At 37.6% G+C, this 72,089-nt stretch overlaps 4 protein-coding genes across 4 annotated transcripts in view; 1 reads left to right on the forward strand and 3 right to left on the reverse strand.

Annotated features, from left to right (window-relative positions):
- Positions 1–19,076: 19,076 nt before the first annotated feature.
- On the reverse strand, positions 19,077–28,820 carry LOC306852131 (uncharacterized protein). Its single transcript, XM_079388790.1, has 7 exons — positions 28,774–28,820; positions 28,334–28,427; positions 27,402–27,458; positions 26,516–27,085; positions 25,853–26,440; positions 22,738–24,501; positions 19,077–22,005 (listed from the first exon to the last, which is right to left on the reverse strand). Exons 2-7 carry the CDS (start codon positions 28,353–28,355, stop codon positions 20,081–20,083), a joined length of 4,926 nt encoding a protein of 1,641 aa, XP_079244916.1. The 5' UTR covers positions 28,356–28,427; positions 28,774–28,820; the 3' UTR covers positions 19,077–20,080.
- A 402-nt stretch (positions 28,821–29,222) lies between these two features.
- Positions 29,223–32,132, forward strand: LOC306857554 (DNA-directed RNA polymerases I, II, and III subunit RPABC2-like). Its single transcript, XM_079397541.1, has 5 exons — positions 29,223–29,359; positions 29,542–29,611; positions 30,163–30,293; positions 31,284–31,355; positions 31,611–32,132. Exons 1-5 carry the CDS (start codon positions 29,340–29,342, stop codon positions 31,699–31,701), a joined length of 384 nt encoding a protein of 127 aa, XP_079253667.1. The 5' UTR covers positions 29,223–29,339; the 3' UTR covers positions 31,702–32,132.
- A 3,171-nt stretch (positions 32,133–35,303) lies between these two features.
- On the reverse strand, positions 35,304–43,305 carry LOC306847440 (transcription factor Sox-10-like). Its single transcript, XM_079381394.1, has 4 exons — positions 43,226–43,305; positions 40,187–40,878; positions 38,149–38,411; positions 35,304–37,368 (listed from the first exon to the last, which is right to left on the reverse strand). The coding sequence occupies exons 2-4, from the start codon at positions 40,624–40,626 to the stop codon at positions 36,626–36,628; spliced, it is 1,446 nt and encodes a 481-aa protein (XP_079237520.1). The 5' UTR covers positions 40,627–40,878; positions 43,226–43,305; the 3' UTR covers positions 35,304–36,625.
- A 25,071-nt stretch (positions 43,306–68,376) lies between these two features.
- LOC306851861 (ATP-sensitive inward rectifier potassium channel 12-like) overlaps positions 68,377–72,089 on the reverse strand; it is a gene marked incomplete at both ends in the record, with an annotated part of 5,237 nt that continues 1,524 nt past the window's right edge. The window contains one exon of the mRNA XM_079388339.1: positions 68,377–69,862. Within this exon, the coding sequence (XP_079244465.1) occupies positions 68,377–69,862 (1,486 nt within the window). The remainder of the gene's footprint in view (positions 69,863–72,089) is intronic.

Consider the following 72,089-nt stretch of genomic DNA (forward strand, 5'->3'; position numbering starts at 1 on the left):
TGTGCATGTCTTTGTTAACGGCACGGACCATATTAACCCTTTAACAGTCACACGAAGAAATACATTTGCAAAAAATTATTTATTGTTAAAATTGTGTTCCTGAAACCACACTGAGCAACTTTTCAGTTTTATTATTTTTTTTCTCAGATGACCATTCACTTGACTTGCTCATTTAGGGTAATTCTCGCCATGAACTAAAATGTATGATGCATTAATGTCATTTTTCATTTGTGCAACTGAAGTTTAAGGTTTTTGTGTATAAAAATATTACAGACAGTAGATTATGTTAACAATACCCATGATTTACCAATGATTATAAATATATATATATATATATATATATATATATATATATATATATATATATATATATATATATATATATATATATATATATATAAACCTGTTATTATAACACAATCCACTGTAAAAAAAAAAAAAAGAAATCGACATTAAATGTAATAGAAATCTAATAATTTAAAGTAAATAAATACATCAAAACAAAATAATGAAAATAAAAACAATAAACAGTAAAATAATTATTAAATTACATTACACATAATAAAAATAATAAATAATAGATTAGTGACAATCTGGATAAAATGTAAGGTAAAGGGCATATAGTCTATATATATATATATATATACCTACAGTTGGGCAAAAAAGTATTTAGTCTGCCACCAATTGTGCAAGTTCTCCCACTTAAAAAGATGAGAGAGGCCTGTAATTTTCATCATAGGTACACTTCAACTATGAGAGACAGAATGGGGGGAAAGAATCCAGGAAATCACATTGTAGGATTTTTAATGAATTAATTGGTAAATTCCTCGGTAAAATAAGTATTTGGTCACCTACAAACAAGCAAGATTTCTGGCTCTCACAGACCTGTAACTTCTTCTTTAAGAGGTTCCTCTGTCCTCCACTCGTTACCTGTATTAATGGCATCTGTTTGAACTCGTTATCAGTATAAAAGACACCTGTCCACAACCTCAAACAGTCACACTACAAACTCCACTATGGCCAAGACCAAAGAGCTGTCGAAGGACACCAGAAACAAAATTCTGGAGCCCTGCACCAGGCTGGGAAGACTGAATCTGCAATAGGCAAGCAGCTTGGTGTGAAGAAACCAACTGTGGGAGCAATTATTAGAAAATGGAAGACATACAAGACCACTGATAATCTCCCTCGATCTGGGGCTCCACTCAAGATCTCACCCCGTGGGGTCAAAATGATCACAAGAACAGTGAGCACAAATCCCAGAACCACATGGGGGACCTAGTGAATGACCTGCAGAGAGCTGGGACCAAAGTAACAAAGGCTACCATCAGTAACACACTACGCCGCCAGGGACTCAAATCCTGCAGTGCCAGACGTGTCCCCCTGCTTAAGCCAGTACATGTCCGGGCCTGTCTGAAGTTTGCTAGAGAGCATTTGGATGATCCAGAAGAGGATTGGGAGAATGTCATATGGTCAGATGAAACCAAAATAGAACTTTTTGGTAAAAACTCAACTCGTCATGTTTGGAGGAGAAAGAATGCTGAGTTGCATCCAAAGAACACCATACCTACTGTGAAGCATGGGGTGGAAACATCATGCTTTGGGGCTGTTTTTCTGCAAAGGGACCAGGACGACTGATCCGTGTAAAGGAAAGAATGAATGGGGCCATGTATCGTGAGATTTTGAGTGAAAACCTCCTTCCATCAGCAAGGGCATTGAAGATGAAACGTGGCTGGGTCTTTCAGCATGACAATGATCCCAAATACACCGCCCGGGCAACGAAGGAGTGGCTTCGTAAGAAGCATTTCAAGGTCCTGGAGTGGCCTAGCCAGTCTCCAGATCTCAACCCCATAGAAAATCTTTGGAGGGAGTTGAAAGTCCGTGTTGCCCAGTGACAGCCCCAAAACATCACTGCTCTAGAGGAGATCTGCATGGAGGAATGCGCCAAAATACCAGCAACAGTGTGTGAAAACCTTGTGAAGACTTACAGAAAACGTTTGACCTCTGTCATTGCCAACAAAGGGTATATAACAAAGTATCAAGATAAACTTTTGTTATTGACCAAATACTTATTTTCCACCATAATTTGCAAATAAATTCTTTAAAAATCAGACAATGTGATTTTCTGGATTTTCTCTTCTCATTTTCACTCACATAGTTGAGGTATACCTATGATGAAAATTACAGGCCTCTCTCATCTTTTTAAGTGGGAAAACTTGCAAAATTGGTGGCTGACTAAATACTTTTTTGCCCAACTGTATTAGTAAATATAACAGAAATATAATAGACCAAATTATTAAAATGATATGGTGTGATATGTAACAAAGCATTGTTTTTTGTTCAAACAAAGGAACAACTTCATCTATGATCTTGTGCAGTGTTATACCGAGTTATGATCGCATTGCTGAGTATAGCTAGCGTTCAGTTCATTTTACCCTGACTGGGCAACTCAAACAAGCGGTTGAGCACTTTTTCTAAAGTAAAAACAGAGATACATTTTATCACCACGTTTCTGCCATTTAACAAAATATACCATTTGGAGGTCTAGAACATGAAATCATATTAATTATTATATTTTTTTTATCTCATCTTTTAACGTCATTTGCAGCTAGTGTTTGAAGAGAGGCGTCACATCAATATATTCCCGGTTTTGTCGCGGCTTTCTGCAACAATATATTTTTGCTGCAGTGCTTCCCAGTGGCTATAATTGCGATAACACACTCTATTCAGTGAGGGGTATAAGGACAAACAGCCAGAAATGGGGTTTGGCGAGTTTTAATTACAGTAATTTGATCGCAAAACAAAAGATCAACCGTGCAGTTACAATGCACGTTAAAGGGTTAAGGGGTGCTGGCAGATCAAGGTTTGTACTTGGTTTGATCTGCTATAGTTTATGAGAATATATTTATGTTTTTTTGAATAGTGATGGGAAGGGTGAGGGGTGGTTTAATGGTAGACTCAACTGCATCTATAAATAGCATCACTTAGTGCAAATAGCCGCTGCCAATTAATTTTCTGTTTGGTAGATCACGATCTATCTAATTTGTTTGTCTACACCATAATTGAAATTGAAAAAAAAAAAAAGGCAGAACAGCCTATAACTCCAAGCCGTAACTGTAACTTCATTTTGAAGTGCAGTTAAACAAAGGCAGAAAGCCGTAACTCAATTTGAGCATTCCAAACAAAGCGAAAGACCAGTAACTTGTGTCATAAAGTGTTCTGCCTTGGTTTCCCTGGTGCTTTTCGAAGTTACAGTTGAGACCACCCATCATTTTCTCGGGAAAACAACAAAATTGACTCAAGATGCTTATGCACATCGAACGACGATCTGAATGAGTTTTAACAAGAGAAGAATCTTTAACATCCAGATCTTTAACAGATCACTGGAGCTGTGTGAAGTCCCCTCATGCTTCAAACGCTCCACCATCATCCCCATCCCAAAGAAACCCAAAATTACTGGACTTAATGACTACAGAGCTGTTGCTCTAATGTCCGTAGCCATGAAATCATTTGAAAGACTGTTTTGGCTTATCTGAAGGACATCACTGGACCCCCTGCAGTTTGCCTACAGAGCAAACAGGTCTGTGGATGATGCAGTCAATATGGGACTGCATTATATTCTGCAGCATCTGGACAGACCAGAGACTTATGTGAGGATCCTGTTTGTAGACTTCAGCTCTGGTTTTAACACCATCATCCCATCACTCCTCCTGCCCAAATTAACTCAGCTCTCCGTGCCCACCTCCATCTGTCAGCTTCCTGACAGACAGACAGACAGACATGCAGCAGCTAGTGAGACTGGAAAAATTCTCATCCAGCACACACACCATCAGCACTGGAGCTCCTCAGGGCTGTGTTCTTTCCCCATTACTCTCCTCCCGCTACGCCAATGATTGAATCTCTAAAGACCCCTCTGTCAAGCTCCTGAAGTTTGCAGATGGCACCACACTGATCGGCCTCATCCAGGATGGTGACGAGTCTGCTTACAGACAGGAGGTTAAGGAGCTGGCTGTCTGGTGCAGTCTTAACAACCTGGAGCTTAACACGCTCAAGACAGTGGAGATGATTGTGGACTTCAGGAGAAACCCCCCTGCACTCCCCCCACTCACCATCATGAACAGCACTGTGACTGCAGTGGAGTCATTCAGATTCCTGGGCAGCACAATTTCCCAGGACCTGAAGTGGGACAATCACAATGAGTCCATTGTGAAAAAGGCCCAGTAGAGGTTGTACTTTCTTCGCCAGCTGAGGAAGTTCAACCTGCCACAGGAGCTGCTGAAACACTTCTACTCCGCCAGCATTTAATCCATCCTCTACACATCTATAGCTGTCTGGTTCAGCTCAGCTACCAAATCTGACCTCAGAAGAATACAGAGGGTAGTCCGGACTGCTGAGCGAATCATTTGTACAACCCTCCCCACTCTCCAAGAACTGTACTTATCCAGAGTGAGCAAAAGGGCTAAGAAAATCACTCTGGACCCCTCACATCCAGCACACTTCCTCTTTGAACTGTTACCGTCTGGTCGACGTTACAGAGCTCTGAGCACCAGAACGACCAGACACAGGAACAGTGTCTTCCCTCAGTCAATACATCTCATGAACACTTGACAATAAACGCGGAACACACAACACTATAATACATTATTTATTTAACACACATACTAATTTACATTTTAAATTTGCACATATCATAATTGTCTATATTATATAGTGTGTTTTTTGCTATTTTGTACATTGCCTATTTTGTATATTTGTGTATTATTCTTTTTATTATGTATATCTTGTCTTGCCGCTGTCATTCTGTTGCACTGTGGAGCTTCTGTCATTAAAACAAATTCCTCGTATGTGTAAACATACCTGGCAATAAATCTCATTCTGATTCTGATTCTGATTCCCATGATAAAGGATGTCTTGAATGTCCCAAAAATATCAATATCTCATTTTCGACCAAAATCGAAGTTACAGTCTTTTGCCTTTGCATGGCAGTATACATGGCTCATTTCCTTTTGCCAGTCAAATTGCTGTAGACCCTCTTTAATGCAAGACAAAAGCAGCCGATCTTTTGCAACAGGAGGCATTTGACCTGAGTAATGAAATTGATCTACATGGTGTGTGTGTGTGTGTGGGGGGGGTCATTTTCTGTTATTTCTGGAAAGTATTCTTGCTCGATACTTACAAGTGACTGAGTCAGGAGATGTCACGACTCCTGTCTGAACACAAGATAAGTACGCTGATGGAGCTTGGTTCAGGGCTTTGTGATAAATTTATGGCTTATATCTAGTGTGGAACTCCACAGTGAGAGCATCGCCACAACAGTAGGTTTTGTGGGGAGTTTGTAGTGGATTGTGTCAAAACTGCTGGAAGGAAGGTGTTCAGTGTTGTGCTCTGTACAATGTTCTGCCAGGAAATATTGGGTGCTGGCCAAGATTGGATATCATGTGGATGTTACTTTGTCACATACCACCTATTTAAAGATGTTTGCATACCACTTATACACTCCTACATAGCACTGGTGTTCACTGATGAAAGTGGCCTCTTTCAGCAGGATAATGCACGACACACTGAATAATTTATTTATTTATTTTGCATTTACGGGATGTGCCGTGCTTATGTGATCAATGGAGGCCCAACCTCACTACTTGCAGGACTTCAAGGATCTTCTGCTAATGTGTTGGTGCCAGATATCACAGGACACATTCAGAGGTCTTGTGGAGTCCATGCCTTGACACATCACACCTAGCAGCACCAGGGGGACCTATATTGGGTAACTGGTTTCTGGTGCTCCTTATTTGGGAGTCACACTTGCTATCTTCACAGTCAAAAGTGACCAGACACCTAAAATCTAACTTTCCCCCACCCCAGTAAAATCAATGTAACATATTTTTGTTTGATAATATTTTTTATTTTGTATTTTGAGAGAATTTCAAGGTACTAATTAATATTCATGCAATTAGTCACATTGAAAATAATACAAACATTTTTTTTTTCAAATATTTTCTATTACTTTTCAATTATGGCAGTATTTCATGTTAAAATAGAATTTACTCCTATATTTACGAATGTTTCATGAATGAGGCCCATTGGCTCTGAGTAATTTGCGCGTAAAACAGACCTTCCCGAAAACTCTCCTCTGGATTCACAAACGCTTCGTAAACGTCCGATTTGATAGTTAAACATGCGTATGTTAATGAATTCCAATCATTGGTAAATAGGGCGCTCGTGCACGCTCATTCACAATTAGCATAATCCGACTGTCAACTATATATGGGCATCATATTATGAAACGAAAATAAGGATTTCATCATGTCCTCTCAAAAGCGAATGAAAAAGAAGAATTTCTCAGACGCAGAAATTGAAGTTTTAATATCAGAAGTGCATTCAAAACGCAACATTTTATTTTCAAGTGTACATACTGGAGTATCAGGTCCTAAAAAAAAGGAATCTTGGCAGCACATTACAGATGCTGTTAATGCAGTTTTATCTGTTAATCGAACAGTCCCGGAAGTTAAAAGGAAATGGTTCGACATGAAGCTTGACTGCAAAAAACGCATTACTTCATTTCGACAAAATCGTATACAAACAGGAGGAGGACCACCATCATCATCATCGAACGTATCTGCATGCGATGAACACATCATCAGTATACTCGGTGAACACTCTCTGTCAGGTATAATTCCCGATGGTGACAGTGATGAACCTCCCTTGCAGGAAAACACTTCGCCACAGTCAGGTGGTAAGGCTACAGTTTTATTAAACAATTTAGGTCCATTTGAAAGTGTTAAAACTAAGAGATATAATAATTTGAGGAAATGCACTTTTCAGCTGATTTTTATTTTTTTTATTCTTTGTAAAGACAGACAAATGCCAACTGTGTCCGGCCATGAGACCACTGAAGCGATAACCAGACCCATAACTTCTACGGCACCTGGACCGGTAGCCTATTCCGCACCATCCCGCAGTGTTGGCTCTGCACAGACGGTTTTAAGTCAAGAAGTGCTGGATAAGCAAGACAAAATTTGTGAAGCTGTGTTGGCAATAAATAACACGTTAAAGGAAATAAATGCAAGCATCTGAGAAATATGTGACGTAATTAAACATAAAAAATAACTTTACAGAAACTATTTTGTGTGCTTGTTTTAAATCGCATACATACACCCCTGGAAATGTAGAATTAGTTCCTGTCGCTTTGCAACTGCAGCCACAGGTATGACCATGTTTCGGATAGGCGACCTTGGAGGCACCATACCACGCTCGGGTCTAAGAATATCCTCTGGGTCTGGCAGACCATGTTCCATGGCAATGTTGTGTAGAACGCAGCAGGCCAGTATTATTTTGCAAACTTTTTCTGGTCTGTATAATAGTGTACCACCTGATGTGTCCAAACACCGCCAGCGTCTATGAAGGTATTTTTGGTGCAAAACAGCTGAGCGTCCGTGACAGCAGAATTTGTAGTTGTATAGAATAGCCACACATGTGTATCAGTAAATTTGAAGCCACAGACAAAAGTTGCAAACTTGTAGATGTTTTTCTCTCTCCCACAAGCACAACACAATAGTTACACCTTCTCGAATCCTTCATTGCAGATACACAAATCCTATTCTACGAATCACAAATCAAGAAACTCGTACTCTCACATGCTTTGCTGCTATTGCTGCAGTGAATATGGTGCAAAACACATCCACACACCTGCATCAAAAATGTGAAGTCACGGACGAATTTTGTACATCCACAGATCAGTATCTGAATTCTTGCAATGAGATTTGCACACTTATAGAACGTTTTCTTACATATATATTTTTTTTCCTCAGATGCTTTTTCGAGCACAAACTCAAGTACACAACGACAACGGCTCGAATCTGCTGCTACGAGTCTTAACGCTGTTTTTCACCTGCAAATGACTAGTTTCGCGCTCTCTCCCTTTTGCACCACATATCTGTGTGATAAATGGAGCAAAAGTGATTTGTGCATCTGTAGAGGCAACAGCGAGCACTCTTCAGAGATCAGAGGATTTCAGCCAATCAGAAGAGCTAGTTCGGGCGCCTATCAGCAGGGAGGAAAAAAAACTTCTTCCGGGGTGGAGAGAGAGGCAAACAATAAAGGTTTTTTTTCTTTCTTTTTCTGAAATCACTCACTGTTATACTGTACAGTATTTGTTTATAGTTTAAATATTAAATGAGTTTAGCTCCAACCCTGATAAAACTCACCTACCTGTAGCCTTCTAGTAGTGCTAATCAGTGTTGGGAACTAGATACTAGTAACTTAGTTACTGTAATAATATTAGTTTTTGCAGTAACTAATGGTGCAACTAATTACTAATAAGATTTCAGTGATAATATTACAGTTACTATCCATAAAACAGCTTAGTTCCTTTTGATGCTTCAACCCCACTGATTTAAAATCTAACAATCAAATAATTCCTAGATTTATTTTCATAATGTTCAGGACTCGCACATGCATGTGGTGTCCCCAGTACAGCTGGCAAGCTTGGAATATTGAAAAGCTTACATTCAGCAGATGGAAATATTGCATTATATTGATTTTGTCAGGAAAAAAGATGATGTGAACACTGTTGTGTATTACTTTACTCTGACATTAAATCCCAACCACATCCCTCTGATCAACATGTGCTACATTATAGTACTATAATTAAAAATCTTTTTGAAAAATCAAACAGTTTCTTACAAATTTATGTGATTTGATAAAATACATAATGAAATGTATATGTAATGGAGAGCTTACAATTATCTTAAAGCTGCACATGACCGTTACTGAGATAAATACAACACTTCTACTTGAATGTCACGGAAATGGCCGATATTTACTGGGGGGACTCTAACTTGGAGGGGGGGGGGTTAACAATGGTAATTTTAGATTACCTTTCGGATGTATTTTATCATAAAAACATTTATAATCTATGAAAACATTTATTAAGAATTTATGTCATATTTTCTCTAAACCTTCTTGTACATTAAGACAGGCACCTGCAATTCTGCCCAAATTAAAGATGCGTTGTGTTTGAATTTGTGCATCTTATAATATAATTAGGGCCCAAGCCAGTACGGCGCAGGGCCCTATTGTTCCCCTAAGGATTATTAGGGCCCAAGCCAGTAAGGCGCAGGGCCCTACTGTTCTTCTAAGGATTTTTATTTATTTATTTTTTTTCAATCATCCGGGCACTTTTGGGGGCCTTAACGTGCCCGAAAACTCTTGAAAATTGGCACGCACATTGGAACCTGCGGCCATTAGGACGCCGCTGAGGCTGGGACCCGGGCGTGGCACAGGGGCTCTACGGCGCCCCCTGGAAAATTGTCAGAAAACTTGATGTATAGCTCACACATACTTGCACGTATTCATATGAAACTCGGTACACATATAGAACTCATTGAGCTGAACAACTTTCACGCAGCATGTCTTGGGCTCCGCCCAACAGGAAGTCAGCTATTCAGGGCTGTTTAAAAAGCGCATGCTCTGGAATTTGATATACTCCTCTGAGGATTTCCATACGATTGCCACCAAACTTGGTGAACATGATCTCAGGACATTGGGGACGCTAAATTGCGAAGATATTTTTGATATGTCGAACGGTTTGCCCGTGGCGAGGCGATGAAGTTATGGCGAAAAATGAGACCCAGGAAATGCCTAATAACGTCCACATACATTGTATGATGTTGATCAAACTCCAGTGGTTTGTTCGTTGTATGATGCCGATCGGATAGATGTGACTATTATGACTGAAAGTTATAGCGCCACCAACTGGCTGCAGGAAGTGTGTCGTTTTCAAAATGCTTTGAATTCAGCATCTTCTTTTTACTCGATTTGCTTCAAACTTCACCAGAATAATGTCAAAACACGGCCGATGTAAAACTGTGAAGGGAATATTGATATCTAAAATTATGTTGCCATGGCAACGTGTCAAAGTTGAAAATTCGTTTCTGGTGATTTTGAGGCAGATAACATGTTTAGAATGTCATGAAACTCAACACACATATCAGTATTAATGATAATTAGACACTGGAAAAAGCTCATAAACGGGCGTGGAAGAGGCACTCTATAGCGCCACCTTTTGTCAAAAATGGGGGGGTTAGTTTTAGCTACAGACACCAAACTCGGTACATAAATTGTTCTTATTAATCTGGACAACTTTCTAATTTACAGTCATTAGCTACGACCAACAGGAAATCGGCAATTTATTTTTTTATGTGTTTTTTTTTTTTAAACGGGCTGTAAACAAATTCATACTCCTCCAAACAGAAACACGTAAATCACACCAAACATTTTTTCACATGCTTCCAAAATACTGAAGATGCTAAATTGCGGACCGATTTAGGATATCTTGAACGGTGATTTAATGGCAATTTATTAAAGTTACAGTAAAAAAGAACACTTTTTTTTTTTTTTTTTCTTTTAAGAGCAGCTTCCAAACACTTTATAAAAAATTACATACACAGAACAAGACAGTCTGAGGATATGTGATTAATTTCATGAATTTACAATACACTATGCAGAGGAGAAAATTTTAAAACTTAGAGATCTCCTGTCACTGCGCTCCTAATGTGTGCGGTGGGTGACTGGGTGGGTGACTGACTGTGTGAGTTCAGTGAGTGTGGAGGGGGAGAGAGAGAGAGATAGAGAGAGTGAGTCTGTTTAAACTTCTCAATAAAATCCTTAAAAAATGCTTATAAAGCATTAAAGATTTTGATAACACTTTATAATTAAGTCTCAATTGTTAACAGTAGGGAATGCATTAATTAACATGAACTAACAATGAAAAATATGTTAGTGAAAAACATGTTAATTCTTCATTGATAGTATGAACTTACAATGAGCTAACAATGAACATAATATTTTTAATATTAGAAAAATAGTCATGCTGAAAATATAACTTTAAATTTTAATAATATATTAACTCATTTTGGAATTAATATTGATCACCATTAAATGGTATATAATTATTGTTGATGTTAACTAACAACAGTTAAATAATGTTGTTTTTTAACATTGGTTAATTCACAAATAACATTAAATATTAAAAATATATTGTTTACTTTATTTATTTGTGTTAGTAAAAATTATTCATGTTAGTTAATGGAAAAATAAATCATTAAAAAATGCTTATAAATCATTAAAACCTTTGGTAACTATAATAATTTCTCATTTGTTAGCATTAGTAAATGCATTAACTAACATCAACTACCAATGAAAAATATATTTTCACAGAATTTAAAGTTTTATATGTTGTTCTGTGTGTGTGTGTTTTACAGAGTTGATGGTTTGGATTAACCCTTTAATTGCCGTATCCCTTAAAACCAAACTGCCAGAGGGTTACTGTATTGTGTGTGCTCGCTGGGCACCGTTTTATCGATGCCACCGGGGTGGCGTATGCTGATGGCTTGGGCCCGTCATCGCTGCTCGCAGCTATATTTAATATTAATGACCTCTTGTTTAATAGATTGATTAGTGAAATGAACGAATGATTTCATAAAATATTAGAATGATTGTCTCTCATTGGCCTGATTAGCTAAGCCCTCAGGACACGTCTTATTTATCGGTACAGTATTGCATGATTTATAGATTAGATTTAATAGTTTACACTTTGCAAAAACTTTACAAAGGACTCTACACTTACGTTTCTTTTCAGGAGCACTAGTGCTTCTACTTAAAAAAATTAATGATGAACACCTTCTGATCAATGACAGAAATTAACCTTACTATTATAAGCTGATTTTTGACTCCTTAAAGTATTTTTTTAACCTTTGTAATGCCATTTTTATCTTTATTAAATGTATGTCATATGTTGTGCCAAAAATAGATTTATTAACTTTTTGTAAAAAAAAAAAAAAATGATTAAACAATAAATTCATTTAAAATAATAAGATACAATCAGGAAGACTTATGGAATACTTACATACTTTTTAACAAGAGGTGGCATTAATACATTTAATAAAAACAATGTTATGAGATTGAATATAGAAACATTAAACAATTAAAATGTATACTTTAACAATGAAACTCCCAGTAGGTGGCAGCAAGTCACTGTCTGTCACTGAATCATTCATCTAATCGATTCCTTCAAACGGCTGATTCATTAAGGAATGAAGCAAGTGACTCTCTTTATGAATGGATCATTAAATCATTGACTCACTAGATTTGTTCAAAAACAAAGATTCATTCATAATCGAAACAGGCTGTGTTTGCTTGGAGATGCGCAGTGGCTCAACTGTGACTTTTTCATCAACAAAATAGTTCTCAACAGATCAGACAAGTGTTCCTAAAATGTAAGTCGCTTTATATTAACTTTTGAATAAAATCAATAATGTTGTATAAATTCAATTTCACATTTGCAAACTCTTTATAATCATTAAGTTCATCGCGATCTCGCAAACTTCTATTTCAGTGAATGAAGCTCTCTACACTGCACTGAATCTATTATTTACATCGTCTCTACACTTTGTTTGTTACGATGAATGACAAACTGCAGTCTGCTGTCAGGATCTGAGCTGTGAGGAGCAGAAGCATTTCTATTGGCTGCAGTCTGCTCTTGACGGCCAATCAAAGACGGCATTGCCAGCAAACCATAGACACAAATATCCCGCTACATTTAGTTTAGTCTGCACTGCACTACGGTTTATGCAGAAATGGGTTCGCTTTTGTAGTCTTTTGAATGGATAAAATATAGAAAACACTTTAATTTTCAAATAAATCTAACCAGTTGGAAATGAAACGATGTCCCCTCCTCGAAATTCACTCCCTGGACTCTGTCGCCCCCCCCCCCCCCCCCCCCCATTTCCAGCACTGAATGTCACTAGTAATCACCATTGAGTGTTTGTAATAACTTCTGACTGCGATACAATGTGGATTTTGGTCAAATGATGAGGCAGAAATATGTTGTTAGTAACATTCTAGAATAATTGTATGTGGAAGATACACAGTTACAACTTCTGTGGGGCTTGAAGAAACAGTAATGTAACTAGTAATGTAACTAATTACTGTTGCCAAAAAGTAATAAGTAAAGTAACAATTACTTTTGAAAGGAGTAACTAGTAATGAGTAATATATTACATTCTTTGAGTAACTAGCCCAACACTGGTCCTAATGAAGTTAACTGGTAGAGGTGTGTTAGATTAGGGTTAAAGCTAAACTGCAGGACAGTGCCCTCCAGTACCAAGTTTGCCCTTCCCTGCTTCAACTCACAAAGAGGCTTCATAAAAGATAAACCCATTAATTGCATACTGTAGATAATTATGAGAGTGCCATTTACAAGATGATTAAATATATTTGTTAATATATTTTAAAAGATTATAAACAAATGTACAGTATAACAGTGAGTGATTTCAGAAAAAGAAAGAAAAATGTACCTTTATTGGTATTTGCTGCTATTATATTACAACCCCATAAAGAGCACAATAACTCATTAGCATTTGTCTTTATAGTATTCTTTTTAATTGTTGAACATGTTCTTTTTAAAAATACAAATGACAAATCTTCATCTCTAGCATGTTGAGCTGAAGAAGGGCATCACCACAGTCCCCTGGGGACAGTATCTGCAGCATGACAAAACAGATTTCACAGAAATAAAAGACAGTAAAAATTTGTGTGTGTTGTTAAATTTCAGTAATTTTGGCAAAGTTGACAAGCTCTTTGATGAGAAACACCACGAGGGGATTCAGGCTGATGCTTTGTCTTTACGCTCTCTTTCCAGTAATCCATCTGATCTGTGACTCTGAATGGCATTTGGTGCCACCAGGGTTGATTCTCGGAATGAACCTGCAAGCACAAGAAAAAACATAAATAAATCAAAGAAGTGTTTACAGAATTTGCCCTAACTACCAGATTTGTGCTGTTTGCACTTTGAGATTAATTAAAAATACGATATACTCTCTGAACGCACCTACAAGGAAGGTGCATAATTAGTTGATAATCCATCACAAATCATTTAATTTATAATCCATTCCTTATAATGCATTCCTGTAGATCAAACAGTAGATCAAAGTCAAGTCACCATTATTTTATATACCGCTTTTTACAATGCAGATTGTGTCAAAGCAGCTTTACAGTATTAAACAGGGAAATAGTGTGTCGAGATAGTGTGTCGTTCTCCTCTGGCCAGACGAAACCAGTAGGCTGTTCCATGATGCAGCAGAATCAGATTGCGCAAAGGACTCATCTGGTTCCTGTGGTCTTGTCCCGATGGCCGTCTTGGAGACAGGGTCTTCACTGGGGATCAGTCTCTGGGGCTCATCTAGGTGTCCTGGCTGTAGAGGTCATCTCTAGGTGCTGATCCACCATCTGATCTGGATACAGTCTGGATCTGGGTAACTACGGTGACCTCGGAATAAGAAAGAAACAGACTAATATTAGCGTAGATGCCATTCTTCTAAAGATGTAACAAGTACATCGGGTGTTTTGGGAAGTGTTCCCGATTCCGGTTGACCTAATTAATGCAGCCTAACAATACTTTAACGGATTTGAATTATAGAAATGCGATAATGTATTATGTGTAAGCCAGGTTAAAGAGATGGGTCTTTAATCTAGATTTAAACTGACAGATTGTGTTTGCTTTCCGAACAGTGTTAGGTAGATTGTTCCAGAGTTTGGGCGATAAATAGGAAAACGATCTCCCGCCCACAGTTGATTTTGATATTCTAGGTATTATCACATGGCCAGAGTTTTGAGATCGCAGCAGACGTGAAGGACTATAATGCGATAAGAGCTCACTCAAATACTGAGGTGCCAAACCATACAGGGCTTTATAAGTAATTAACAAGATCTTAAAATGTATACGATGTTTAAAAGGGAGCCAGTGCAGTGTTGACAGAACCGGGCTAATATGGTCATACTTCTGGTTCTAATAAAAACTCTAGCTGCTGCATTTTGAACCAGCCGGAGTTTGTTTATTAAACGTGCAGAGCAACCGCCCAATAAAGCATTACAATAATCTAGCCTCGAGGTCATGAACGCATGTATTAATGTTTCTGCATTTGACATTGAGAGCTTAGTGTTATATTGCTGAAATAATGGGGTTGATTCCCAGGGAATGGATAACGATTGAAAAACAAACAAAAAACCTTTAACTAGTTTAATTCGGCTAATTTACCAGTTCATGTTATCCCTGTTATGATGGCTATCACAAAAGAAGCCTCCAACTGGAATGTATTGCAGATGATATGATCCAGAGCACAAACTAGAAAATAATAATAACAAAAAAGCAGTAATTGAAAATACTGTTTGGGTAGCTTGACTCAATAAAATGTGTACATAATGCAGCACAAGTTGCTTTGGATTAAAGCATCTAGCAAATGCAGGAATGTAAATATAATGTAAATTCAAATGTATTTTGAGTTACCTAATTTAAATAAAATTGACAGCTGTCCATTTGATGATTCTGCCCCTCATAGTCAGCATCTCTGTTTGTGCTTGGAGCAATCTCCTGTAACAGAGTCAATCCTGTCAGTGTTATTGTAGTTTATGGTCAGATAAAAAAACTACCATACAATAACAGATCTTACAGGTTATATTAAAATAAACAACATTCATAATATTTGTTAGCCAAACTTCCTATATATTGCTAGTCCGTTCCTATACAACCTGTGGGTTATTGAGCAGCAGCCAGTGTCTAATTCGGCTAATATAGTTGATGGCAGCTTACTCACCTGTTGTTAACACCTCTATGATTCAATCACAAGAAAAGACTCCAATACACCTCCGTTGCAGGTGGCATTACCAATAGACTAAAACCTGAAAATAAAATACAAAAGATGTACATACCAGCGGTGTGTCTTAACTCATTTTTCTTTACTATTTTCACGTTAGCTCGCTGTTATGTAACGCCTGACATAACCTGAGATAAAAAGGCAGTGTAGAATTATTCTGCTTCCCTGATTAATTCGGTAAACTGATGTTATAACTTACCTTACCAGCTGCAGTGTCCCCAATTTAGCAATTTTGTTGCTAAATTTAGCAACTTTTCAGACTACCCTAGCAACCTAATATGAATTGCTAAGAACTTCATTTGAACAACTTTAAAGGTGAGTTTCTCAATATTTAGATTTTTTTGCACCCTCAGATTCCAGATTTTCAAATAGTTGTATCTCAGCCAGCTATTGACCTATCATAACAAACCATACATCAATGGAAAGCTTATTTATTCAAAATTTACACTTATGACTGGTTTTGTGGTCCATGGTCACATATATAAAATATATTTTTGTGCTGAGATTTGATGCAGTTCCACAAATTTCTGTAGGGATTATGTAATGATGTCATTGCGCAGTGATGTCACAATGTCATTTAGCAACTTTTAGCAACAAATCAACCTTCCTTTAGCAACTTTCTCTGAAAATGAGTTGGCAACATTGACCAGCTGATGTAATCAGCGTAATGATGGCTCCAAAACACCCCCTAGCCGTTGCAGACGATACGATCCGTAAACTTGAACATAAAAACATGAACAACTATAAAAAAAAATAACAAGAACCGGATACAGTGTAGCTCTTCTGATTGGCTGAAATCCTCTGATCTCTGAAGAGTGCTCGCTGTTGCCTCTACAGATGCACAAATCACTTTTGCTCCATTTATCACACAGATATGTGGTGCAAAAGGGAGAGAGCGCGAAACTAGTCATTTGCAGGTGAAAAACAGCGTTAAGACTCGTAGCAGCAGATTCGAGCCGTTGTCGTTGTGTACTTGAGTTTGTGCTCGAAAAAGCATCTGAGGAAAAAATATATATATGTAAGAAAACGTTCTATAAGTGTGCAAATCTCATTGCAAGAATTCAGATACTGATCTGTGGATGTACAAAATTCGTCCGTGACTTCACATTTTTGATGCAGGTGTGTGGATGTGTTTTGCACCATATTCACTGCAGCAATAGCAGCAAAGCATGTGAGAGTACGAGTTTCTTGATTTGTGATTCGTAGAATAGGATTTGTGTATCTGCAATGAAGGATTCGAGAAGGTGTAACTATTGTGTTGTGCTTGTGGGAGAGAGAAAAACATCTACAAGTTTGCAACTTTTGTCTGTGGCTTCAAATTTACTGATACACATGTGTGGCTATTCTATACAACTACAAATTCTGCTGTCACGGACGCTCAGCTGTTTTGCACCAAAAATACCTTCATAAAACATATACTGATCTTCACAGGTGTTACCCATAAGGAAGGTGACACCAGTGACAGTTTTCATGGAACATTCTTTCTGAAAAGAAACAGTGGACTAAACATGGGCCTTCTTTCATAGATGTTTAGAAAATAGGAAGGAGGAAGTCAAGTGATGTCATCAGGGTGATTTTTATTTAAAAATAAAAGACTTTTGTTAAACGGTAACACCAGTGACAACTCCAAAGGACCACTGTTTTCATTATATATTTATAATATTTATTCAGCATTTTGTTTTATTATGCCATTTATATCATATATCTGATAGTTATGAATAGGGGAGACCAGGGACAGTTGTAACACTTTGAATTCCACTAATCAGAAACAACCTACAGTGATGTCACTCACTGTGCTCATGCTCCTTTAGTTTCCCTCCATTTTTGCTGAAAGGGAGCCACATGTGAAACTTCTGGACGGAGTTATATAAAAAAGTTTGATTTGAGGTAAAAAAAAATACTTTTTTTTCTGATGTACTTTTTTGGATGCTGTTATAGGATCAAATGTCTATGAATTCAAACAAGTATTATTAGAATCACTGTTTTGTAAGCTACAAATAGAAATGTCTAACAAGTGTCAAACTAGCAGTCAAGCTAGCTCACATGAGATGAAAACATGGTTGGTGATACTGTATCAGTACAGTATCACCAACCAAGTTTCATTTATATTGTAAAAACTAATCAAGCTAAAAAAAAATTGCATAGTTTAGCTTTAATGTGCAAATTAAAAGTAAAATGTGCACTGTGCATTTTAACACTGTGCAAATTAAATGTAAAATGTAATTATCTTTTTTTATATAAAGATAGTCAGTGGAAACGTGATTGCTTACAGCATGCCAAAAATCAGGAAGAGGAAGACAGACAGGGGAGTCCCATTTCCTGTGCTGGAAAGGGCTTCTGATGAAATAAGACAGGGAAAGTCAGTCAGGGGAGTGGCCAAAACATATGGCATTTGCCATGTGACCCTGCACCGATTCTACAAGAAGAGGAGCCAGGGATCAAAGACACTTCCCAGAGTTGGATACTGGACTCCGAAAAGGGTTTTCACACTAGAGCAGGAGCTCCTCTTAAAAGACTACCTAATGCAGGCAGCTGATTTATATTTTGGGTTGAGCCCTCTCTCTGTTGTTGAGAATGTTTGAGTTCATGTTTAAACTTTTTTGAGGTGTTCTACCCATTAAATAAATTTCTTGTATTATAATTTGACGGTTTCACCTCTTTTTTGTCATGTAGTATGAAAAAAAGGTAATCATTCCTTAAAAACATTAAATGAATAGTCACAATAACATGACTGATAAATAATATTTTCCATTTTGAGTATATGATTGATTAATTATGTATATTTTAGACGTTACAACTGTCCCTGTACACTGGGACGGTTGTAACAGTGGAGAGACTGTATTAAAATCAATTTTGCAACCTGTACATAAAACCACTTAAATACATTGTTTCAGAAGTTGACAGATTGAAGTTTATAATATAACAAATTGGTTATTCCAGTATAAATGGTTTTTGATGTATTGCTAAAATGGCAAAAAGTGTTACAACTGTCCCTGGTCTCCCCTACATTGTTGTATTTTAAATGGTAGAAAACCTGTTTTTGATCTCAGAATTTCCCTCTGTACATGGCTGCGGGGACGAGCAGTTTTGTGGTGCTTGGAATTCTTTATAATGAATTAAAAACAAATATTGCCAAATTGATGGCTCAATAAGGTGTAATTTTTCAAATAACATTGTTTCATTTTACAATATAAATAAATTGTTAAAGTGTTTTTCAAGTGTAATATTTCTGTAAAGGCTGGGGGCAGAAAAGTGGATATTTCCATAGAACGACCCAGTAGCCTATTGACATCATCAGAAAATGAGTTAGCAGAGAAAATATTAAGATGACAGATTACCTTATTTATTCATTCATTAGTTTTTCTGTGGATTAACTTGCACGGATTAATTGTTCACCTCAAGACTGGCAAGTAAATAGTGGTAGCTGTTATCATTTTCAGTTACATACTGTATAAGGTCTATTTGGTGTCCTTCAAAAAATCTCACAATAAGGGATGCTATGCTTAAAGTGACCAGATTGGAAAGAAACAAAATGTTGTCAGTTTTAGAAGTAGAAGGGAAAATGGAAAAATCATATTGTAGTATTTGATGCTTTTATTTAATATTGCAGTTTTTATTATTTTTTTGTAATACTGAAGTAATACTGAAAATTTGAATATGAAACTGTTCAAAAGGCTATCAGAATAACAAAATAACTTTTTTCCCCATTTTGTCAGCAAGGTTTTAAGATTTTAAACTGTAATGGCGATCTATGCCTTTCTGTTCTCCGCCATTTCAACAGGGACTGGCACAAAGGATTTGACGCGTAAAACCAAAAACTTGCAGTGTAACAGTTTCCTTTTCGTTTGTCAGGATACAGCAAAACTCAAAAATCAAACTTAAGAACTATTTACACTTTTTCAAGCTTCAAATTAGATATGGTTTCAAAGAACGGTCAAAAGACTGTCTAACACCAAGCCCCTTCCTTCTTCTTCAGGCTCAAACTATCAACGGTCGCTTACGCATTTACGTATTACGTATGAAATTTACCTATGCAACTTCACTTATACAATAAAAATATCACAAAATATACAAACTGTATATTAAATAACAACCACTCTCAAAATAAATAATATAACAATAATATAGAAAAATATTACAATGTTCTTAATGTTCTTTATGGCTCTAACATAAACAAATAGATCAAGGTCAGTAAAAACAGAAAATAAAACCGAACCATTAATATTGTCAACACTCGTCTCAATGCTTTGAAATCAATCACAGAATGACACAGCCTTGATTAATTTTTCTTGTCCATTCTGTATCATAATTTGAGTGAAAACCAAAACTAAACCTAAAAGTGCCAATTATGTTTGGCTCCCTAATGAACCATTTCACATTAATCTACACCACTGCTTTTTTAAAACTTCAATCTCCTTTTTCAGTTTTTCCACTTCTTCACTTTTCTCATGTTTCAGGTGTTGGCAGAGTTTGTTCAGTAATTCTTGTTGTTTCTGATGATCTTCCAGCATCTGTTGGAGCTCCTGAACGTCCTGCTCTTTGAAATCATTCAATTCTTCTGCTTGTTTTCTGGCTTCATCTTCATGTCTCTTCTTTATGACTTTTATTCTCTCTTCATATTCCTTTTTTATTTCATCTCGCTCTTTCTCTTCTCTTTCTTTTCTCCCCTTCTCCTCTATTTCTCTTCTCTTCATCTGTTCTTCTTGCTCTTGTTTCATATATTCAATCATTTTCTTCCATCTCTTTCTCTCTTCTACTCTTCTCTCATCTTCTTCTCGTTTTCTTCTCTCCCACTCCTCTTTTCTGTCTTGTTCCAGCTGATCATAATATCTTCTTGTTTCCATTTTCTTCTCTTCATATTCTCTCTCTTTTTCTTCTCTTTCTCTTCTTTGTTTCAGTCTCTCCACCTCAAACTTCTCTCTTTCTTCTTCTCTCTCTCTTTTAAACCTCTTCCTCATTTTCTCCAGTTCTTCTTGTTTTTCTCTCAGCTGTTCCTCGTGTTTCTCTTTTCTCTTTCTCTCTTCTTCTTCTCGTTCTCTCATCTGTCGTTTCTTTTCATCCTCCCATTCTCTCTGCTGTCGCGTAATTTCCTCTTTTATCTCATTTTCAGCTTCTTTTATTTTTCTTACCCAATCTTGTCTCTCTTTCTCATCTTCTTCATTCCTCCTTTTGTTCTCCAAATTTCTCTTTTTTATTTCTTCTTCTTGTTTATTCTTTAACTCTGTTATAATATGTTGTTGTTCTTTTTTCCACTTTTCTTGTTCTTGTCTGTATTTCTCTTCTCTCTTTCTATCTTCTTCTTCTCTTTCTTTTTGCTGTTTTTCATACTGTAATCTCTGATTTTCAACCTCATTCTTCATCTCTTCTATTTTGTGATGATATTCATCTCTTTGCTGTTTTTCTTCTTCTGATCGTTTCTGGTTTTCAATCTCTCGTTTCTTCTGTTCTGTTTTTTCTTTCTCTTCAAACTCTTTTCTGAGTTTTTCCTCATTTTCTCTGAACTGACTCTCCATTTTCATTCTTTCCTCATCTGCTCTTTGTTTCTCTTCCTCAAGTCTCTCCATCATGTTTTTCATTTCCATCTCATATTTGGCTTTTAATTTTTCATTTTGAATCTGAATTTCTTTCTCTCTCTCTTTCAGTATTTCCTCCATCCTCTTTTTAATGGACATCTCTGCCTCCTCAAACATGCTGTTGGTGAAGTATCGACCCTTATTAGTGTTTTTCAGCTCTTCTATCATGTTTAACAGTTGAATCACTTGCGTTTTGTCTTGTTTTTCTATGTTATTGAAAACCAGGAATCTGTTTCCACAATCTCTGATCAGTTTCTTGACCTCAGCATTGTTTCCTCTTTCCACATAATCTTCTATAGATTCACCCTCAAGATCGTCTCCTCTGGTGAACACAAGGATGCTGAACTGAGCAGCTTTTGGACCAAAGATCTTCTTTATCAGATCCACAGTGTCCGCCTCCTCTTTGGTGAATCGTCCCACACTCAACACAATGACAAACACATGAGGTCCAGGTGACGACAGAGAAACACATTTCACTATTTCTTCTATCACTTGATCATTTGACAAAGTCGTGTCAAAGAGTCCTGGAGTATCAACAACAGCTACTGATCGACCATCAACTTCACCAACTCCCTTTCGGCAATCAGTCGTCAATGAATCCCTGCTTGCTTGACTCGCAAACTCATTTCTTCCCAGAATAGTGTTTCCTGTCGCACTCTTTCCATTTCCTGTCCTTCCGATCAACACAATCCTCAGACACTCCTTACGTCTTGCACTTTCAGCACCTGAAAATCAGAGGACACACATTAAATTGTTGTTTCTAGTTACTAATTAACTGTATACCTTACTACAGATAAAAAGCTGACAGCCCAAATAGCCAATCAAATCTCTACACAAAGAAACCTTGTTGCCATGCCTCTGTAGGCCTCTTTGCCTCGCTTTACTTAACTTCTGGATACACAAAGGTATCACTGGGTGTATTTTCACTAATTTCACTATTTTCCTAACTTATAGAGTTTGAATTCCAAAATAACCCGATACACAAGCTTGTGCTTCCTGTTTTGTTTTTTTTACAGCAATAAACTTTTTTTTAAGTAATTAACTCCCAAATCCTCAGGTCAGCAAGAGAGTGTAGCCTCCAACAGTGCACATATTAAATGTTTCTCTTATCTAACAAAGCATTTTCAGGAACGGTGTCCACAAACGAGCTGATGACTTTAATCAGGTGTGTTTTGATTGGGGAGACACATTTCACTCCTTCCAGGAACAGGATTGGGAAACTGTGTGTTGTTTTAAGTTTATTTGTCATTTAGACATCCACAGAGAGGTATAAGAATATGAAAAGAAGATTCACATATGAAATAAAACTAAATATATATTCACAATACTGTAAAGAGGTACTGAACGTCGTTGATTTAATGGATTGTGTGTAGTGATTCTCTTCAGCCGAGTTCTGCTTATATTTCAGTGTTTAATCACTGCACACTGATGGTCTTCACAGACTCCTTTCAACTTACCGGTTGTGAGATCACTAACTTCACTTTGTTGTTCCTTGTAAGGTTTAGATTTCTGTTTTTCTGTTTCTTCTTTTTTCTTCTTCTCTTCTTCTATTTTCTGTCTTTCATCTTGTTTATGTTTTTCCCATTGCATTCGTTCCTGTTTCATCTGCTTAAGCAGTTTACTCTCCTTTTCCTCTTTGTCTTTAAGTAGTCTTTTATATCCTTCCTCTCTCTCTCTGAATTCCTCTTCTCTTCTCTTTCTCTCTTTGTCTTGATTCTGTCGTTCTTCGTCCATCTTCACATTCATTCTCTCTTTCTCTTCTTCTTGTTTCTTCATCAGTTCTTCTCTTTCTCTGTTCATTCTCTCCATCATCTTCATCTGTTTTTTTTCTTCTTCATATTTAAATTGAAGATCTTTCTCTCTTTCTATTCTCTCTCTCTCTTCTTTCAGTCTCTGATTAAATTCATCCCAATCTCTCTGTTCTTTTTCTCTTCTTTTCTCAACCTCCTCTTTTCTTCTTGTTTTTTCATCTAGTTTCTGTTTCTCCCATTCCTCTCGTTCTCTCTTCATCTCCTCATGCATCATTTCCTCACTCTCTTCTTTCTCTTTCATTAGTGTTTGATATCTTTCTTCCAGCTCTCTGAATTTCTGTTCTCTTCTCTTTATCTCTTCATCATTTTTCGCTTTCTCTTCTTCTTGTTTTTTCATCAGTTCTTCTTTCTCTGTCATTTGTGTCTTGTATCGTTCTTCTCTTTCATTAAACTCTTCTTCTCTTCTTTTTCTCTCTGTTTCATGATTCTGTCTTTCATTCTCTATTCTGTTCATCAGTCTGTCTACTTCTGTATCATAATCAGTCTTAATTTTTTCTCTTTCTGCTTTTATTTTCTCCTTTTCTAGCCTAATTTGCTCTATTTCGTGTCTAAATGTCTCTCGTTCTTGTCTCATCTCGTTTCGTATCTCTTTCTGATGTTTCTCTTGTTCTTTTATTTCTCTTTTCAGTTCCTCTTCTCTTTTCTTTCTCTCTTTCTCACAGTTCTGTATTTCTTCCTCCATCATCATCTTCATTCTCTCTTTCTCTTCTTCTAGTTTCTTCATCTCTTCTTCTCTTTCTCGGACTCTCTCCATCAGGATCTGCATCTGTTGTTCTTGTTTTTCTCTCTCCATCTCTCTGAACCTCTTACACGAGTAGTAACTCCCTCCGTTTTCTTTCACCATGTTGTCTATCTTCTCCAGTAGATCAGACACCTGTGTTCGGTCTCCAGTCTGATTATTATTATTCAACACATGATATCTGTTTCCACACGATTCAATCAGCTTCATCAGAGGAGATCCAGGTTTCCCAAAACACTGTTTAATGGTTTTGTTCTTCAGTTCGTCTCCTCTGGTGAAGAGCACCATGGTGTACATTAATGATTTCTCCCCAAACGTCTCTTGGATGATCTTCACTGATGTTTCCTCATGTTTAGTGAATCGTCCCAGTGGAATCAGTAAGAGAAACACATGTGGTCCAGGCAGGATCATGGAGATGCAGTTGCTGATTTCTCTCTGGATCTCCTCATTACTGAGTTCAGTATCAAACATTCCTGGCGTGTCGATCACAGTAACACGTCTACTGTTGATTTCAGATGTCTGTCTCTGACTCTCTTTAGTCACTGATTCAAAAGATGCTTCTGCTTTAAAACAGTTTCTTCCTAAGATTGTGTTTCCAGTTGCACTTTTCCCAACTCCAGTTTTTCCCAGCAGCACAATCCTTAGATCATCTTCTGTGTTTTCTCTAGAAACTGAAAATTAAAAACAGAACAATATTGAAATTTAACTAAATGTTTTCATGTATTTAAATGTCAAGATAAAGAGGAGGATCAGGTAAGATGAGATACTTTTCACTGGTTTCATTATTCTGAGTCAGATATGATCTTTGTTATATGTATACTAGGGCTGTCAACATTAGCGTGTTAACGCATGGGATTAATCTAAAAATTTTAACGAGTTAATATTTTTTAATGCAAATTAATCGTTTGATAAGGTTTGACAACAACTTCTTGCCGTCATCGCAGCGCGGAAGCCTGCGTCCTAATGTGCATGCTATCCATCCTAAATTCTATGTAATATTAGTAATTTTCAATACTATTTAGGGCAGATAGGGTGTATAATATGCAGGGGTTGTGTGATTATGAGGTGCCGGGCTAGACAAAAAGTGAAGCGAGAGAGTGAGAGAGATAGGCCTATGTGATAAGGGTACAGTGAACCAGTGTTGCCAGGGTCGTGGTTTTCCTGCACAATTGGACTATTTTAAAAATACAGTCCCGGGAAAAATTACAGAGCCGTGGGTTGTGGTTTTTTGGGCTACTTTTATAATGTACCGCGGCCGCCCAAAGTGTATACACATATGATCACAAAAGGAATTTATTACAAACACTCGATGGTGGTTTAAAGTGAGTTCTGAGTAAAAGTGCACTAGTATTAATCTCATAAATTGTTTTATGTAGCATGAACAGAACAGGTCCAATTCTTCTTCATAATGCATTTTATCATAATATGTTTTATCAAACTTCTTACGTATCATTACGACCTTATCATTATGTCTCTTACCTGGCGGAGATGTGAAAGGTTCTGTTTCCTTAAACTAGTTTGTCATGCTTTTTTTTTTTCAACACATTTACAGGTAAATCCTGGTATTTTAAATGTGCGATTAATCATGATTAATCACAGTCCATGACTGTGATTAACGCGATTACTTTTTTTTTTTTATTGATTGACAGCACTAATGTATACCAATTCAAACTATGTAGAGTCTTATTTCCTTTTCCATAACTAAAATAGTAATAATCTTTGACACAACTGAGCCCATGCCTGTAGTTAGATGAGTGGAATAGATAGCCAACAGAAAAATTTACTTTCATAACTTGCCATATTAATTCATCCTAACATCATTTTGAATATTCTAATAATCAATATTTCCTGTGAAACACTGAAGCTTGACTTTTGACCTTGTTTTTGTACAATTGGAATGTTCTGTTGTTGAAACATATAAATGTATACAACACTACAGAATAAAAATAGAATTCAAATTTCAACATTCACATTTGTTGTTTTTTCAGCACCATAATTTAAGGCTAATTTTCTGTTCATTACCTTGTGAGTCCAGAGAATCAATTTTCCTCCTCATCTCTTCAAATTTTAGCAGTTTTATCATCTGTGTCTCCAGAAATGTCTCTGTGGAGAAAACATCTCCTCTATTTTCTTCCACCATCTGCTGAATGTTCTCCATCAGTGTGGACACTTGTGTTTTGGGACCAAAGAAATTATGTCGAGCTCCAAAATTCTCGATGACAGACTGTGTTTCTTCATTGAGTTCTGCTGTCTGATGTTCTGAATTTTGCATTATGAGGATCATGATGTGTTTGTTGATTCTTGAGCTGAAGATCCTCTGGATCTCCTCGATTTCTGCTTTGTCTTCATTATTGAGTGAAGTATCAGGAATAATGAGGAGGAAAACATGAACTCCAGGATGACAGAGAGACACACAGCGGAGAGTCTGACGCATCACTTCCTCCTCTGAGAGACCAATCAGAGCTGGAAGCTCCTCCAGAGTGATCTGACGATCCTGAAGCTCCTCGTCTGATCTTCTGTCTGTCTGCTGCAGGATCCGCTCTGATATGGAGGATTTTAATGTCCTGTCACTCCCACACACAACCAGATTCAGCTTTTTACACTCTGAAACTGAGAGAAGAAGAAGATTAATATAAAAAAAAAGTTAATTTATTACTACAAACTATAAAACATCATCACACTCACGTCTTTCTGTGGTCTGTTTCTTCATTGTGAAATACTGTGAAGCTTCAGCACAATCCAAGTGCTGTCCATCATTCACTTTCACAATGTTCTCAAACATCTGCAGAAGATCATCAAGAGAGCTGCTCCTCTGAAGACTGAAGTGTCTGTTTGCACATTTCTGGATGATTTTCTGTAGGATGTCATTGGTTTCTGTGGTCTCTTGTGTGGTGATCACCATTGTGTGTTGATAAACACGCTCAGAGAAAGAGTGCAGCACCTTCTCCGCATGCTGTTGATCTTCTGCTGAACACTGATCATGTTTGAGGAGCAGAAGGAACACATGAGGTCCTGGATCAGACAGATACACACACTCTTTCACTGTCTGTGTGATCTGATGATCTGAGATGTTCGCCTGGAGCAGCTGAGGACTGCTGATGAGCATTACGTGTCTGTCCTTCAATCTTCCTCCGACTCTGTCTACAACATCTGGAGGAGCTTCACTGTCAAATACTGCTCGTCCTAATATGAAGTTTCCTACTCGACTGTTTTCTGACACGCTCTTTCCCAGCAGGACAATCCTCAGATCACTCACTGAAACACACAAGTAATGTGTTACAAACACCAAGAACTGTAACATTCTACCATCACAGATAGTACACAGTTCTATATAGAACCTTAAAGGGTTCTATCAGGCGCTACATATTTGGAACTCCTAGTAGGTTCTATATAGAACCCTTTTTAAAGGTTCCCTTTGGGGTTCTTTGTAACCAAGAAAAAGTTTCTATATAGAACCCCAATTAACCTTTTTTTCTAAGACTGTACACACCAGCAGGACTAAAAGTGATATAGATCAAGCATTTGTTGCATGTTGTACACTACGGTCATTGATATTCTTCTATTGACTTACGGTCAGGTGGTCTTTCTTTGCTCCGTCTTCTCCTGTGAGTAGAACTGCGAACAACAGCTATAGAAATAAAAAACCAAAAAAACACTTATGTTTGACTTGGATATGACGCAATGACTAATAACAAATACAAAGCACATTAATGAGTGTGTGGTTTGAAGGTTAAATTTATTGATTCGCTGAAAGAGTACAGTTTACACCACAGTAAACATATAACACATAAACCAGTATTTTTAGAGACAGACTTAAACCACGTAAAACGGTGTAATATTATAAGATATAATAACACGGTACGCTGGTACATACTAGTCTTTCCATATGCAGAAAACATATTCGGTGTTTCATCAAGTATATGAAGCACATCATTTCAGTGGTTGTGTAACAATTTCAGGTTACATTTTTTATCAGCTTTATTTTAAATCTGAGCCTTCAGTTTGGTTTCTAAATTAGAAACTGTGTTTAACAATTTATAGGACTCTATGAACACTATACATCATGTAACGCACAACTTATAGAATGAGGCTGCTGATATTTCACAAACACTCATGTCCTGAAACATCAACAGAAACATGACTGACAATGAATGGTTAAATACCTGTTTAAATACCCTTTTTTGTAAATACTCAAATACAATGAAATGTGGAAACTTTTTTACTTTAAGTAACTTTTTGATTAGTAAAACTTCTTAATTATAAAGTACACAGATCTTGTCCATGGTTTCATCTCTCAAATGGACAAAGATCATTTTCACCTGTAGTAGCTGAACTTCAGATGAATCTTTATATGAACTGAATTCGTTTATTTAGTTCATATCTTAGGTGTAACTGTATACAGCAAACAAACCTGCATACGTCCATATGTTTCAATTACACTTATTTGATATGATATGACTGACTGTTATGATGTTCATATTCATTAATAGAGTAATCTCTCACCTCTGCTTTCTCTGCTGGCCATGTTGATATTCTGTTCTTTCTTCAGTCAAGAGTTGATCATTTACTCTGACTCCTGACATCTGTGTTCATCATCCTGTCAGACATTACACTGATTTCACTTCATTAACACACACTAAATATTTGATTTAATGACAAAATAGCATGTGAGTGAAATGCAACAACTATAAAAGCTTTACATTTAATAACAACTGATTGATTGCAACTGCACATTTTGCACTTAAAATATATGATCTTAGACTCCATTTTAGACTGCGTTCATAATTATCTGAAGCATATGAAAGTGAAACCGCAACTCATACAGTAACAATCACACTACTAATAAAACTAAAGTCCTTATTTGTGTTGTACATCACATTTACTCGTACTATGGACCACAAACAGTGGTCCATGGTGTCTTTAAATTAAATTATACAGGCTACCTGCATGTCGAGGTTTGTCGCGACCTTCACAAAAGCAGGAAGAAATCGAGTATAATATTATATATTCACTTGGAGTAACGTTAGGCTACTGTAAGACATAAACAATTGCATTTAACGTCATATGTCTATTATAGCCTATACCGCTCAACACAAAACAAACATTCAAGAAATATTTTCACATTGATGCGAATCGCTTTTGCAACCAGCTAATGTTTAAAACTGTAAATGCAAAGAAAACACAGCAAACGTGTATTAAATGGTCTACCAAGCAAATGCAAACGTTGCCTTTAAAGTGTCATTTATAGCCTAATATCTGCCAATGTAAATTTTATAAGGAGTGTTATTTATTTATTTTAATTATTATTATTATTTTACTTGCTTGCTTACTTGCATATGGTTGTTTGGGGGAACGTCTTTGTTTAATGCTGGTGTTTCTGTACGAAATGAAAACTGCAGCACTGCCGGAAGTTCACTCCACGCTTCGACTCGTCCTGCAGTCGATGCTCCGCCAGAAACTGGAGTTATTCTTCCATTAAATCGTTTTTACGACACACAACACACTAATAATGTCTGACAACGAAGACAAGTGAGTTCTGGATGCGTCTGTGACAGTCTTTATGAGTTTGAGTGTGAAAACAACACGTTGAGATCATCATAAAGCTATATAATGAAGTGTATTTTTACAGGATTATTATCGTGTCGGGATGTAACGTCTGAGATGGAGTGTGTTTGGTTTGTTCATGTGTTTATCTGTGTGTTGTTGATCAGTTTTGATGATGGAGATTTCGATGATGTTGAGGATGAAGAGCCTCTGGATGATCTGGAGAACGCCGAAGATGTAAGAACTATATATTTAAAGTGCTGTCTTATGATTGGTTTATATTGACTGATATAGATCAGAAAGTATTTAGCATTATAGATGAAGCCTGACCAGTCAGACTTGTTTCCTTGCATTGCCACACTATGATTGTATTATATTTGAGTTTAAGTACTTCTACAGAAAATAATGTAATTTCATAGTTTTTCAGCTCAGTCCTACTTCAGTGAATTGCATGTTATAGATCCATTTTCCTTTTTTGAGATTGTATTAATGACAAATAAGTAAATTCAGACCCCTAATATTCATTATTGCAATGCAGAAATTGAGGAATAAGAGTACAACAGGTTAGTATTTGTAGTACATGTTTATAACTGATTCTCATTGTGTCTTATTGACATCTGGGATGTATTTGTAATGGAAGTAATTTAGTTTCAGTTTATAGTCTCAATTACGGTTTGACTGTCAAAGTGCATCAGTGTCAGACTCTGCTGACAGTCGTGTGTGTGTGTGCGTGTGTGTGTGCGTGTGTGCGTGTGTGTGTGTGTGTGTGTGTGTGTGTGTGCGTGCAGGAGGACCAGGAGAACGTCCAGATCCTGCCGGCGGGTGAAGGACAGCAGGCCAATCAGAAGAGAATCACCACTCCTTACATGACCAAATACGAGCGAGCGCGAGTGCTGGGAACACGAGCGCTGCAGATCGCGTGAGTGACCCCTGACCCTTCAAACACAACACTTAACACTGACGTATATACAGCAGAACACACAACCTTTCAGAGTAAACTCCATTTGATAGCATTGACACATGCACACCAGAATATTTCCTCCTTGTGAATGTCTGTGAGTTCAGCTAGAGTCTCTGAATTGCTCATCAGTGCAGCCGTCTCATTATCTTGCGTCTCCAGTGGATTGTGTTTGTGTTGTTCTGTCCCTTCTTGTTTCTTGAGTAATTAAATGGTTTGGTGTTTAATCTCCACCACTGATGCTGAATTAGTGTCGTTCTTTAGTGTTGACTAACCCAATCACGCGTTAGTGGGCGGAGTCAGTGTAAATAACCTTTGCCAACAAGTGCACTTAGTGTAAATAGACACTCTGAAAAATTATATCATACAAAGTAAACAAACCCCACTATATAGTATTTATTAATGTTTTCAGTCTTAGTTTTCGCAATTTGGTTGTGTGCTTTTGCCATTTTATATTAGTTTTTTGTTAAGCGTTTCCATTGTTTTGTATCAGTTATGGTAGTACAAAGATGCTTCAAAGGCAGCATTTCTAATTTACATTTAGTTTTATCTAATATTTACATTTTATTTCAGTCTTATTTCAATTAACAAATGTTTTTAAGTAGTTTTTTAAACCTTAAAACATTAGTACACACAAAAGGCAAGTCAATTTTATTTGTAGAGTAGTTTTTACAAGAAACATTGTTTTGAAGCAGCCTCATATTAGTTTTTTGTTTTGTTTTTTATTATTATTTATAAGGACAATACACATTATTAACATTTCTGTAAAAGTGCCAGGATTCAAAATATTTTAATAATATATTAATGCCTCAAAGTCACGTAAAAAGTTTAGAGCTGGACGATGATATAGTTTATTTGTAGATATGAAGTATCAGACAGTTGAGATTTGCGGACTAATAAATGCTTATAAAGCTGCGTTAATCATCAGTGACATCACTTCCTGTGTGACAGGATGTGTGCGCCGGTGATGGTGGAGCTGGAAGGAGAGACGGATCCACTGCAGATCGCCATGAAAGAGCTCAAGTACGACAAAACACACATTATTACTTTACTGATATATTATAGTTTTGATTAACTATTCATGATTTACTTATGTAATTACAGACATTTATAGAACTATGTTCTAATAAAAATAATACATTTCTGTGTTACTTCTTGATTTTTAATTTATATTTAGACTATAGAGTAAACAGTGTATGGTCAACAGCACTGGCACATGCTCAGAATGTGTGTTTTTCTGTGTGGTATGTGTTTAAATGTTGTGTGTGTGTTGATCAGGAGCAGGAAGATCCCTATCATCATCCGCCGGTATCTGCCAGACGGGAGTTATGAGGACTGGGGCTGCGACGAGCTCATCATTACTGACTGAGAATCTCTCTCTCACACACACACACACTCAGAGCTGCATCAGATCTGTGTGTCACAGCAGTGTTTACAGTACTGATCTCATGTCTTCTCCTCTGGAGAGTTATGTTTCATCCAGCAGTTCATGTGTTTGTCCACAAGAGGGCAGCAGGAACACGTGACAAACACCCCAGGACAAAGAGGAAGAGCTCACTCTCAATTTCATTATTTAATGTTCAGTCCTTTGTTTTATTCATGCAATATTAAACTTTTTTTGTAGAAAATTATACACTGTGCTCATGTTTTCTCATTATTGTTGTGAAACAGTGACATTATCTGTAGATTCATACTGAAGTTTAAACTGAATGCATTTAAAGCTGTTGATTAAAACAGCAAATAAAATGTCTGAACATTATTGAACTGAGCCTTGATGCAGAAATAAAATATTTTTCTACAAAATTAAGTCTGATATGTTCGGCGGGATTTAATTCGAATTTATCAGCGATGATGAACCGTTTCCACTTCACTGATGCGCGAGCGGCGGGATTTAAATGTTAATATTGACTGTTTGCACGGGTTAAAGTGTCTGAATTCACTTCTGAGGTGAAACTACTGTTCTAGGTGGATGAACTTCTGCTGGTGTCTTCCTGTGGATGGAGTAGGCTAATGTCCATGTCTGAAATCACAGGATACTAGAGTAAGCACATGCAGTAGTATAAATGTGTGTATAGGGATGTATTTATATTTAAACATACAAAGTGTATTGCATTTGGATGTAGGTCATTTTGTATTTCAAGGATGGGGTCCAATGTTAAATGTAATGTTGTTTTGTTTTCCCACTATTTAAGAACATTTACAGTGCAACTTCCCTTTATGATCATGTCTTCCTCAGGTAGATTGAATGTGTTTTTGTTTTTTTTGCTTGGCTGGATGTTGACCAATCATGAACTATAATCAGACTGTTTAATTGCAGTCGCCCAGACTGATGTTAATTATCAAGTTGGGGTTAGTTTTGTTCTAGGTGGTCATGTCGTATATGGGACAAACTGTTCAGCATGGCTTTCATACAGAACGCTTTTTTGGTGCCTGAATACATTGGCAGCCCTATATGTGCCGGATTTAGGGGGCGGGGGCCCCTGGGCTTGAGGTTATGTTGGGGCCCCTTAAACACCGCAACTAGAATATTATTACGGAGTAACACAAAATACACACAAATTTAAAAATGCTATAAAATGAATATGCAACATGACTAGTCAAAGTTTAGATGTAGCCTAATATTAAATAGTCATTATAATACAACAAACGTGCTCTCAGTTGAGAGATCAAAACCCTGAAACACTGAGCAAACAATCCAGTGATGCATTAGTATTATAAACATGTATTGTCTTTTGTCAGATTCTTAAATTTAATCAAATTGAAAAAACAAAACAAAAAAACGTTGGTTATTAACAATCAAATGATTTTTTTTACAAGAAATAAAACATTGCAGTATTATTCGTAAAGACAGTCTGTTACTGTAAACTTTTAGTTATTAACTAGGTTGAGTTGTAGGCAAGTTTGGGACATTATTATCACGTCACACAATTGCTTCTTTAATGAAGTGCTCTGTCACATTTTTACATGCACCTCGATCTGCCAGCCATGGATCTTTATGCAGTAACAATGCATATAATAGTTAATGGCCAAATGGATGTTTATAAAAGTTCAGTCTGTTGTTGCAGATTAAATATAACATATATTAAATAAACTTTTTTTTTACCAGGTTAAATGTTTATTAATAGTAACTCAAAACTCTACTTAACCATCGTTGCACACATCTGCCATGTTTGTAGTTTTTAAACGCTTTTTATTTGTGTTTGTAGTTCTGAGCTGAATCCTTTGCCAAAGCGCAATGGATTGTGGGCAATATTAGCCATTAGAGTGTGCATGGATCAACACTTCAAAAATAAAAAAAATAGTAATAGTAGACCATCCGGGGACTTTTGGCATACTCTTTTCAGCATGCAGTGGTTTAGGACACACTTATTTTAATCTCACATGCTGTTTAGTATGGATAGTATGGGACACAGGGCAAGAATTCGGACACATGTTGTTTTTCACCTACTATACGGTAATATGAGGTACTGGATGCAGCCATTGTTTGACCTGTAAAGTGTCTGAATCAGACTTTTGAGGCTCCTGTAGGAGTTTAATGCAAAACAGTTTGTGAAATAGTATGCAATACCCAACAATAAACTTTGTTTCAAAGAGTAGTACGCTATATTATATACACGACCTCAATAAGTTGCTTGTTTAATTCATTATTTTATATTATCATTCCACATCAAGTCTAAAAAGTGGTTTACATTCACGTTAGATGTCACTGCAGTTCATTCCTCACACTGGAAATGGAAGGTCATCATTGCTGGATACATGTTATAGAAAGGTCACATACAGTTATGTTGTTTCCACATCCTTCATGTAACTGGATTTCATTTCAGCCACGATACAGTATTCAGTAAATAGTACGCTCAGATTCACTTCTGAGCACACATTTGCAGTGGCTTATGGGAAATTAATTTTGTCCTCGTGATGCATGGACTCCCAGTCGTATGATGATACAGAAGCAGAAAATTAAACATGTTTTCAGGATCTGGTTTGCAGTCGTGTAACTGCACACTGTCTCTCTCTCTCTCTCATGCACACGGTTTAGGAATGTCCAAATCCTGTTGCAGTGAGACCTGCAGTGTGTGTGTGTGTGTGTGTGTGTGTGTGTGTGTGTGTGTGTGTGTGTGTGTGTGTGTGTCTTTGTATCCAGTGAAACTGCAGGCCAGACCCCCTCCCTTCGCTCAGCCGGAGCTGAATGAGTCTCTTTGTTTAACGAAAGTATCACACAGATGATTAAATCAGGGGAATTAGAAATCAGCCTCAACGCTCAGCACACACACACATGCAGGACAGCATTCAAACACAGTGTTAATGCAGAAATGTAGAGGTATTTGAGATGTGCGCTGTCATGATATTAGATTCAGCCAATCAGAATAAACCTACAAGCTCACGCTGAATTTGTTTAGAGTGGAATACTAGCATAATGCACGTACACATACTTAGTATACACTACATTGCTGTCACATGACTTCATTGTGTTGCATATGGAAATATATCAAATCAAGCATACTGCTTTATTATATACAGCATGCAGTTTGGTGCAAAATGCAAAAAAGCAATATATTTTATACACAGGCTACTGTATTCTGCTGAAATACATGGGTAATTTCTATTAAATACACTGTAAAAACTATTGAACTGTTTTGAAGAAATTATTAATTCAATTTTTTAACTGTTTACGTTTAATGTGCTACTTGCCATTTCTTTGTAATTATTTGAGTGAGTTGTGAATTTGCTACCAATTTCTAAATGAAAACTGTTTCTACGTATTTTTATAATCATTGTAATAGTAATAAATAATAGCCTACTTTTGTAGTGTGCTAATCTGAACATAGTAATTCATTGAGTATTAAATATGTGGCACTTAAAACTGACATGATTTGTCCTGATCTTACAGGTGGAGAAGATAAGAAAAAACGGGAAGAGGAAGAATAAAATGAGCATTCAGGTAAGCGTGCATGAAGACGAGGACGCGTTTGTACAGACTGCAGCTTTATTTAAAGTGAGGGAGGTTAGTCACTGCTCTCTTCTATTTACACTGATAAAGAAAAACAACACTTTTACCCACCACAAAGATTCCAACATCAGAATAAAACGCTACTGATAAAAAATAACAAACAAAAACAACAAATATAAATAATATTCTGGAATATATAAGAAGAAAGCGGCTTGTTTGCTGTTTCTGAATAATACTAATAAAGAGGGTGAAAACTATACCAAAGGGAAGAAAACATCGAATAACTAAACATAGTTTACAGTAACAGACTGTCTTTGCGAACAATACCGCAATGTTTTATTTCTTATTAATAAACAAAATAAAAAATCTTGAACCGGGCAATGTTCTGAAACAGACATTATTTCCATGAAATACAAAACGGTGCTCTTTCAAAATCTCGGATTACATTGTCACATGGGCATACAAATATTCCTATAGGCTAACGGCTAATAAAGTTCGCACCCTGAAAATAGATCCATGTGATTTCGTTTGAATTTTTCAGCGATGACGAACAGTAGCCGATGGACTGAGGCACTGGCGGTGTTATTTAAAAAAGGTCATTTATGTACCAGAAACTCATAATTAGGCTAATTCCGATGTGACGGAAAAATTGCATTACAGTACTCCGGCTATGTGTTTGGAGTAATAGGTAAAAAGGCGTAATTATCGCATCCTGGCACTGATATTGACACACTCTGAAAGTCATAAAACACAAATGTCATTAACAAACACTAGACAGTGGTGAAGACTTTTCAGTGTAGTTATGGCAACACAAATAACAATAGAAAAGATTACAACAACGAAAACACGTCATTATTTGTTGATAAAAACAATATGGCCTTATTTTGGTTAATAAAAAGAGATTATTCATTCATACAAATAATAAAAAAAACATGGATGTACAGATAATAGCATCAGGTGTAAGTTTGTTTGCGTATATGTATAGTGAAGTGGAGCGGGTCGATGCATGGTTTGAGTGTTACTGCCAAACCAAACAGAGTTCAGAAACTGCACCAATTTTTGTTGGATTTTTGTAATGTTTTGGTCTCAGAACTTTGGTAATATGTCTCTTGAAGGACCACTGGTGTCAAATTTCTGCCTCCTTCATTTCATCTGGCGTTGAGTGAATTTGTGTCGGGTCGTGAAGGTTTTATAAGCCTGAGGCACGTGAGAATATGTTCCCTGCAGATCTCCACACACACAAGTTTCTCTCAGATTTCCGTCTGTGTAGACTGTGGTGCAGGTGAGTGTTTCTCATGATTTTCAGTCACACTTCTGTCGGACCCTTGGATGCGAAACCAGAACGTCACGGTCGAGATAGGGTGGTGTATACGGGCTGCTCCCAGTGCGTTGGGCTGTGCGACTGCGGCACGGAGCCGGGATCTGGAATGGCGGTGTACAGGGGCCTCTGCGAAGGGCCCATGTAGGAGAAGGCGGAGTAGAGGCCAGAAGTCTGGCTAGAGTGGGCGTAGTATGAGCCTGAAGCCTGATGCTCGGCGTATTCTGCGAACTGCGCGCGGGATGCCAACGAAGGGAAGGCAGCGCTGTAGTGTGGCAGGTAAGTGACATGTGACCCGCTCGCCGCAGCATCACTGGAGAAGTGCGTCTCGCTCTTAATCTGCGTTTTCCCACCATCAGATCCCAAGTGCTGCTGGGAAGGCAGCTGCTGCTTGGACAGCCAGGCGGTGGAGTGACCGCTAGCAGCCGCCAGTGCGCTGGAAATGCCGTAAGTGTACGGCGAAGCCGAAGACCCGGCGCTGGTGCCACTCGACGACTGCGGATGCCCGTTGGGCGGCAGGTACTGGTCGAACTCGTTCACGTCGAATGGCTCCATGTTGGCCATCACATCATGGCTGATCTCGCCAATGTCCACATTTCCGAAATCGATGTGTGGTTTTCCGCTGGCGGATGAGGAGGCGGAGCTTCCATCTGCTCCCACCCCCAATCCGCTCCTGGAGGCTCCACCCTCACGCTTCCCCTCGCCGGATTTACCGCCCTGCAATTCCGTTTTAGGAGTGGTAGGGGGCGTCGGAGGGCTGTGACTCTGACCTGAAGCAACAAATGAATGATTTTAGAGGAAGAAGTTTGCGGTCAGTAAGATTTTTGATGCATTTGAAGGGTTTTCTCATCTAGGCTGCATTTATTCTAAAGGCCTGTTCACTCCAAGAACGATAACAATAACTATAAATATGATTACTATATTTGCGTCCACACCAGTGAACAATAGCTGTCTGTTTTTGTCGTTCTTTTTGCATTTACACAACTTCAACCAGTAGATGTCCTCAGCATGCACGTTTCAAGCGCATCTAATCTAGCGTAATCTATCTGATTTCTAAGGTAGTCAGTGTAGTGGAATAAAAACAATATGTAGTCTTTTCAGCTGCAACTTCAAAGGAGGCAAGACAATGTTGACGAAACTAGTGAGGTAGTTTTATGTTACTCTGTTTGCTGTGCAATGTCTGTTTGCTCCTCCACACTTGTGCCTGCTGTTTCAAATGCACAAGCCCTTTAATAAAAATCCATTTGAATGAAGTCTGATTAGCTGTCAGTGTTTTATTGTTCATCTGCTGAAAAAAAAATGTTCTGAAAGTGATCCCAATTATATCTTCTATATCATTATCGTTATAGTCGTGACTGAACTCTGCTATTCTCTTAAATTTGAAATTATTAGTAGAACGCTATCTTTATAGTTATGGTTATTGTTCTTGGTGTGAATGGGCCTTAACACTATAAATGTCTTTACTGTCACTTTTGATCAATTAAATGCATCCTTGATGAATAAAAGTGACCCCAGATGTCTTAACAGCAGTGTAGGCAGGTGTATCTCACCTGTAGCATGAGGATGGTGTCCGTCGCCCAAAGGTGATCCTGCAGCCCCGCTATGTGCCACCTCCAGGTGCAGGCTTTTGTAATGCGATTGGCTGTGACTGACCTCGCCCTCAGAGTGGCCGTCAGCCTCAGAGTTGGATCCCGGTTTGCCATTTTTGCGTCGACGTGGCTGGTACTTGTACTCAGGATAATCTTTCTTATGCTGCTTCCTCAAACGCTCAGCTTCCTCGATAAATGGCCTCTTATCCGTCTCATTCAGCAGCCTGAAACACACATATGCATAAAAAGATTAGATTTTGCACAGTATAAAATGCAATACCAGAATATTTAATAGTGAAACAGTAACCCAATCACTGGACAAATGAAGAGAATTGAATCCTGTATCATCACAATACATTCAGAGGGCAGGCACATAATAACAAAAAAATCGTATTTCAATCCCCAGAATTTCAACAGTTCATCAGTGCTTGTTAAGTTTTAATATTAATATTTATGTTTTTTTATGTGTTTACTACACTTACAGTATGCTAAAACATAAGTTAAATGTCGAAAAAGCGAATCTGGCTCAGATTTCTCCTCTGAGAGTTTAACAAGAGCAGACGATCAGTTTTTTGTCTGATATTCCAGCTGGTGTCTGAATGAACTCTGCGGTTTGATTCTCCACCTGTTATGCTGTCATCTGTAGAGCGAGACGCTTTCATTCAGCAACTGCATCTATAAATCCAGCAGATCTAAACACTCGCTCTCTCATGAAAATAAACTATTTTAGAAAAATACACACCGTAATAGCTAAAGTTGACCTTCCAGCTCGGGTTAATAGTGCTGTTTACGGACTGTGGCCTGTGTATGTGTGTGTTTGTGCTGTTTTCCACAGCAGCTCCTGAAGGGATTTGTCCCTCTAATCTGGCATGTTGAAGGAATGATTATTCTGAGCTAAAGCCCCTGAGAAACTCAAAGCCAGAGGCCGAGTTAACAACATCAGCAGAGGGGTGTGCAGATAATATAAGGTTGACAGTGAGTTGTGGCCATCAGATCGACAGCAGAACCTAAGAGAGCCATTAAACTGAGGCATTATTAACTGATAGTATTACAGTAATGAATTCATGGTGGCTGTTTCTTGAGTGGTTTATGACAGTGAAGGGATTGAGAATGGATTTTCAATTTGGTCACTTTGATTTAATTGAGATGCATCATTTTTTCTTATTATTTTTGACCCTGGACCACAAAATTAGTCTGGGGTATCGCTGTGGTATATTTGTAGCAATAGCCAACAAGTATGGGTCAAAATTATTGATTTTTCTTTCATGCCAAATATTATTTGGATATTAATTAAAGATAATGTTCCATTAAGATATTTTGTAAATTTCCTACTAAAAAATATATCAAACCTTATTTTTTGATTACTAATATGCATTGCATGAATTTAATTTGAACAACTTTAAAGGTGATTTTGTAAATATTTAGATTTTTTTTGCACCCTCAGATTCCAGATTTTCTAATAGTTGTATCTCAGCCAAATATTGTCCGATCATAACAAATCATACATCAATGGAAAGCTTATTTACTCTGCTTTTCAATAAAAAAAAACAAAAAAAAAAACAAAATACCCATATGCCTTTTTTTGTGGCCCAGAATCACATTTGTTTGTTAATTAATATTAATTACTATTCTTATTTGTTAATACATGTTTACTTTTATTTCTGCTATTTTTTTCATAATTTCATCTTTTAGAATTATTTGTAAATATTGTTCAAATGTGGTATATAAATAAACGTACCATTGGAGTGCTAGGCTATATAATAATAATAAGAATGTGTGAATTCAACACCATTGGCCTATATAATAGTAAACATTTGAAATGGATCAAAAAAGTTACTCAAAGTTGTCCTAAGGCAAGAACGCATTTTGGTTTTAGGACAACTTTGATGAAAGGTTTTGATCCGCTTCAAATGTTGACTAGATATACCATGACACTAACATGGCGCCACTGCATCTTTTGTAAGGGACACACGGGTCAAAAGTTACTGTTGGCTCTCACCTCCAGAGTTTTCCGAGTGTTTTACTGAGCTCGGCGTTATGCAGATGCGGATATTGATCCGCCAGTTTCCTGCGCGCGGCCTGCGCCCACACCATGAACGCGTTCATCGGCCGCTTGACGTGCGGCTTGTTCTTGCTGCCCGAGTTCACGCGCACGGGCATCGGCACGAGCGTCCAGTCGTAGCCGTTGAGCACCTGACTGACCGCCTCGCGGATGCCGATGGGGAAGCGGTCGTCCTCTTCGTCGGACTTCACCGATACCCCGGCGGAGACGCCGGTCGCATCATCTCCGACGCCCGGCACCTGAGACGCCTGACCGGGAAGAGGGGAGTCCGCCCCGCCGGGAGCACCGGACGAGTGACCGGGGGACATGGAGTGACCGTCGTCCGAGACCCCGGGACTCATCTCCACCTCTGACATACTGTGCTCCTCCGCCGACATCGGTCTTCTCCTCTGCGGCCACAGGTGTCTGCCGTAGGTCTAGGTTTTCGTCACAGGGCGCCTTTTTTAAAAAGTTTATTCACTAAAAACGACTTTTGTCTTTAAACAAGTGGCCAATATTTCAATTATTATTAAATATGTATTTTAGGTCCTCCAAAGGAACTTCAACACGATTATTTTTACACGATCTCCGTTCTTTCAGATTGAATCCATCCGCCGTCGTCCTCAGGATATATAGATGTGCTGAAAAACCTGTAAAATACATACAAAGGTATTTTTATTCATTATTATCATTGGTTGTCACGCTACATATACATGTTTTTGTAAAGTATATCTTCTCAATGTAGGCCTATAGCCTGTTAGCACACCTCTACATCACTGAGACACCCATCTGCAAGACATTTATTAGGGTGTTTGCTCATCTGCAATAATGTCTGTTCAGATGTCAAATAGACGTTTATTAGATGTCTTTAAGATGTTTATGATTTAGTATGTAAAAGTGACATCTTACAGACGTCTGTACACAGCAGATGCTTTCCAGATCAAGACATCTTGCAGAGGTATGGTCTATACCTGGGTAATAATATGAATATGGAGATGCAATTGGATATAACCTCACAGCCTCTTTGCTGTTCATAACCCAGACGCCCCACGAACAAGATAAACCTGTTCAGGAAAAACTGCTACAAACACTGAGGCTTTGACTTTATTTAGTATTCGTCTTTTTTCCAGCAATTATACGGTGGCGTCAGTTCGCCCCAGTGTGTGTGTGTGTGTGTGTGTGTGTGTGTGTGTTATTTTAGCTTCACTTCTGCTAACAAGCTACTGTTTGGCGGTGTGTTGAAGCTCCCGGGAGAGAAAGTGCTGGATAAACACGGAGCGGCTGCTGAATCACACAGTGTGTGTGTCGCTGAAAGCACAAGAGACGACTTATAACCAGCACAAACATACACCAGCCATGGCAGTGTGCTTCTGGAAACTCAAGCAAACAGCGAAGTGCATAAAGACTATACGTGTGATCATTAGGAGAAATGAAGTCTGACTGAAGATCAATCAAAAAATCAGCTTTTTTCTTCACTGGACACAACAAATAGCTTCTGTTTTATATCATACGACAAAAAAAACTCTATGCGACTTGAATTAGCTGCTGATCGAATCTCACAAGAACAAACCATCCGACACCAGAGTTAATTAAGATCAGACATAGGTGACTTCATCTGTCATAACAGATTCATTTCATATTAATTTAATAATCACATTGGCTCGAGGGAATACAGACGTTTAGTGATTTGTGTCTGATTGACTTATTGTGTCAAGTAGATGTCTCTTTGGGACAGAAATAGCTTATAATGCACCTCATGAGAGTTAATCATTTGTTTTGGGGCTAACACAGGTATTGGTCAGTTTCTTTAATTGCGCTTTTAGGTTTGCTCTATTTTCCGTTCAGCTCGTTTCAGTACAAAGCGACTGTTTGAGAGGACTTTGAAACTTTCTGTTGATTCGTTTTAATCACCCACAACTCTTTACTAAAGATATTTTTTATCCGCCACTGCTTGCTTTATTTGTTCAAATGTAATGGACTTCATCTTTCTCTAGATTATTTGGGCATATTCTTGACACAGTACAGTAGGGCGGATCATTACGCCTGGTTTGGCAATGATTTGCCCCTAATTCACTCATGCCAAAACACCTCTCTTATACATGGAGCAATCTCATTCACATATAACAGACATTTAAACAAACGTGCTCAGATTTCAATAAATAAGCCTAAATAAATATATAGATTCAAACTCCCACTAATGAGATCATTTCAGTGTCTTAATCAGAATATCGGAGTGTGATTTTTATTTTTTTTTCCTTTATTTTTTTGTGTTGTTGAAAGGAATGTGACAGATTTAACATATTATATCGGCCAGATTTTGTACTTTTCGTTGTTCTCTGTTCATATTAGAGAAGTACACCTGATGGAGAGCAGTTTGGACAGAAACAGCATTTGCTCGATAATGCGCGACTAAAACATTTTTCAAAGACTAGCTAGAGCAAATATATGCTAAATGGACAATATATTAGTATTGCTGTATTCTAAAAACCTCTTTAAAAGTTATGTATAATGGCTGCAACATCATACATGGACACAAATAGCCTGCTTAAAATCAAAGCATTTAAATTCTTAATTTAACGAGCTTTCTGCCAAATGATCGAAGTGCATGTGTCTAATAGTTTCGTCAAACACCGATTAAGCATCTTTTCCCATTAAAACAGATTAACCCAACACGTCTCTGATTTACGCATTCACGCAAATCTCGAAATATATACCTCGTGACACCAATTTAGTTTTAAAGAGTTTGTGCTCAGAAAAAAATAGTATTTTACACTGTTAGTTCAGACAGAAAAAAACTTTCTTCTTTACAATTACGCCCTTGTTACCAAAACTCAAACCACAGCAGAGACCGAACACATTTAAACAAGCAGATGTAGAGAAATAAGGGCAAAGCAATTATCAACAATACTGATACTAATTTCTCTATGCATTGCATTGCCGTATATTCCCAGACAGAGTAGGAGATAGAGAGAGAGGTAATAATGTCAAGCGTCTTACTGCACTGAAGCAGGTCGCCCGCCCAGCGCGAGAGTCCGTCGGTTCAGCCCCCTCGCTCGCGCTCTGAATGCCTGCTCTGTGTCGCGCGCCGGGGCTTAAAGAGCCTCGTTGTGTGAGGAGCGAGGGAAAAAAAATCAGTTCGTGGAAAAAATCTCTTAAAGGAGCAGCAGAGGCCCGTCGGATCGCGCGCTGATTGGCTGCTGGATCTCGCCCTGAAGTTTCTCAGCGGAGGCGGTGATTTCTGCTGCAAATCAACGACGGTAATATTCGGCCTCTTAGAGTGTAATCACACTTATATGTGCGTTTAAACATTTTAAACATTTTTTCCAACATATTTAGATCTCTATATTGTTGATAACTCTCGGATTAGATATGGCGTGAAGTTGTTTTATTATAAATAGTCATATAGTCTATGCATATGCTGGCATTGTCATAACACTCCTAAACATAAAGGTTCTCTAATGGCATCTTAGTTCACGAAACTTTAACATCCATGGTTCTTTTAATAGTGAAAAAGATTATTTAGCTTAATAATAAACGTTCTTCACATTAATGGATCTTTTAAGAACTGTTCTTTGGGGAACCCATTTTTTCCCTGTGACTTACTATATGGTTAGGATTAGGGTTTGGTTTAGGGTTACTTGCGTGTAATTATGCATAATTTATTATTATTATTATAGTAAGTTGGCCCACCTATAACGTGTAACAAGGACAATTCTATAGTAGGAATCTGTGATTTTTTTTTTTAAATCAGTCCTAATTCTTATTCATGACAAGACTTACACGCATTTTATTAGCAGATATGTAATTTCTGACATACAAAAGTTTGCAATCAATCTGTATTGTATTCCAACACAAAACTGGGAATAGCCTACGAGTTTATGAAAAGCGAACAATTAATTAATTAAATCTGATAATTAAATAAACAATAAAAGGTTCAATTAAAATACACAAATAATTGGAAAATAAAATAAATCACAATAAAACAGTGAAAAAAGATTAAATATTTTATTTGTTTGTTATTTCGTTTTATATGTTATATGACCGCCGACAGAGAACCGTGAATATGCAAATGTGTTGTCTATTTATTTATTTATTTTATATTAACCTATTGTTTTAGCGCCGAGTTGCTCGGTTGACAATAAAGTTCGGGAATTGCTGCAATGTAAGAATGCAAAGTTGTCCAATTAGCAATGATGTTACGTTTGTCATGTCGTAATGCAGTTTTATGATTTTGTCAGACATGAAATGACTTTCACAGGTGGTCGCTGGTTCCTCATTAGGGTCACTGTGCTCTTTCCGATCACACTGGAGCGTTGTTGGCCTGCTTGTGCCGCGGGGTGAACCAGAGGAGCTCCTCCACCCCGCAGAGCGCCATCAGACCTGTCAGCAGCTCCGGCAGCGCAATAGCGTCTTCTTTCTTACTCGAGCGCGTGCGGAATAAGCCGGTCTGTAAGTGTAAATTCATCTGGGCTATTAAGCATAATAGGTTGCGATTTATTAGCTGATTTTAAAGCTTATTGTTATACGCGGGACGGTGCGCGCCCATGCAGGCCTGCAGTAGTGACCCGCTTGGCGCTGGAATGAACTCCTGCAGCATCGTGTCGTGCTACGTGTTAGTGTCATAATTGCATCACATAAACACACAGAGAGCGCATTTAACACGTTTAAACAGAAAATATAGAAAGACGAGAAGAGAGGGCCAAACGCACACAAACACGCGCGCTGTTCTGGCCAACAATAACCTCTTGTATTTCCATCTCGCGACGCCCCCCTCCACCCTCCACCCAGGCCAAAAATCATTGCCTTTTTCATTATCCATGAATGTTGACTCTGATAAGGGGATCCTGACCATGAGAGCATCTCTCTGTCTCGGTCTCCGGCGCTCTTTGCGTCCTTTGTTTTATCTCAGGTGAATTGTAATCATGTGATCAAACGAACACCCCCCTTCCATTACCCTCTTAAATGAAAAAATGAGGAACAAAAAGCAGTTCTGTGTATATAAAAAAAGAAAAGAAAAGAGAAAAGACGCGCGTCTCCCTTTAGAGCGTCTTTTTCTCCGTGTCGCTTCAAACGCACGCATATCGAGGAAAAGCGGCGCGTCTCTGTCTCTGTGCGGTGTGGATGTACGCGGTCCTCGCGCGGATCTGAGGCCTGCTGCACGCTTTGATGTGAGTTTCTCCAGGGTGCTCTTAGGGAAGCTGGGAAAGGCGCGGAGAAAGCGGTGTTTGTGGGAATATGACTGCCCGCGTCACTTTGTCTGCATCATTTTAAACATAAAGTGCAGACCTGGAGATGAACATTTTTAGGGGATCATCATTCAGTTGTTTTCTGTGTTGAATTGATGTGTTAAACTCCATTATTCTGGCTGCTTGTCTTCCTGTAGTTTCTGGCAGTGAGTGTCAGTCTTGATGATCGCGATCTGAGGGTCTTTTAACGCGTGTTTGTTGTGCCTTGACAGTTTTGAGCTTTGAGAATTTGTACTGCCAATTCATTTAGGCTCATGTCGATTGTTTACTTTGTTTATAAATTATTATAAATTATGTTCTTTGCAACGATTTGTTTTTTAATGAAAAGACTGTTTAATGAAAAGACACAAATCGTATAGCCTACTAACGATAATATTGGTACGAATAATAATGCATTAATTAATTGTGATAGTTCATGAATTATATATAGGCCTATATATTTTATTTTTATTATTTTTTTACATTCTCTAATTAATTTTAGTTGAATTAAGTTAAACCCGCAGGTGCGCGAGATTCGTCGTCACCTGGACAGGTAATTAATAAATAATTAACACGCTCCTTTGCCTTTCTTGCATTTGAAACCTTTCACATCTTTTCCGAAAACTTACAGCAAAATATTGTCAAAATGATTTTCATCTAATAACATGTAAGCTATCAGATCAGAATTATTCTGTTTGTATTTCCATTGCAAAATTTCGCTAAAGATCGAATAATAATAACAATAGTCAAAAACTATTATATACATATAAACTAGCTACTATTATTATTATTATTATTATTATTATATTTCGTCGTTCTTGTTGTATAATGATTGTTGTATATGTGTACTTTTCTTTTTCTGAACACTTTCAGTGACGCGTTTAAATGCGTAAAGCTGAAATTAATTTGTTTCCCGTCAAGTCCTTTTATTTTTTTTATTTTTTTTACATTTTAGGGTCATTTTGAAGCAGGATATTGTCGCTTGTTTATTATTAACGCGAGCGTATTTGTGCGACACAATGATGTTATTTAATTCGTATATTAGTGAAAACCCCCGTTAAAATTGAGAGCCCGAGACTGATTTAGGCTTGTTAACTAAACCATTTAATGACTGACATTAATCCATGAAAACATTATATTTGCTGAAATGACAAACTTCTCTATCAGCGATTCTTTTAATTACAGTTTTGACCCAAGGCGCTGCAAACTAAAGTGAATTATTGAACCTTCTAGTGGATTATTGTTCATTCTTTTGCAAACTGATGTTCTCAGCAAATCTCAAACATTGCTGGCTGTTATTTCAGTCTCTGCTCAGTTTAATTGGATAATGAGTGTGTGTGTTGGTATGAGTGTGTGTATGAATATGTGTGTTTTAGTGCAGTCATGCAGCATGTGACAGTGATGCTGCTGCTGGTTGCCGTTGGAGACCGTCTCTGGGATGTGCAGGGGTCAAAAGGTCAATATGAGGGCATGCATGTCTCATGACCGGCTGATAGCTGGCCTTCACACACACACACACCTGATCACATTCGCTCTGCATGTGTGCCAGTTTCTGGTCTGACAGGAAGTGGGGCGAACAAAAGATGCGAGTGGGCGGAGTTTTAATCATTTTTCCTCTGAGAACGAAAGGTTTTGCCCTTTTGTCCGCTTTAGTAATGACGGCTGGGGAATTCCTGTGTGCAGCAGGAAAGGTCAGATGCTGCTGGAATGATCTCATGCGTCCAGGGTTTGTGCCTCTCCTGTTGTTTTCCTCAGTAAACGAGGTGGAACTGGTGAAAATCCCAGCGGAGTTGAGTTCCTGTGGGTGGAGCCTCGGCTTCACCTGCACGAGAACGTCACGGCCCAGCGAGACTCACCTGTGTGATACTTTACTCTCTGAGAAACGAGTCTGGCACACAAACACACATTTACTGAACGCCTTGTACTTCATCTTTGATATGTGCTGCATTTCAGAGGTTATTTCTATGGTGGAATGTGTATTTGATCAGTACAGGATTTATTAAAAATCATTGGTACCATTTTATTTTAACGACAAATTCTCATTTTTAGCTATCATGTATATCAATAGCATGTTGTCTGGTTAAAGCGTGACCACATAGTTGTGTTTTTCTTATATATATATATGGGTTGTTGACGTGGCATTTTCACTGTCCCACAAGATAAAAATGAATATAATTAATATTGTCATTATTTAAAATGCCGTAAAAGATTAAACATTTCTTTGTCCTACAGCTGCAGTGTTATTCGATTTTTTTTTTTTAATTTTGAGCTAAATCTCATAATTGTCCTATGTTGTGACTGTCTCGAGCATGGATCAATAAATTACAACTTTTATAAATTAAAAAGAAAAACATAAAAATGTTAATAAATACCTCTGGCATAATTGTACAAGTGTCTATTTTAGTAAATGGAAATCATTCTCTTCATCTATATATTTCTGAAATTGTAGGAACTTTTTTAAATAAATAAATCATATGTATTTAACCACTTTTTATTATTTTTTTTTTATCATTTTCAGTGTTCTTAAATGCAATAATTGTATTAAACTATTTTCTGATGTTTTTACAGAAAACTTGTACTGTTATAAAGTGTCATGAAAATAAGTATAAAATGTGATGCTTTGTTTTTGAAACAGAAAGAATTGATAGAGAGAAATTAGTGGAAGAGAGAGGACACAGAAATATAGACAGAAAATTAACAGGGATCCACACAGAAGGGAGGAGATCCTAAGAGAATAATGCAGAAAGAAAATACAATGATGAAATTATGCTTTAAAAAAAGTAGCCATATAGTTTTTAAAAATTGATTCACATCTTAATCATGCACATGCAGAGGGGGGTGCGGTGGGTGCTTGAGCACCTGGCCCTTTTCCCTTTGATGCCCAAAGTGCCCTTTTGTCAAGGCTTTTTTTTGTGTGTGTGTGTAATTAAATGCCCTTTTGTGAAGGCCTGCCCAATCTAACTATTAGTAAAATGAATTAATAATAGTTTAGCCGTAAATTAAATTATCCACATGATGACCTTTCACCTGACGATCTTATCCGGGACGATCCCTCACCTTTAGGATGCCTTCAATAACGTCCGCGGCTGCCGGTAAGTGGAGTTCTCAGAGGAGCGTGTGCTTGTAAACTTATATTATTGAATTATTAGCGTGAAGAGATCATGCACAGTTGTTTTTTATATTGTTGTGTGTATAGACTTGAGTGCGGATTTTGAGGAGAGTGAGGAGCAGGTGATCTTGTGATTTGTCTTGATCTGGAGATCTGTGCGATAACTGATATCCTTATCATTCACAGGAGAGTGGAATCCGTATGCTCGGGAGAGCAGGAGTCCTGGAACATACGCTGGAGATTCTATGAGGTAAGTAAACACAGGTAAGTGCATACAGAGTCAGGTACCGTTCGTTATGGTGAACCGTAGACCAGACGATGAGTGTCAGAGAGCGTGTGGAGTTTATAGGAGTGCTGATGAGGGTCCGCAGGTGCAGGTGATCAAAACTCAAGGGGCACGGGGATCTGGTGATTGTTGATGACGGCGGGGACTGTGAACAGGTGATTGCGGTTGATGGCGGTGACTGTGGCTATGACTCTCTGACACTACCCCCTCCTCCAGGGGCGTCTCCTGACTCCCTCATGCGGCGATGGGGGCGACCACGGCCTCTGGGTGCGGCACGATCTGGATGAGTGCGATGGAAGTCCTGTCACAACATGGGATCAAGGACAGCGTCCCGGGCCACCCAGGATTGTTCCTCGGGCCCATAGCCTTCCCAGTCCATGAGGTATTCCAGCTGGCCTCCACATCGCCGCGAATCCAGGATGCTGTGGACTTGATACACGGATGGTTGGTCTAGTAACTCAGGAGGAAGAGGCTCGTCCGGCTCGTGTTGATCTGATGGGGAGAAGAACAAGGTTTGAGCAGGGACACGTGAAATGTGGGATGAATATGGTACCTGGGGGGGGGGTAGTTGAAGATGGTAAGTGACCTCGTTGATCTGCCTCAGGATTTTAACGGACCAATTTAGCGGGGACTCAGCTTCCTACAGGGCAGGCAGAGTCGCAAGTCACGGGTGGACAACCACACCTGGTCTCCAGTTTGGGAAATGGGAGTTGGGGCGTGCCGAGCATCTGCGAAGGTCTTGTGTCTCTCACTGCCCGCTGGAGGTGGATGTGGGCTGAGTCCCACATTCTTTCGCTCGCCCGAAACCAGTAGTCAACAGCTGGAACCTCCGAAGGCTCTCCCGTCCACCGGAAGAGCGGTGGTTGGTAACCGAGTATGCACTGGAAGGGCTTGAGGCCGGTGGTGTTCTGACAGAGGGAGTTTTGTGCATACTCGGCCCACGGGAGGAAACGGATCCAGCTGAACTGGTCTTCTTGGCAGTATGCCCGAAGGTACCATCCGAGTTCCTGGATCTTGCGTTCAGCCTGGCCATTAGTCTGGGGATGATAGCCGGAGGACAAGCTCACCGTGACTCCTAGTAGTTGGAAGAAAGCCTTCCACACTCGGGAGATGAACTGTGGATCGCGATCTGATACAATTTCCTCAGGCACTCCAAAGTTCCTGAACACTTGATGGAAGATGTGTTCTGCAGTTTCCAAGGCTATAGGCAGTCGATGGAGGGGAATCAATTTACAAGCTTTCGAGAAGCGGTCCACTGCTACTAGTATGCAGGTGTTCCCTTCCAATTCAGGGAGATCCGTCACGAAGTCAATTCCCAGATGAGACCAGGGCTGGTGTGGAATTGGGAGTGGTACGAGTTTGCCCACCGGCAGATGACGTGGAGTAGAAGACATGGCACAGACTAAGCAACTACGGACATACCGGATGACATCACGGGACATACTGGGCCACCAGTACCGGGCTTGAAGGAGTGAGAGGATCCGTTGGCTGCCTGGATGTCCAGAGCCCGGTACCTTGTGAACTAAGCGCAGAAGGGCTTGTTGCTGGGAAGACGGCACGAAGATCTTCCCTTCTGGGCCTCCCAGCGGAGCAGGTTCGGTGAGTTGTGACGGCTCGGGATCCACAGGGGAATCAGATAAGTAGAGACGCGATAGCGCGCCGGCCTTGCAGTTGCTGCTTCCCGGTCGGTAGATAATGGTGAATTCAAACCAGGTAAAGAAAAAGGCCCAGCAAGTCTGTCTAGGGTTGAGCCTCTTGGCTTCACGGAGGTATTGGAGGTTCTTGTGGTCAGTGATGACCGTGAAAGGGTGGTTAGGTCACTCCAGCCAGTGCAGCCACTCCTCCAGGGCCAGCTTGATGGCCAACAGCTCCCTGTTCCCAATATCATAGTTTTGCTCCACTGGGGTTAGTTTCTTAGAGAAGAAAGCACAAGGCTGGAGGCTAGGAGGCTCACCAAACTGCTGAGACAGCACGGCCCCGACTCCCGTGGTGGAGGTGTCTGCTTCAACCACCAATGGGATGTGTGGATTAGGGTGGCGAAGGATGGGTACTCACAGTAATCACAGGGGAATCGCTGGGGTAACAGGAGTCCTGGAAGATACGCTGGAGATTCTATGAGGTAAGTAAACATAGGTAAGTGTATACAGAGTCAGGTACCGTTCGTTATGGTGAACCGTAGACCGGACGGAGTGTCAGAGAGCGTGTGGAGTTTATAAGAGTGCTGATGAGGGTCCGCAGGTGCAGGTGATCAAAACTCAGGTGACTGGGATCTGGTGATTGCGGTTGACGGCGGTGACTGTGGCTGTGACTCTCTGACACTGTCCTTTAGTGTGACGTAATGTCCTATGGTGTGACGCACATAAAAGAAACAGAGATTTGTTTTTATCTCAAAATATCTTAAAAAACAGTTGAGTATTGCAATAGGGGAGATACAAATATCACTCAACTTACAATGGTATAATTTTCAGCCGTTTTGAACAAATGACAGCAAAGTCTTGCTGTCAAAGTTTGTCTTGAAATCGTCCAACAAGTCATGGGGGGGGGGTGATGTTAGTTATAATTTCAAATTAAATAAATAGCATTATATGAAAATAAATGTCTAACAATGATTATGTATTATTAAGAGTTGATTTTGTTCTTAATTTTTGTTATGTCACACCATAGGACAAATCTATGGTACAGTTCAACTTAAATGTTTAAAAAAAGCAGTGAAAGAACTGATGAAGTTAGTGACCCTTTATAATTGATTGATTTTTATTTTATTGCAGGCATAATTAAAAATCTGATATTTTAAAATGAATTGTCCTTCTGACAAACAGCTGTAAAGATAAATATATGGTTGAATTTATTTATTTATCTACGCTGTAATATTGTCTGTAGTGATTGAATGTTGATTGAATTCTGTTGATGGATTCATTCATTAATAAATTTGTATTATATATTTCTCTAATTCAGTATAATTACAGTGTGTCTGTAGGTGTTTGTGAATCCGCACCTGTGCTCTGATCCTCCAGGTGTGGAAATACTCTTAGAAAGAGCTGTAGTGTTTGTGAGAGACTGACAGGTGAGCAGTGAGACAGGTGTCCTAACCCTTACTCTCATCTGTCAAATACTGCCAGTATTTAGATGCATTAACCCATGAACAGAATGCATACTGTCTGTTTCAGATGTTATTTTGACTGTAACATTTGAAACATGCATTTCTGTGAAGCTCCTTTGAAACTGTAAGTAATGTGAAAAGCGCTGTACAAATGAGCATGAATGGATATACATACACTAACTTTAATTCATAATTTGAGCTGTTTTGTTCTGGAACAGGAAGAATTTTTTTTCTCTATTTCTTCGTCAATCCCTCCATTCTGTACATTCTCCCACTCTCTGCTGAATATTAATGATTAAAGCTCATTAACATGTCATCATCTTCAGAGGGTTAATAAAGTCTGGGGGTTCGTGACCCCTGTTGACCCCCTCTCTCTCTAGCTCTCTCTTTCTCCACCCATCTTTTAATAAATCGATGCAGCTGCGTAACGCTTAAATGGGTCCCCGTCTCTGGGATGAATCCTGCTTTTGTGTCGTCTCTCTTTCTGCTGGTGGACGGGTGGCAGTGGTGTGGTGGGGGGCAAAATCTTGGACAGGATTCCTCTGCAGCTGGGGAAGAATGGATGGAGAGAGAGAGCATGAATGCTCCATTGTGTGCTCACTTCATATCTGCACCGACTGCCTCCGCCAAGAGTCCAGTTACCCCAATTGTGTTGGAGAAACATCTATAGGAAGCTGATATGGGGTTTCAGTGGGTTTAATGGGGGTTTGGGGTGGAGGAGGGGAAAGAGGGGGGAAAGAGAGAGGGAATTGGTTACCTGGTTTTCAGGTATGCGTAAATCCTTCTCCAGCAATATCCCAGCTAACAGGGAACATTCTTAAAACGTTCTCTCAAAGTTATAAACAAGCGTTCCCCCAGGAGCGTTAATGGAACGTTAGTTTAGTGTTATCTAGACTTTAGTAACGTTCTCAAAACATTCTCTGAAAGTTATCAACAAACGTTCTTCCAGTAACATTAATCAAACAGTCATTCAAAGTTATTTGCTCTTTAATAACGTACTCAAAATGTTCTCTCAACGTTTTGAACAAACATTCCTCCAGTAGCTTTAATAGAGCATTCTTTCAGATTTGTCTGGACTTTAATGTTAGCACAAAAACAGTATTTATACATCATTCACGGATTTCTTTTTTTCCTGACAAGTTTTAATTTAGCATTAAACGTTAATTCTACTTTCGGAATGTTCAGAACATTTAAAAGTACCATTCTTATAACGTTTGCAAAATGGTAAAATGCAACGTTCTCTTAACATTAGTGTAGCCCATTAATGTTTTTATCTCAAACATTGGAGTTTGACGTGTTCTGGAATATTCAGAGAACATTGTAAAGTAATGTTCCTTTAATGTTATTATAATTATAAAATGGTATTTTCCCTTAACATTTGCGTAACCAAGAAAATAATGTATTTAAAAAAACTGGATTTAGAACAAAATTCATACTTAAAAACTGTAAGTTTTGAACATCAAAATGTGCTGGCATGGTTTTTTCAAGGTTATGAACAAACGTTCTTCCAGTAACATAAATAGAATGTTCATTCAAAGTTATCTGGTCTTTGATATTGTTCTTAGAATGTTAGCGCGAAAAATCATTTCTTTATCGTTGATTGAACATTTTAGTTTTAGAACTTTCAAAGAACATTCAAAAGTAGCATTCCTATGTTTTCAAAATGGCAAAATGGAATGTTCCCTTAGTGTTCAAGTAACCAAGAAACATTTTAAATACTGGATGTTTTGAACCTTTATGCTGACATTAGTCAAACATTCTTAGAGCATTTTTGAACAGAATTGGTTACCAGGTTTTCAGGTGTGTAAATCCTTCTCAAGCAGTATCTCAGCTAACAGGGCATGTTCTTTAAACTGTATGTTTTGAACACTCAGGGAACTTTCAGGAATAATGCTAATGAATATGGTATCTCAAAGTTCTTATGTTGTTTGCTGAGATGCTGCTACAGGTGTGCTCACCAGAGAAACAACCCAAAAGGATGTATGTGTATATGGCAGATGTGTTTAAATGCAGATGGACTGTATTTATTCCATATTTACTATGAAACTATGTCATTGTTCTGTGCACTGTGAAACAGTGAGCATTACTGCACATTATTACTGGAATATGCAACATTATTGTCACATGACCTCATTATGTGTCATGTGAGTGATATTATCACGGTGAAAATAAATCAGGTTATTTTGCTTTTTAATTGAATTTGGGGTAAAAATGCCTAAATTGCAACATGGAATAATTAACTAATTTGCTGGATAGGAAGGGAGATTTTGAAAATTACAGCTGGTGTTTCTGCCAGTTTATTCACACTGGAAACGCAACATCAGCTCAAGTGTGCAAGGCATTGTTTGTGACATGCACGTAGTAGATACTCCAGAAATAAGAAGGTTTGTTAGTGGCCAAATTTAATGTAGCATTATATTTGCTTTGTTTAGATGATGAGTCATTTAGACAGATTCATCTCAGAGCAGAAATTGTGCTTTTAAAGAGCTCAAGACCTCAAATTTTACCCGGCACAACTGAGCTCCACTTACAATGTTAGTCAAGGTTTTTTTGATGGTCATAATTTAGTTTTTTGGTGATTGTTTCCACCCTCTTTCTGACCCTAAACAAGCTGTTTTTTGTTCCTTCTGCACTTTTAAGACTTCTACATAGAAGTGTTAGAATACTGTATTTTCAGTCATGTTGATCCAAACCAGTATGCTTTTTTATGTTTTGTAGAACATTGCTCTTTTCCTCACAATAACACCCTAATACTATGCTAACATAGTAGCTAAATGTTCTTCAGAATTTCTCCTGTTCAGCATTTGTGTTCAGTTTCTCACAGGCCGTTGTGTTTAACTGAAGTCACAGGTTTGAAATGGGAAACACACACCTGCTGACCTTCTGAGTTTTAAGTCAAATCTCTGGGTGGATTGAGTTCTGAAAGTTACAGCATTAATTTATTCAAAAGATGAAGGAAAGTTTGATTCTTCATGATGGCAATCTTTAATCATTAAATGAGACATTTGAGAGTTTGACAAGTTATTTCCAGCAAATATGATTCACAGCATTTGTGCCACATTAAAATGTCTGTCAGTGCAACATTTGTGATATTTACTTGACAGCAAAAAATAGATGTTTTCACAATATACAAAATATGGCCAAAACTATATATTTGCTGAAATATATTTTGGTAAATACATTTTCTACAAATGTATTTCTGGGTCATTTTTCTATATTTTGGAAAATATATTTGAAAAATATTAATATCTTTAAAAAAAACACTAATAAATATATATTTTCCTTCCATATATTTTAATCGAAGGATATGCATTGACATGTACAGTAGTATGTCACATTTGAAGAAAACTTTATTTGTTGTCAGAAACGTGTAAATGAATCAGCACTAAATAAATAATAAAAAATAAACATTATTAAATCATTATAAATTTAATTTTGATGTGTAGTAGACCTAAATAAGGTTGATGTAAGACTGGAAACATATTTTCCCCCAAAATACATTTTGAAATGTATTATAGTATATCAATGTAAAACTAAATACATTTACATTTTCAAACATATTTCATTGAGCTTCATTATTTACAACATATATTTTAGCGTATATATATATATATATATATATATATATATATATATATATTCTGCAGAAACGTTCCCACACCAAAAATATAATACAGATATGTGCAATGTATGTATACTGTAAAAAGTGAAAATATTTTGTTCCTTGTTTCTTTCAGATCCCTTTAAATGTGTAACTTAAACACTTTGTGTTTAAACACTTTGTGTGTGTGTGTGTGTGTGTGTGTGTGTATGTGTGTGTGTGTGTGTGTATGTTGTGCTGATGGATGGACGGATGAACAGACGGAGAGGGCAGGAATGAGATTTGTGGGTGAGTTTGAGTCACAGCTGATAAAATGCAGAAAATGATGCAGAAGAATTCAGACGACAAAAGACTCTTTCTGTGCGCGTCTCTCGTTCTCAGGATGCTCTGGTGGAGCTCTCTCCCCTCGGGCCGCTGCGGGCCTTGTGACTCTCGTCTTGATTTCTGAGGGTCACGCTGGATGGAGGAGCTGCAGCGTTTCTCAGACTCTGGAGATCAGAGCATCTGATTCTCATGGCCTGGATCCTGCTGATTGATCTGTGATTGATCAGATCTGTGATGAGCAGCAATCACTCAGCTGAGACGCCATCAAATCAGCTTATTCTCACAGATTAATAGACATCAGTGATTTGATCTGGAGCTGTCAGTAGCATGACATGTTAGAGTAAAGAAGATTGTTTGTAACATATTTTAAAATTACACAAAGACCTGATAACTTACCCGGCATCTGTTGCTAGGGTGTTGCTGTGCAGTTTCTAGGGTGTTTGGAGTAGTTGCTGTAGGTAGTGCATTCTTGGTAGTTGATATGGTGTTATGGGTGGTTGCTATGGTGTTTTTGGTAGTTTCTAGTATCTTCTCAGTGGTTGCTAGGGTGTTCTAGGTGGTTGCTATGGTGTTTTGGGTAGTTGCTGGCATCTTCCGAACAGTTATTAATAGGGCTGGGTATTGTGACCAATTCTTCGATTCGATTCTTATTTTTATGGTTTCGATTCAATTCGATTTCGATTCGATATCGATTAGCTATCAATATTTCTTTTAAAATGTTAGTTTTGCAGACATGGGATCCATATTTTGATATAAATGCTGGTAACTGAAACTCTCCTACTTAAGTTTATTACTGAAATACACATCTACATTAATAATAGGGTGCACACAGTTGTTTTTTTTAGTGGAGCAATTCGAAAGATGGTGACGCCTTCAGGACGAGAGGTGAATATTCATATCCTCTTACGTGAAGCACGCGCATTAAGAATCGATTCGGGGATTTCCCGAATCGATATCGTTGCGTTAAACTGAAGATCGATTAAAATCGGAGAATCAATATTTTTTACCCAGCCCTAGTTATTAAGGTCTTCTGCATAGGATGTTCTGTCTCCTAGGGCTTTATATGTGGTTGTTAGGGTGTTCTGTGTGGTTGTTAGGCATTATGTGTGGTTGTTAGGCTGTTGTTATGCATTATGTCTGGTTGTTAGGGTGTTGTTAGTGGTTGTTAGGCATTCTGTGTTTTATTAGTGGTTGTTAGGTGTTCTGTGTGGTTGTTAGGGTGTCATTAGTCATTGTTAGGGTGTTATATGTAGTTGTTAGGGTGTTGTTAGTGGATGGTGGTGTGTTATGTGTGGTTGTTGTTTGGGGTGTTATGTGTAGTTGTTAGGGTGTTGCTTACAGTTGCTTGGGTATTTGTGTAGTTGTTAGGGTGTTCTGTGTGTTTGTTAGGGTTTTATTAGTGGTTGTTAGGTTTCTGTGTGGTTGTTAGGATGTTGTTTGTAGTTGTTAGGCATTCTGTGTGGTTGTAAGAGTGATATTTGTAGTTGTTATGGTGTTATGTGTAGTTGTTAGGGTGTTGTTAGTGGTTGTTAGGTATTATGTGTAGTTGTTAGGGTGTTGTTAGTGGTTGTTAGGCATCCTGTGTGGTTGTTAGGTTGTTGTTAGTGGTTGTTAGGGTGTTGCTAGTGGTTGGTAAGATGTTGTTAGTGGCTGTTAGGCATTCTGTGCGGTTGTTAGTGGTTGTTAGGGTGTTATTAGTGGTTATTATGGTGTTGCTAGTGGTTGGTAAGATGTTGTTAGTGGTTGTTAGGGTGTTGTTAGTGGTTATTATAGTGTTGCTACTGGTTGTTAGGCATTCTGTTGAGTAGTTAGGTGTCTGTTAGTCCCGCAGTCTCGTGTCTCTGTGATCTTTTGCTCTGTGGATGTGCTTCTGGTTCCTCCTTCAGTATCTGTGGGGGTTTTCCACCTGTTTTCTGATGAAAATGCTGCGTCTGATTACTCAGAATAGCATCAGCTCACACATGATCTGAGGAATCCTTGAGCACAAACACTCACTCAGCTTTAACTGTTAGAAGCTCTAGTGACGATTGCCTGAGTTAACTGCTGCTAATGAATCTATAAAGGTCTTTATAGCAGCAGTAAAGTGCTGATGAAAATCACTGATTGTGTTTGTCAGTGAGATAAAACGAATGACGGGCGGCTGTCAGACGCTCATGATGATCATGTGATTCACAGGCCTGCAGGAAAACAAGTACATTGCACTGCTACTGGAGCAGACGACGTGTTTCTCTCAAACAGAAATGCCCTTGAAACAGAGAGAGTAACGCTAGAAACCTGAGCTGTGATTTTCAGAGGATCCTGAACGTCTCAGATTCAGTCCAACCGCATCCGGGTCCTTCAGCCAAACAGGTGCCCTTTGTGTTCCTCGTTTACAGATGAGTAAACACGACCAACAAAAAGTCCAGCAACTTACTACATTATTTGATTTCTCATTGTTCTTGGTGATCTTCTCCTTGCTGATTTAGATACACATTTTATGCTCTGAATAAATAGCATGTGTTTGACAGAATGACGTGGTGTGATGTTGATGAAGTTTAGCAGATGTTCCTCTACTCTGACGCTGAGTCTAACTAACTAGCTGTTGCCTTCAGAATGAGCCTGTAATCAGTGCTTTATCTGTCAGAAGTGATTTGAGTTTGATGGATGTTTCTGTCTGGTCTAAACTTCATAGAGCTAACAAGAATACATTCTACCATTAAGTTATGAAAACCTTGTTTCTGAATGAGTGTCCGGTTTTTAACAGAACATTCCATTGTATCATTTTGCAAACATTGTGGGAATGTTACTTTTGAATGTTCTCTGAAAGTTCCAAAAAAAGTAGCTTGGTAGCTTAGGCAAGGTTTTGAGAACATTTTTGAGAAATTTGAACAAACATTTTATTAATGTTACTGGATGCTTGTTCATAATTTTGAGAGAACTTCATCAGAATGTTTTGAGAAGATTATTAAAGACCAAATAACTTTGAATGAACATTCAACAACGTTCTGAGGACTTTCCCTGTTAGATGGATGTTCACGCTCAGATTTAAGTGTCTGTCACTTTCTGTTCTGTTTCCAGTCGATGGAGGTTCGTTACGCTTCATCCAAGAACTTGTTTCTGCTGAAATGCTTGAGATCTTAATGAGAGCTCAGAGTTTGGATTGATTAACAGTTTGAGAGATGGAAGGCTTCATGGCTTCTTCATGATGATGATCTGAAACATATAGTGTCAGAGTGTGTGTGTGTGTGTGTGTGTGTGTGCAGCAGATGTGGTCCTGCGGTTTGAGGAAGACTCTGAAGGGCCGTGAGGAAGAGTGTGAGGCTGTAAAGACTGACTGACTTTCCAATCATGTGTTTTTCTGGGAACATTGAATTACAGCGGTGGGGGGCGGAGATGAACGAATGAAAGGAGCCGTTGTTACTGACGGGATGGACAGATGAAAGAGAGAAGGAGAGAGAGATGAAAGACAAAGAGGATGAGAAATCACTGTGACAAACTCACACACACACACACACACACACACACTCACACACACACACACACACGATGTGAGAGATTCATAACAAACTTGTTCTCTGCTGTAGAATGTGTTGTTTTGGATCTAGTGCACTTGTTATGAACTTCACATCTTAAAAGTAGATTTTTGATTTTTTATATATATATATTGAAATATTAATAATAAAAGGCCTCAAGTGTATTTAGAGAGAGACTTTCATGACTCTTAACTTTTAAAACATTTTAAGTCTGTAATAACATCAAATTAAAAGTTTTACTTTAAAGTACTTTCTATCAGTACGTTTTAATTGAATCTTTTGTCACGTTTTAATGAAGTACACTTATTTTGATGTGTTGATTAACATACTAAAGTATTGATTATCAGTTTAACTCTAGAGTGTTATTTGATATTACATTTTAAATTCATATATTTAAAAGTTTATATTTAAGTTTCAGCATGTATATTGAGAATATTGTTGACTATTGTTATTTTTGGAAGATGCTTTGGATAAAATCATTGATAAATGCATAAATGTAAATAGATATTAAAGCGTATTTTAGTTGATCAGAAGTGTTCGTCAGTACATTCAGCAGTACTTTAACCACATTTAACCACAGACAATGTAAGTAATTGTGAAATTATAAATAATATACACTAGTCAACATTTGAAGTGGATCAACATATTTCATCAAAGCTGTCCTAAAACCTAAAATCAAAATGCATTCTTTGATGAACTTGACTTTTGATAGAGTACTTAAGTGTGAAATGAACTTTCTTAATGACATGTTATTTGAAGTTAAATGAGAATGCATTAGAGTTTAAATTGATATTAAATTTGAACTTGAAAGTGTTTTAGACTCACTTAAGTATCTTTAGCCTATATATATAATCTTGATGCAATAAGTGCACTACTGTTTCGGTCATGTCTATGAGTTGAAGGCTGTACTGGTAGACTGGTTTCAGCAGATGTGTTTTGGTAGACTGTGGTGGTCTAGACCAGCACTAAACCAGTGTGTAAATCAATACATGAGTGGCTTTATTTCTTATCTCTAGATGAAGATGATTATTTGCAGTGATACTTGATCGCAGGACGTTTGCGTCTCATAACCGTTGATCTTTAACCCTCAAAACCACTGACACTAAACCAGATCTGCGTCACACACACACGCGTCAGATGCTTTGTCATGATCTGTGTGTGTGTGTTTAGTTTGATGGAGCTCCAGCAACACAAAGAATCTCCTCATAACAGACAGAAAAACAAACATGTCTCGTTTCTGTCCATGATTCGCTGCTTCAGTCGGTCTTTAGTATCGTTTGCGATGTTAGATGCTCATGATGCTCATGAGATTCACTTCAGCATCAGATATTCCTCTGCTAGACTTTAAAACAAGTCTTGTTTTGTGAGTAGTGAATTGAAATGAAGTCAGTTTATTGTTAAAATAAGAATAAATATTTGCTAGTGAGGTCAGAAAAATCAACTTAATTAAAAAGAAAAAAAATTAGATAGTTCTTCCTGTTTTATCATAGTTAATTAAAACTAAAACCATTAAAAATAGTTACTTGAAATAAAATAAATATTACCTGAAAAAAAATCAATTAAATATAAAACCCTTCTTTTCACCTGTTCTTTTGTTTCTGAAACATTATCTTTTTAATTTAGCTTAAATTGATGTACTAAAATAAGAAACTAAAAAATAAAAACTATATAAACTTGAGAGAGAGAGAAGAGAGTCAGTCATCATTAGTACTGTAAAAACTATCCTGTTAAATTTACAGTAAAAATGGTAGCTATGGTGAATATATAAATATCAGTTAAATTCCAGCTTAAAAAGTGTTATGTTCAATACGTTATTAAATAAGATGCATAGTTTTTACTTTCAAAAACCTTCAATCTTAACTGATTTTAACTGTATATAGTAACTTGTATGTAACTTACAGTTAACCAATTCCCAGATTTTTACTGTGGTATTTTACAGTCTTTTTCTGTACAAAACACAATAATGTTAATGCTACTAATAATAAACCGTATTTTTAAAAAATGCAAAAATTAAAACAAAAACTCCACAACAAACTGAATAAAACGTTAACGCAAATTAAAAAGAAACAAAATTTAAAAAAATAAAAACTATAATATCAATTAACTAAAATAACACTGGGTCAGTGTTGCAAAATTGTCCAATAAGGATTGAATAATTTCACCTAAGATAAGTTAGATTATAATTGAAATGAGTTGTTGGTAGTTTTGTTGCTCGTTTGCCAGTCACTTTGGATAAAAGCATCTGTAACTCCAAAAAAAAGGTGATTTTTGCTGTAGTTTGTTTGTTTGCAGGCAGGAGGCGCTGCTGGTCCACGTTTAAACTCTGCACGACTTTAATTAATGCTTTTACTTTAATGAAATAAACTGATTTATTTAGAAAAATAAAACTTTAGTAAAATGAGAGGAGATCTTCGGATGTGAAGCTGCATGTTTATGTATTTCCAGAGAGACGGAGGTGATGAGGAGACAGGAAGCAGGGTTTGTGAGAATGGAGGGATGTGTGCGGGTCATAATGAGCAGTGCAGGGGGCAGTACACGCTGACAATGAGCCTCTGTTACTGACCCACACAATACAGCACTATCAGTTTCATCACGCCTGTCTCTCTCTCTCTCAGTAACGAGTCTCTCTGCCTCAGGCGTGGATCTGCAAACATCTCTCTCTCCCAGAACCTCCTCCATCAGACGAGCTGCAGAGGTTAATCGATGGGTTTGGGTCCGTGACGCTAAAAAATCATGTGTTCATGTTGCCGTTTAGGGAATATTTCAGTAAAAGTGTGGATCAGAAATCTGCTTTGTTCACTTCAGCGTTACACTGTCAAATAAATTCCACCTCCTTCAGTTCAAAAACTTCAATTTAGCTCCCTCCGTGGTTTTTTAACGTATCATGAAACTGGCTGCAGGATTATTATATTATTATATATATATATATTACCAAAAATATAATATAAAAACTAAATAATATATTTATTTTTATATAGACAAAAATTAATTGAAATAAATTTGTGTGCGTATATATATATATATATATATATAATTTTAATTTAGTTTAAGCTGATGTTCTAAAATAACTAAAACTGAAATAAAAACGAGTGAAAATTTTATAGACATTTTAAATATAATAAAATCTACTAAAAATGACAAAGCAAGAAATTTACAAAAACTTTAGCTAAAATGAACATTAAAAATGAGAAAATATATGAATAAAATCTCATTCAAAATAAGAACAGTATCTCGATGCTTCTGCTATAATGCTGATCATACTTTATATCATACTAAACTCACTAAAGCTGAATCGTGTGTAACTTAAACATGAAGTTGAAATATAGTAGTTAATTTATGATTAATATTTGCATTAATCTGATGAATTGAAGTAATGAAATGTTGGCATGACTTATTGATCATAATTTTATACAGTATAATAATTAAAGATTAGTGTTTAGTGTAATTTCTTGATTATTTGCTTGATATTTTAGTATCATAGAGATACTATTTTATATCAAAATGATGTGATCAATAAGTCATATTCATAACATGTTTTTTTTTCATTAATTGAACTCATTAAATTAATTTTGACCAATTCCAGCTTCCTTTTTTAATAGGTTATATGAGATTTGACTCAATTTAGTTTAATAATTTCAGTTAAAATGACAATTCTTAAAATGTTTATTTTTTTATGCGGTGTCATTGACAGAAACATCAGATGATGTCACTTCCTGCATCTGACGTCATTAAGAAACAGGCTTTTGTTAGTTAAAAGGGTTTTAAACAGGATGGAAAGTGGTAAAACCTATAAATGAATGATATTGACAACAAAACACATTTAAAATTAGGCGTTTTGATTCCAGAAAGAAAGAAATTTGAAGAAATGTTGCCTTTGAACTTTTATTCTGACCCTTGAGGTCAAAGGTCACTGTTAGGGGCAGAAGATCAGCGGCCGGTCTCATAACCTGACTAGTATTACAAATTAGTCATCTAATATTTGTTTTTTCTTTGAGACTAGTCTTAACCTTTTTCTAAATCAATTAAATTCAAACTAAAATAGAATGAGCAGTAATAAAGATTATCTGGTCAGACTAGTTCTTAAGACTAGTTAACAATGGCTGTGTTTCTGTCTCTGTGTCTCCCTCTACTGCCGCTGTCTGAGATGATCAACCTGCTAACTGACTAACGGATATGGGTTGGTTAAATAGTAAAGCAGGTGACACAGGTTACTAAAACCCTCCGCATGCGGTGGACCTGATCAAGAGAAAGATGCTGAGCTGTGAAGGAGTGAGATTACTGAGAGAGAAAGAAGAAAAGGAAAGAAAATGAACAAGACTAGTGAAGCTTTACAAAGAGCTAACTCCAGAACATGCCAAGCAAACCCAGACCGCTGGTTAGTAAGTGTTTACATTGTGAGTTTGTAAAGCTATGTTTATCTCTTCTCATTTTGTTCATTTAAAGCACTTTTCCTTTAAAGAAAAGCTCATAAAAATATGGCCCATCAACAAAAACTGTTCCAAGAACATCTAACGTTCCCATTTAGTTATAAAAAAGCATTTCTAAAGATACTATTTTCTAAACATTTTTCCTGGTTATGCGATCAACATTTCATTTTTGAATGTTCTGAATATTCTGACAATTTTCAAGCAAACAGGCTTAGTTCCATTTTAAAGAGAAACGCTCATTATATCAACATTCTAAAGCATTTCAGAAATGTAACAAATCCATGAAGAATGTAGGCCTACATATGTTTGAACGATGTAGACCAGATAAGTTTGAAGGAACGTTCTATTAGCGCTATTGAAAGAACGTTTGCTCATAACCTTGAGAGAACCTTGCCAGAATGTTAGCTAGAGTTCTGAGAGCGTTCTCTGTTTGCTGGGTTTGTGTCGTGTTGATATAAAGCACTTGGTTTTTCACATTGTGTCGAGTTTCAGGGTTCAAGAAATGTCCGTAAACCTGAAAATATTCTGGTAGTTTTCTTCCAGAATTACCTGTCCATTGTTCTGCTCTTTTCATCAAAATAAAAACTACATATAAAGCTGAAATCCAAACATGTTCTCTCGACCTGCAAAGATTCTCTGATATGTGACCCTGGACCACAAAACCAGTCAATTTTTCGAAATTGGGATTTATATATCATCTGAAAGCTGAATAAATAATCTTTCCATTGATGTATGGTTTGTTATGATAGGACAATATTTGGCTGAGATGCAACTATTTGAAAATCTGGAATCTGAGGGTGCAAAAAAATCTAAATATTGAGAAAATCACCTTTAAAGTTGTTCAAATGAAGTTCTTAGCAATGCATATTACTAATCTAAAATTATGTTTTGATCTATTTACAGTAGGAAATTTACAAAATATGTTCATGGACCATGATCTTTACTTAATATCCTAATGATTTTTGGCATAAAAGAAAAAGTGATCATTTTGTCCCATATAGCTGTGCTACTTACGACTGCTTTTATGCTCCAGGGTCACATATTCTCTTAATCTATCTCTGTAAACTTCAAAAAAAAAAAAAAAGTGCTAATATATTTTAAAATGTATTTTTCTTTCTCTGTAAACTTGTAAAAGCTTCTAAAATATTTATTTCTGTAAACCTCAAAGGTACTACAAATTTTTGAATTTTTTTTTATCATTTATTCTGTTGACTTGTAAAATATGTTGAATAAGTGTTGTGTATTTTCTAGTAGGTGTGTGTCTGTAGAGAGCATCAGTGAGCAGCAGAGGACGCTGTGTGTGTGTTTTGTGTGGTTTGTGAGTGAAATGTTAGTGCATTGCTCCATCCGCCGGTGAGCTGACAGAAGTGGTCACTCATGCTTTCATCAGATGCGTGAAATGTTTATCTGATGTTCAGACTAAATCTGTATTGTTCAGTCCTTTTGTAAATAACTTCTAAATTTAGTGAACAGCTGTGCAGTTGTATTTTCCCCACAGTCTGTTTCAGGAATCAAGTTTGAGTCAAATGATTGACTGAAGCACGGAGGTCATGTGATTAGCGATGAGAGGTCATGTAGCTCTAGTCTGTGATTTACCTCACTGCTCGTGTGTTTAATATGGGCTTAGACATCCAAACATAGTGCAGTAGAAAGATTTATTTCAGTATCACATTAGAAGGTGCAACACAACATGATAAAGTGCATTTCAGGAGTTTCAACGCTTTCAAGTAAAGTTTCTCCATCAGAACATGGTCTAGAAGATTGTCAAACAGGAAGACGCGTAAAACCAGCTGAGAGAAGATTCCCATCATGCAGCAGCTTTATATTTACACACATCAGATTCGCCCAGAACCATCCTGAGACGAGCACAATCGGAGAGAAGTCTGGGGAAACCAGTGATGAACATATAAAATGAACATTGCTATCGATCTCTAGTTTATACATTAAAGACTGGAGCATTTATTACTCACTACATTAGCTTATATATCACCGTGTCCATCTGTCCAGGATTCACAGTACAGTTCAAGAGTGAAAGTGCTTATTCCACAAACACACATCAACATGTCAAAGCACTCGACTGCATTAAACCTCATTCCCTTTTAAACGCTGGACGAGACCAACACAAAACCATACGACATTATAATGATGTGCAACATGTCAAATAAAACAAGAAGACCCAGAATTAGCTGGTTAGATTGCATTATTGTATGGAAGCCTCTTTCCAGCACAGAATGAAAAAAAGGTAGATGTGACTTATCTCACGATTCAGACTTTAAGATATATAAACTCTGAAAAAGTCTGAATTGTGAGATTTAAACTCAGAATTATAAAATTGAATCTCATAATTGAGATATAAACTAAGAATTACTAGAAAAACGTCTCAGAATTGCAAGGAAAAAAGTGAATTGTGAGTTTAAACTGAAGTGCTAAATTTTCATTCAGAATTTGGAGAAGAACAGTTGGTATAGATACAGTTGCGAGGGCAAACAAAAGTCAGAATGTCATTTCTTCCTGCAATTTTGAATGCGAGAAACAAAGTATGAATTGTGAAAAGTCGCAATTACCTTTTTTTTATTCTTTAGCATAAATAGGCTTCCATAGTTTTCAGATGCATATTTTTAGAATATTAAATCATGATTTCTCTAATTCATGAAAAACTTCAAATTTTTACAACTAAAAAGCTCTCATTGCTTCGAACATAAATTCATAACAATATTTCATGAACCACTGAGATTCTTTCACCAGGACGGAAGTTAATTTCAGACAGTATTCACAGCTTTCATCTTTCTATCCCTTCAAACATTGAAAGAAATGACAGAGCAGGAAAAAAATCTACTCAGATAGAACTTTAAATGATAGAATTTTGCATAAAACTAACTAATTAATGTTGCTTTTGCATTCAAGGTTTCAAAAGCAGTCTTTGTTGTTTTTGTTGAACTCACAGTTGTAATCTGGAGACTATTAAAGGTAGTTGTGGTGGTTTAATCTACACGTGACCTGCACACATATAGCAGTCAGTTTATTGCACTGTTGTGACCTGGTGAACTCTTAGTATTTTGTGTTGATCAACATTAATGAAGCACATGGATCTGTTTTCCATATTGTCTGAAGACGTAATATTTACAGTAACAGTACAGTGAACAGAGAGAAACATCAGTCCGTCCTGAGCTCGACTCCTTTGGTGGCGTTATTTGTGATTCACTTGTTTCAGTCGTCTTGGCATTAGTCTTATTTTCTATCGTCATCTCCATTGAGGCTGTGTTTAATCTCTGCTGGAAGCCTCATCAATGACCATTTATATGACATGAGGTCATAACCTTTAGGGTCATGTGTTCCTCGAGGCCAAACACACCCACTTCCTCCTTTGGGAAGACTGCGATGAGCAAAGTACAAAACCAATGCCGGCAAGGCGATTTATTTATATATAAATAATAGATGGATGTGTTTATTAATATAAATATAGTCATTTAATCTAAATTAATATACATTTATTTAAATACATGTATCATTTATAAACAAATGTATTTCTTATATTAAGTATATTTATTTATACAAGTAAATTATTTGTATATTTGTATATTTATATAATACACTTATATAAGGGAATACATTTGTGACCCTGGACCACAAAACCAATCATAAGGGTCTTTTTATTTATTTATTGAGATTTATACATCATCCGATGTAAATAAGCTTTCCATTGATGCATGGCTTGGTAGGATAAGACCAAATTTGGCTGAGATACAACTATTTGAAAATCACCTTTAAAGTTGTCCAAGTTCTTAGCAATGCATATTACTAATCAAAAACAAATTTTTGACATTTACGGTAGGAAATTTACAAAATATCTTCATGGAACATGATCTTTACTTAATATCCTAATGATTTTTGGCATAAAAGAAAAATGGATAATTTTGACCCATACAGTGTATTGTTGGCTATTGCTACAAATATACCCCAGCGACTCAAGACTGGTTTTATGGCCCAGTGTCACATTTAGGATTTATAAATGACTGTTTATTTAAAATGTATTTATTTATATAAATGTGTGTGTTTAGAAATTAATTTAAATATAATGCATTTTATGTAACTGAATTAATTTATTGTTTATTTGTTTATATACGACTGTATTACTAGTAAGTTATTTCTATTTATGCAAATAAATATTCAAATGTGTTGTATTTATATAATATATTTATATAAATAAAATACATTTATATATAATTAATGTATTGTCTATTATAATATTATGCAAATAATACATTTGAATAAATAATTTACTTGTATAAATACTTATATCAGTGTATATTTATATATAAATAACAAATGCATTTGTACAAATGTATTTAAATATTTATAAACATAACTTTCTACATTTATTTATATTCAAGTAAATTATTCAGTATTTACACATTTATTTGATTTAATACATTATATTTATTTATATACATTAATTGTATTACTTGAGTAGAATACATTTGAATAATTTACTTAAATGTTTATGTAACCATAAATGTATATATAAATGAATGTATTTAAATAAATGCATGTACTTGCGGGAACGTCATATCTCGGATTCGCTCTTATAAGTCACGGGGTCGAGTGGTATGGCAGTCTGCAGAATGTCAAACTCGATCTGATTGTCCATATCCAATACACAGAGCATGTTGTTTCCGGAGGTCATGGTGGCCGAATCCTGGAACATTTTCTGGAAGTCTGTGGGAGCGACGGTCAGCTGGTCATGCGGCCGCTCCTCCTCGTCCTCTCCGCAGCACAGTGCTACCTCATTCTCGTAGCAGAAGGCGCTGGGCGAGTGCGGCGGGATGAGCGTCTGCGCCCGGCTGCGGCTATCCGGCGTCACGGAGCGGGACGACCCAGACGAACGGCGCCCAGTCAGTTCGCTCAGCTCCTTAGCGCTGCAGGTGGGCGTCGAGGGAACTTCATAGGTCTTGTGGAAATGCGCGTAATCGACCTGGTATCGGTCGCGGTCCTCGAATATGACCGGCTCGAAGCGGTGACCCCATAGGATCTCGCGGGAAAGGTACGAGCTACGCGCTTGTGTGGTCATTGCAGTCGCCTCCACCATTCCCTCCAGGATCACTACGATTTCGAAATCATCTGATTCGATATCTGCCCGGCTCATTCCCCAAAGCGGCGAGTCCTCATCAATTTCGTGTACGATTACTAGCGGCGACACAAGGAAGAGGCGGTCTGTACCGTCATCGTAGCCCACGTTCAAATCCATCTGTTCCAGTGGGATGAACTCTCCCTCCGCCGTCACGTAGGGTCGGATGAGCTGCGCACGAACATGGGCTTCAACGATGTGGCTTCGCCGAAGGTTCCCAACGCGCCACATTAGACACAGCTTCCCGTCGCGCAATGCAATCACTGCGTTATGTGAAAACAGCAAAGTTTGGTTTCGTTTCTTCGGACGCGCCATTTTGGCCATGATGGTGCCAATCATAAAAGAATCAATGATGCATCCAACAATCGATTGCACCACCACCGTTATGATTGCTACGGGACACTCTTCGGTCACACAGCGCCAGCCATAACCAATCGTGGTTTGGGTTTCGATTGAGAACAGGAACGCGCCGACGAAACCCTCGACATGCAGCAAACACGGTTTCCAAGGCTTTCCGCTGCTCCCGCGATCTTTATCGAAGTCCCCATGTGCTAAAGACGCGCTGTAGAAGATCAAGCCAAACACGAGCCAGGAGAACAAGAAGGTGGAGCAGAAGATCATCAGCAGGTACCGCCAGCGGATATCTACGCACGTCGTGAAGATGTCCGCCAGGTACCGCCACGGCTTGTCGTCCAAGTTGGCGAAGACCACGTTGCACTGGCCGTTCTTCTTGACAAAGCGGCTCCGCAGCTGACCGCGGCCGGATGTGGAGATCTTCCCGTTGTACCCGGTCCTCATCACTGTTGATGCCGTGCTTGGGCCCGCCTCGCGTCCGGGGGAGTGAAGTCGTCCGGAGCTGTGGCCGTTGTGGAGGCCGAGGGTGGAGATCTTCAGTCCCTCCTCATCAGGAGACACAATGCTGTACCTGAGAGGGACAACAGAAGAGTTTGTGGTCAGAAAACGGATCTTCAGAGAACTTTTTTTTTTTTTACACCTGAATTGAATGAACGTTGAGCTGAATAAGTGAAGTGAAGTGAAGTGACATTCAGCTAAGTATGGTGACCCATACTCGGAATTCGTGCTCTGCATTTAACCCATCCAACGTGCACACACACAGCAGTGAACACACACACATGTTTTTATTTTTAAATATTACTATTTAGTTTATTTCAGTTGTAGTTTTAGGGTTTTTTAACTAAAGTTATTTTGAATTAGCTTTCATTTCTGCATTTTCAGTTTTTGTTTTAATTCTCATATTTTCAGGTTATTTTATGCAGGTATGTTATATTTTATTCTATTTCAGGTATTCAAGTACACATCAATTAAGTTTTAATAAATAGTTTTGAATAGTTATAGATAGCTAATAATCTTGAACTGAATTGAATGAGCTTTGAAATGAATTGATCTGAATAATGACACTAATGTTTTCTGTAGAGCTACTTTACAGGAGAATTTGAATTTGTTTCATAATTGATAAATTTTGATACACTGTTATTTGCTTTTTATTTCTGTGAAACTGCTTTGAAACTATTTGTATTGTATAAAGCACCATATAAATAACTAAATGTGTGAAATGTGAGTTTTTGGAGCTGCAGGAGGACAGGTGAAGCATTGTAATCTGATTGGAGCATTTGTTCTTTCCAGTGACCGCTCTAAAGGACACACACTCACTCCAGATAAACCGGGAGTCGCTAATGCATCTCTCTGCAGAAACACACTGAGGGATCCTCCTGATGAACCTCCCAACCCTTTACTTGAATGTTCTGTTGGTGGGATCGGGACTGTCTGCTTCTCCATAGTTTGCCTGTCTTCCCTTCAGATTTTTGTGTGTGAAGGTATGAGGGCCTCAGGTGTGCGTTACCTGCCCCTCATCTGGGATTATGAGAGAAGGCCAGTCATTTAGCCATATCAGGATTGCGGTCAGTGAAGGTTTAGGGATTATAACCTGAGCCCTCTCTCTCTCTCTCTCACACACACACACACACACACACACACACACACACACACACTAATAAGCAAATAAATAAACAGCCTGCCTGTGTTACTGACTCTCAATCATCTGCTGATGTTTGGTGGAGCACATGAGTGACAGTAAATGTGTCTGACCCAGTAAAACCTCACATGAAGCAGTATTTTCAATAATTACTATTTCTGTGTCTAGTTTATTGAACAAAAAAGGGTAAAAATCTGGGTGTTGAACAAAACTGTAAACATTTTGGCATAAAGTTGATTATTTTAAGCTTTTTCTTAACCTCAAAAAAGTCATGATTTAAGGCAAGTAAAATATTTAACAAGTTAAATATCCAAATGGGTTGTTATCTAGTTAAAGGTGCACACATTTGCATTATATATATATGAAAACTGTATAAAATCAGGTTCAAAACTCTTGTCTGAGTTTGTTTTCATGTTAGGGTTAAAGGTTTTTACAGAGGGAATTTAAGGTTTTTCTTTTTATCACTCCATAAATCAGAAAATACTGTTAACAGCCAGAAAAAAATACATTTTCGCCATGTTTTTTGCAATCAGCTGTTATATAAATCAGTGTGAATGATTTATAAAGACTTCAGAATATAGATAGGAATAAGACTGTAAAGAGTGGTGTATGCATGTGCTGCTGAAGTAGAGAAAAATACTTGCAGTCTATAAATAAATACATTTTTACCATGTTTTTAGGTATAAAGTGTTATATAAATCAGTGTGAATGATAAATGAACAAATCCCTCAGTAAAAACCTTCAGAATATAGAGAGAAATAAAACTGTAAAGTTTGGTGTATGTACGTGTTGCTGAAGTAGAGATAAAAACATATATTTTGGAAACAGCCGAAAATCTACAGATGCAGATATATAAAGTGCAATAATAAAACCAGCTGAATGGCATATGAACAAACCCTTCAGTATAATCCCTCAGAATATAGAGAGGAATAAAACTGTATAGTTTGGTGTATGTAACTGCTGCTGAAAGGGAGAAAAAACTCAATAAGACTCTACATGAGCAAATATATAAAGTGCAATAATAAAAACAAGGAATGATATTTGAACAAATCCCTCAGTAAAAACCTTCAGAATATAGAGAGAAATAAAACTGTAAAGTTTGGTGTATGTACGTGTTGCTGAAGTAGAGATAAAAACATATATTTTGGAAACAGCCTAA

Source organism: Barbus barbus, assembly GCF_936440315.1.
Source record: "Barbus barbus genome assembly, chromosome: 3".
Classification (NCBI taxonomy): Eukaryota; Metazoa; Chordata; class Actinopteri; order Cypriniformes; family Cyprinidae; genus Barbus; species Barbus barbus.

Coding starts and splice junctions, on each gene's coding strand:
- LOC306852131 (XM_079388790.1), bottom strand. CDS start 28,355: ATGGCCAGCAGAGAAAGCAGAG. Junction 27,459..28,333: donor GGCCAGCAGAGAAAGCAGAG/GTGAGAGATTAC, acceptor TTATTTCTATAG/CTGTTGTTCGCAGTTCTACT. Junction 27,086..27,401: donor CAAAGAAAGACCACCTGACC/GTAAGTCAATAG, acceptor TGTGTGTTTCAG/TGAGTGATCTGAGGATTGTC.
- LOC306847440 (XM_079381394.1), bottom strand. CDS start 40,626: ATGTCGGCGGAGGAGCACAGTATGTCAGAGGTGGAGATGAGTCCCGGG. Junction 38,412..40,186: donor ACACTCGGAAAACTCTGGAG/GTGAGAGCCAAC, acceptor TGTGTGTTTCAG/GCTGCTGAATGAGACGGATA. Junction 37,369..38,148: donor ACACCATCCTCATGCTACAG/GTGAGATACACC, acceptor TTGTTGCTTCAG/GTCAGAGTCACAGCCCTCCG.
- LOC306857554 (XM_079397541.1), top strand. CDS start 29,340: ATGTCTGACAACGAAGACAA. Junction 29,360..29,541: donor ATGTCTGACAACGAAGACAA/GTGAGTTCTGGA, acceptor GTTGTTGATCAG/TTTTGATGATGGAGATTTCG. Junction 31,356..31,610: donor ATCGCCATGAAAGAGCTCAA/GTACGACAAAAC, acceptor TGTGTTGATCAG/GAGCAGGAAGATCCCTATCA.